The sequence below is a fragment of the Struthio camelus genome, chromosome 2 (genome assembly GCF_040807025.1).
Source record: "Struthio camelus isolate bStrCam1 chromosome 2, bStrCam1.hap1, whole genome shotgun sequence".
NCBI lineage: Eukaryota > Metazoa > Chordata > Aves > Struthioniformes > Struthionidae > Struthio > Struthio camelus.
The window spans coordinates 135,828,202-135,900,290 of record NC_090943.1 but is presented as its reverse complement, the minus strand read 5'-3'; the positions used below and the strand labels follow the sequence as shown (position 1 = coordinate 135,900,290).

The 72,089-nt window shown below is 38.4% G+C and overlaps 2 protein-coding genes across 3 annotated transcripts; one reads left to right on the top strand and one right to left on the bottom strand.

Moving 5' to 3' along the window:
• The first annotated feature begins 26,012 nt into the window (after nt 1–26,012).
• On the top strand, nt 26,013–44,341 carry UBXN2B (UBX domain protein 2B). 2 transcript variants are annotated; one of them, XM_068932649.1, is made up of 11 exons: nt 26,013–26,158; nt 28,407–28,507; nt 30,902–30,973; nt 32,143–32,221; nt 32,517–32,676; nt 33,218–33,295; nt 37,194–37,303; nt 37,827–37,964; nt 39,329–39,490; nt 41,711–41,869; nt 42,606–44,341. In XM_068932649.1, exons 3-11 carry the CDS (start codon nt 30,955–30,957, stop codon nt 42,628–42,630), a joined length of 930 nt encoding a protein of 309 aa, XP_068788750.1. In that variant the 5' UTR covers nt 26,013–26,158; nt 28,407–28,507; nt 30,902–30,954; the 3' UTR covers nt 42,631–44,341. The 2 variants fall into 2 exon arrangements, with proteins under 2 accessions (XP_068788750.1, XP_068788749.1); XM_068932648.1 differs by lacking the exon at nt 32,143–32,221 and having other exon boundaries at nt 26,023–26,158; nt 42,606–43,419.
• Nucleotides 44,342–62,560: 18,219 nt separating this feature from the next.
• Nucleotides 62,561–69,586, bottom strand: CYP7A1 (cytochrome P450 family 7 subfamily A member 1). The gene is made up of 6 exons (XM_009673526.2): nt 69,424–69,586; nt 67,942–68,182; nt 66,658–67,268; nt 64,818–64,948; nt 63,785–63,960; nt 62,561–63,503 (listed from the first exon to the last, which is right to left on the bottom strand). The coding sequence occupies exons 1-6, from the start codon at nt 69,501–69,503 to the stop codon at nt 63,204–63,206; spliced, it is 1,539 nt and encodes a 512-aa protein (XP_009671821.1). The 5' UTR covers nt 69,504–69,586; the 3' UTR covers nt 62,561–63,203.
• Between the last annotated feature and the right edge of the window lie 2,503 nt (nt 69,587–72,089).

Sequence of the window (72,089 nt, the reverse complement as noted above, 5' to 3'; positions counted from 1 at the left end):
GTCCGTCTTTGTGATGTACCAGAATACTTTATTGCCCAAGCAGTGACTTAAAGGCAAGCAGTGAGTTTTTTTGTCTGTGGGGGTTGAAACTTAAAAGTCCTAGGTATGTATATATGACTTGTTTTCACTTTTATCTTTCTTTCAATAGGTGAGTTCACTTAATACTTTCTAGGCGTGCACAGGCAAAGTCTGATACTATATGTAAAACAAACAGCCCTGTGTGAACCATGTAGTTTCGTATTCCATTTTAATTATGTTTTTACTTGTAATTCATAGCATGATTTTGCTGCTAGCAAGGAATAATAGAGGAGCTTTCCTGAGACTACTTTAACACATGTGCATTCCTGTAGAAAGGCTGTGAGTCTAATAGATAAAGCATATATTTTGTTGGAATAATCACACCAGCTCAGCTTTAGCTGTTCTCAAGGTTCTATCTGTTTTCCTATACCTGTTAGTCAGAAAAGTTAAGTAAGTTCTTAACTGCACTTATTCTTGCTTCTTATTTAAAGCAAATCTTCATCCAAGCTATTTTATAAGTAATGTCAGCCAACACAGTTTGGGAAAAACAAATGCAATCATCTGAAGTTTTACTTCTCCTTAAATGGGCTTTATTAGGAAAAAAGAACTATCACAGTGCGTATGTCCATCCGTTTAAAAATCAGTTCTATAAACTCTCCTTCAAAAAAATGCATGGCATTAATATTATATGATTATTCCTTGCTAACAAAGGCCCTTACATCTGGGCTTCCATAACACTTTAGCCTAAGAGCTAGGCATCAGAGCAAACAGTAAACAATTTAAATAGCTACACTGGAATGAAAAAGATGTTCCGAATTTCACTGTAAATGTTACGTGCAACCCTAGTCTCTCTTAAAAACACACATTCACACACCATAAAAAATATACTCATGCATAAACCTCTCTCCTAGCAAATTAAACAGCACTAGGGAGTGTTCCCAGGCACAGGAACTCAAATTATCTGTATTCTTAAATGTTAAAATGGTCCCTGGCATGTTTTTAGAGTTGGCTGATTTACCCTTTCCCTCACAGTTCCCAGGCACAGTTTGGGAGACAGTATTAGCCAGGGACCATTCCCAGTAGGCAGCTTGCAGGCAGCCACCCTCTTTTACCAGGTAAGAGAGTATGACATGGGATATTCAGTTCCAGTTGGCACCATTGTCACAGAATAGGTCCAACTTTAACTTAGTTGTATAATAAACTCCCAAGGAATCTCAGTGCAGGGTGAATGGAGCTGACTTAGCTTTACCCTTAGGCTGCTTTGAGGGTGAAAGCAACCTTTAGTTTACACTTTAGTATTTATACAAACAACCCCTATTTCACTGCAGTGTGTTTGACTTCAGGTAGAAAGACAATCCTTCTGTCTCCTTGGGACTTCAATAAAAGCATCTGCTTTGTTGGCATATTTCGTCTCTATGCAAACCTCTGGTAGAGAAGTTTTTCACTCTTTTGAGGAAATTACATTACATATAACAGTTCACTCGATACATTGTTGTTACCATGAGGTTTGCCAAAAAAGCCTGATTCTTACACAAGTAGGCCGTGTGGACCATAAGGTTCACTGCAATGTCGGTGATCCAGTGGCTTCTGGCAGGAATCTGCTACCCAGCAAACACCTCATTCTCATGAGGTTTGTAGTTCCCTGAAACTGGATATTCAGTCACATAGAAGATCGGCTCTCCTTCGTGCCCATTTGCAGCTTATGTAATTTGGGAAAGACGCATTTCTACGTTTCAACAGATAGATTTTACGGTTCGATTTCTAGCTCCTATTGTCAAGATGATGTTCCTGCATGCGGAAAGAAATAATCACAGGCTCTTTCAGGATGCCTAGCTGTACATGAAGTTCCCGTTTCATGTACAGACAGCTAGCTGTTCTGTACTGATAGATAAATGTTTCGTGCCTACAGTGATGCATAGGCTGGAACCATGTCCTGGACCTAAAGACTGCTTTCATCCTGCTCAGCACTTGCCTTGGAAATTTTCTTCCTTGTGAAAGTTGCTCTCAAGGAGGCCCCCTCATCACTTCCATTAGCTGCCTTCTTCCCCAAAACTGCCCTTACCCAACATGCCATCTTCTGCAACCTGCACAGCTTCATCTGTCCCGAATGCAGTTTCTTGATGCCTCATTCCGGCTTCCTGCATTAAAACTCTTATCTCAGTCTGGAATAGGAGAACTTCAGACAAAAGCCTTCAGTGTGCTCCCAGATCATATTAACTAATTGCCAGGATGAGTGTTCTTAAAAAGAGAGGGAGAAAAACATATTCTTCAGACTTTTTAAAAATCTCATTTTGAAGGCATATAATATCTTTCCTCAGAACAGCTTCTGTCCAGATTTTTAATTATGAAAGCCCCTGCCTTCTAAAGACTAGCACAAACTCCATAAAGATAAATTAGTTCCTAAGGAAGTCAAAGAGAGGATAAAAGAAAGACTGTCCCTGTGTGATCACAGTAAAGGTAAAAAAGAGCTTGTAATAGCATCATATCCTAATGGAGCCCTTTTGCTAGGCAGGAATAACTCTGCAGACAATATTACAGATCACGCTCAGCAAAAGACTAGTATGCCCTGCAACTGAACTTCCGCACATGATACCAAAATGCATTCCTATTGCCTTCACTGCTGCAGTATCCACTTTCAGTGGATTTAAACATATCCAAAGTGGTGAAAGTAGAGTTTATTCAAAATCCAAATATTTACACAATGGAAAAAATATTGCAGACATTGGCAACAGAGAATATGCAGAAATTATGTGATAGAGATGCTCTGTGACTTTGTGCTACTCAGAGGGCTGCATTAGTTCTGCCTGCTAAATACAATGCATCAGACATCGTCACTGGGAGTGCCTGCTTTAAGCTGAGGTTATGATGCAAGTTCCCTCTGTTTTCCATAAGGGCTAGACTAACAGTTATCTAAACCCGGTTTCTTGAAAGAGCTTTTTTTTTTTTTTTGAATAATATATATCCATGGACCTTCTCACATCAGAGGATGTCAAAGTGTATTTTTATGATGTACTACCTAACGTGCACTGATGGGTAGCTACTTCTAGGGTGAAAGATAGTGGGCAGCTCATGTGCTGTTGCATAGCTGCAATATTAGGAGGCAGAGAAATTGTGGCCAAGGACATAAAGGTGAACTTACTATATATATCAGTCAGGAGATTTTTAACGTCTGCTGCTCAGACAGAAACATAGCTTTTGAAGCCTGGTCTTGAATATTCAGCATGTAGTAAGCTGTGGGGAATTCAATTTATCTAATGCAAAAAGAAGCAGCGACAACTCAGTTTATCACAGTAATTTTAGCAACTGATGCTGGAAATGCTACCAGCTGTGATATTTACAGTTTCATCTGAAAAAATTGAAAATACCACTTACCCAATCTAAGCACTGTTTTCACTGCTGGTAATGCCTAATACGACCTTTAAGCTTTCTTCCAGGATGCTGGGAACAGTTTGAGATGGACAAAAGTGAGCTTTGTGCAAGGTCATACATTGGGTGTAACATTTCACCAGCGTTATGCTTTCTTAGGCACCAGAGCAGCCTCAACAGCACCTCAGCATGATGTCCCCTGTCCTCCACTTCTTTTCTCTCCACAGAGACCTCTGACAAAGACTTCTGTGGCAAAGGAGTAGATTTCCCATAATCTTTGCAAACTGACATTTACTGCCCCTGAAACTTGTCTGAGCTGCTGTCAGCTTCACCCTTTCAAGTGCGACGCAATAAGATCAACAGCCTAGTGTCTAGTATCAAACTTTTTTGAGAGGCACTGAGACTGATGACTTCATGTGAATTTATCAAACTTGGGAGCCTGCTCCAAGCTCATTTGGAAGACGGAGCACACAGGAAAAGAGGAAACTGATGGTGATAATATTCAGGAGTGAAGAGTCATCTGATCTTTTCCCTCAGGATTTCTGGGGCTCAGATTTTCATGGGAAAGCTCTCTTTTCAAACTGAACTCATCTATACCACAAAAGCAGAACTATTTCCTAAGAAGTGTCTCAGGAGCTAACTCAGGGGCCAGTGCACTTTACATGTTTGCTGTCCAATCCATTTACTCAACTAGTCATTAAAGAACTGACTTTCAACCACATGCAGCCCTGTTATAGGAGGAATGAGAATAAAATAATGTAAAGCTCTTAAAGATTCAATATGTTTTCAGTCACAGTAAACATTTCAGAAAAACTGAACCAGGGACTGGCATGTTTATCGAGCTATGGTGACTTTTGGTTCATATTGTGGTGTGTGTTTAATGGAGGTGTTAAAGCATTGGGTAGCATGGCACGTACTCTTCAGTCATACTGTTAAGTCCCACAATGTGCTTTTAATGCATCAGTCTGACCACCCTTGCATTCGTTCAGCGTGGAAGCAAAAACATAGCCTGCCTGACCACCAGTGCTGCAGACTACTTGTGGAACTACAATTCACTATGACTTTCCCTCTGCCCTGGGCAGGATCTGCTATCAGCTATATCTTCTTTAGATCCTTGCCCTATTCACCCTATAAAGAACAGATTATTTCAGAACAATAGTACCTATACAATTTTGAATATAATTTCAATACAGTAGGGGTGTATGCTCTGCATGCCTCAGCTTTTCTCAAAATGTTTTATGATCGTTATTAAAAAGACTAGCACTATTGAAAAATGTATTGTACATCTTGCAACAGTTCTCTAAGGTTCATAACTAAATCGAAACAAAGCTTAGCTCGGGGACAGGAAGGGAGAGCATTCTTTTTGCTTATTTCTCTCATGAAGAGCAATACAAAATGTTTAACTTTCTATCTGGCTGTTTTAACACTAAATCTCCTTTTAGTTTCAAAAATATCTATAGTATAGATTTATACGTTATGTATACAAAGAACATCTAATTTGTGTTCAGGAATAAGCAAGTCAGCTTTGCTCATATCTGCAGAATAAACCGTATACGATTTAAAATTCTTTCCTGCTACCAGAACAGTGTTTGGGTATCAATGTAAATGAGAATCAGGTCCTATGAGAATTAGGTATTCAAAAATCTAGCATGGATAAAGAGCTTCCAGATCAGAGTCGAAATGAATTAGCACCTGAAAGACATTGATGTCTTAATGGCTATTAGGATAGGGAAAGAGAATTAATCCTCTATTACCCACTCCCCCCAAATAAAAAATTAGAAGTTTAAGCACTGAAATGCATTCATGTGACCTAATTGTGTAAGAAATGAAATGTGTCTATAGGATAAACCCATGTTCATCATTTCAAATGTCATGCCGATTACTTAATACAAATATTTTCCCATAGCATCGAGCAGGAATTGTACACTAACATTAAAGTCATTGATATTTGTAAGTTTAAACAGAGGTTGAACTAGTAGAATTTATTAGAGTTCAATCAGTATGAACAGTTAAAGTCTATTCATTTTGCATCTATTCGTGTCAGTTGAAGTTGGATATTAGATATTTGATTCTGCATGCAAGCCAGTAAACATGAGAATTTACTGAAAAGAAACCAAGAAAAGAGAAACGGCACTTTTCCGGCATCTTTCTCATTGCTAAGGAAACCATCTACTTGTTTTGTAAGAGTGTACAGTGCCTAACGTATCTCTGGTGTCTATTCCGTTTACTCCAGTATTGCTCATTTCATTGTATGACGGTAGAAAGAATTTAAAGTCTCATCACTACTAATGGATATGTTGATAAATAATTCAGTTTCTCCACATTTTCACTTTGTAACCTGTATATGTGTTTTGTCTGACAATTGATAAGGTTCATAGGTTGATATCTTTCACGTATCTATTTACATTTTAGAAAATGAAAAAATAATATTCACTATCTGGGAACACATACAAATATTTTAAATAATGTATGCAGTGCAGTGAGAAATGTGTCCACTTTTATTTATTACTTTCAAGCAACAATAGCATACAAATCACTGTATAAACACCAAGTAAGACACTCAACAGGAATAAAGTAGCGGATTATGTAGACTGGGATAAAGTAATTGAATTTTTTTGTACTTTATGGGCAGGGCTATACTGCAAATCAAAAAAAGAGTATAGAAGTGAAATCCTGGGTGCCCACATTGATCAATTGTCAGCCTACTCTGGTTTGGACCGTTTCAGTGAGATCTCCCCAAGACAAACCTGCTCTAGAGGAGCCAAACACTAAGCACTGCGGACACAAGCGAAACAGCGTCACTTGAGGCTAGGCCCTCTTTACTGAGTTAAAAGTAACTAACTGAGTTATATATAACCTGGTAAGTCTACACCAGAAGATGGAGGCTCTTGCACAGACCCCTGGAGCAGCAGGAGCCTGAGGGCCTGAGTGGCTCAGTGCATGCATTGCAGCCCAAAACTATGTGGATTTTATCAGTTTGGCTCCAAATGCTGCGTTGGCTGGCAGAGCTGACCCCACACGACGAGATTCAATCTAGACCTAAGGTGATACGTTACATGGCACTGACTGGTACCCTGTGGATTTATGGCTCACGTATTGCCAGCTCTGAAATGAAATAGTACAGGCCCTACACTATTTCATTTTACAGACGTACACTAAGCTTTTGTGTTAGTGAGAATAAACTGGTATTATCCACAATGATTATTGTTAAAGAGCTGAAATTTGCCACAGTTGTTAGAGGCTGTTATATGAGGACCATCCTCTATTGGTTGAGTAGAACAGAAATCACGAGGAATCTTTTGGGAAAACTAGACTTTCTAACCCTGTCTGCTTGATGTTTTGATTCATTTCTACTGCTGAATTTTCTGTGCTGTACATTGAATGTTACATTGAAAAATCCCATGATATCACTTCCTTTAACAAAACCTTTTTCTCTCTCAGCCTGAAGATAAAGGAGGGGATAAGTCTGATACTTTCTCCCCCTCAGAGATGTTGCACTTGCACTCTTTGTTAGTTCTACCTTCACTAATTGCATTGATGTTTTTGGACATGACATGCAATGTGATTGCGACTAGTAAGCTGTGATTTAATCACACTGACTTCCACAAGTGTTTTCTGTCTCCTAATGTTGTTTGCCCGTGGAGCTAACGATAACGTCTTCTCCAGTTGTCTCAGCTAAGTCTGCTCTATTGCACACAGCTCTGTTCAGTATGTAACCACTTGACATATTCTTGGAGCAGAATAGAATAGACTGCTGTATAGGCTTTTAAGCCTTTGGTGAATCTAGATATAAATATTTAAGGGGAAAAGAGGGCAAAAAAGAGTTATCCATTCTCTTGATCACGTTCTTCAGTGTAATAAAAATTACCACACGTAGCCTTAACTTTATAAAATAAAATATTGCTAAAATTGCAATCCTACCCTGACTCTAGCCTCAGAGATAATGCAAAATAAATCTGGCTTGTAGAATAAATAACTATAACACTTACAAAAATAAAAATAACTCAAGTAAACATATCAGAATGATCTTCACAGCAGCAGGGCTCATTTGGTGTTTCATGCAATAAACCCATCTGGTCTACTACATCTCACAAAGAAAATACAGGGAAGACTTTTAGACCAAGAACTTACAGCCCAAATATTTATGCAAGCAGTAGCACTGTATGTACATAGGAAAAAGTGAGACTGCAGGCATTTCTTTTCTGTATGCATTTGCGTGGCTCGACACTTAGTGTTACATCAACACAAAACATTGCAGGAGGCCTCAAGTCGGAATCCAACCACTGCAGCTGACAAGATTAGACCATCTCAAAGGTTTCATTGTATTATTTTCAAAACTCTGATATTTATAGTGTAGGCAGGACATTTCTATCCTTTTCCAAAAATAACATACATCTACAGTGGCTGGGATTTTCAAAGGCAGCTGGGGGAATCAGGCCTGCTGCTGAGGGTTTGGAAGATATTAGATCCAAAATCCCTTGATGCTTAGAAAATGCCAGCCACTGTACATCATCCAGATATACCTTTTTCTTGAGTGCAGCACTAGTGATAGCCCAGATAGCAACATGGAGGGGATCATGCTAACCAGACTCCTAGATTTGGCACTGCTTTGGATTTTCCCTCTCGAACCGGCCTATTTGCTTCAGCTCAACTAGTTCCAACTGCCTGAGAGAAAAGCTCCAGCCTCTGTTGTTGAGGACAAGAAACAACAACAAGAAAAACACAAGAAAAACACTCCTGCACTTCTCTTCTGTGTACGGGCACCTACTCAAAGGAAGGGCCCCTCGTCTCTTAGCAATGTCCTGAGCTTGCCCCTCCTTTTTAAGAGACTCTCACTATGCAGAGGAAAACCCGGACTCCTTCCCCTTCCCAACACACTTTTTCCCATAGTGCCAGGTTACGCCTTACAGTTCTTCTGTGGAGCACCAGCTGGGAGGGACGACTTCAGCTGCTCCATTTTCACTGCCGCGGTACGTGGATGGGGAGTTTTACCTTGCGCTTTGCCTAGCCTACAGAGCGCTGACAAGTCTAACACCATAGTCAGTGCTGTTGCGAGGAACAGGAGGTTACAGGGCTGTATAACTGCCCATTTTGTTCAAGCTGAAAAGCGAATGAGAATATAACCATTTGGCTGCTACCAGCACCAGATGGAGATGAGAGAAAACAATAAAAGCAAAACAACACCAATGCACCAGTATAGTCAGGAGAGGTTGATAAAGTGACTCGTTCCTTCCCACGATTTCCGGAAGGTCTAGTTGCTTAGGACCCATAAAATTATCTCTTTCAATTTAAGAGGCCAAGAGAGGGTCAAGTCTGTTGTTATCTTGAGTGTTTTTCCCATATTTCTGGCAAATAAATCATTCTGCTTTTTGACATTTTCCTGCTCAATAAGCGGTTGCTGTGCCTTATACTGTGGTGTGAGGCTTGTCAGAATGCTGCAGTCTGAATTAAACAGTAATTTTAACACAAATGCCAGCTTTCTGCAAAAGCCCATCCTTCAAGGGAGACTTGTTTCCTTTATGTTCTCTGCCGCGCTGAGGGCATCTCTTTATGTACTGGAATACTTGTAGATTACAGAAAGGTAGATTTAAACATTTTTTTTTTTTTAAAACACTGTGAATATTTAAACACTTCCAGGGTTTCATATCTTTAACCCACTTAGCACTGGTCTTTTGAAGTCTGGTGGGAACCATACTTGAAACTTACTCAGAACAAAGTGAGGCAGATGCACGGCACTTTTTGAACCCTATTTTGTATTCTAAACCCCAGGTATGCAATCTGGACAGAGGCATAAAAGTCTAATAAAATTAGCCTTACACAAAAACACGCTTCGCTTCCACGATTCCTTCCCTCTTTACATAAACTTACCTAGGATTAATTCTTTTAATTAGAGTATAATCTCCTAAGCAAGGCATATATTGCACACTTATCTGTTTCTCAGATACTTCTCTTCTGCATAGATGTTTCTTATCAAGAGAATTTCCCCCCATCTGTTCAAAGGCAATTGCAAAATGAAATGCTAAAATCAGCAAAATGTATATTAAGCTTATTCATCACTAAGTCATAGAGCCACAAAAGTATCAGACATGTCTCTAAAAGGTATCTATCTCTTCCTGGTTTCACACGAGGTAGGCACCTTTATAGACCCAGGCCTTTTAATAAATGCAGTATCCTGGGGTCTACATTCTTTTTAATTAGAGTTGTTTTTCTCTTCTTTCCATACGTTACATTTATCCAGCCATAACTTTGTCTTACTCATCTTACTTGCTGAATCTAAAGTTAATGAAGTAATACACTTAACTTTATTGTTAATAAAGAGACTGGTATTTCAGATTCTCTAGATGCTCTGCCCAAATTTCTGTTCGGTAAATCAAGCTGTGAAACAGCCTTCTGGAACTTGGCAATTTCCTTCCATCTCCAAATTTATTACCCTTGCATATTTTGATCAACAGAGCAAATTAAGAATAGTCTATGCTAGTTTGAACAGAAGAAATATTAATGTGTCATGTATGAATTAATTCACTGCATTCCACAGTGCTAAATGCAAATCATTTCCTTAGCCAGCTTTTTGTCTAATTAAAACAAAAATCTATTAGAATTTCATCAAAATAAGATTTTATATCCCTTTTAAATTGATTTCTTATATATTGCGTTGCAACTGAGCCATCATTCCACTTTCATTTTAGGTCATTTTTCATCTGTGACCAATGGTTTAGAAAATTCTACTTTCTTTCAGCAGAAATATCCACCTCCAAATCGTATCACAGCATAACCTTCAAGATGCACACCAAAGGCATGAAAATTGTTAATGTACTCTGCTTCATAACTTATTTCAGAAATTTTCTTGGCATCAGATATGCTATTTGCAGAAACGAGCATAAGTTCAGCTGTTCTCAGATCCACTTCTTGAGTTTTGGAGCCTCTCTTAAGGACATATTGCAAGACTATCTCCCCACCTCTCCCCACATCCCATCCACCACGCTTAAAATTATTAGCTTCCTTTTTACCCTTCTCTGTACGTTTGTATGTCTCTGGGCCAATCCATTGACTTGCGTGGAATTCTGACATTAAGTAACACCAGCCGCCAGCTCTCCTGCTCCGGAGGTGACAGCCTCCTCTACCCACACGTCTAGGGACCCAAGCATTCACCACTTCACTCTTGCCCCAACGCCCCTACATTTTGTTCAGAAAACAAACTTTTCTTGCAAGTATTGATATTTCCAAAGACATAGAAAATTCTTATCTCTGACCAGTAATAGGCAGTGCTGCTCTTTTTCCATTGTGCCATGGAGCATCTCTACCACGGCTTCAGTCTGGAAGCCCCGAGCACCTATCTGGGAAGATGGGAGCAAGTGCTAGTGGCTGGCTGGAGGGAGCAACCTCTCTCATTCAGATGTATGTGCTGTTCTGGTGACAGGACCAAGCAATCACTTTTCTGTTCACACACTGTACAGGGAGAAGGATGTGTGGCGTACCAGTTGGCAGTAATAGGAGTAAAAGCCCTTTCAGCACGTCCTTCTCCCAAAAATCTGCAGCCGCAGTGGTTGTCAGCGTGATGGCGCCTCGTCGCAGTGTTTGCAATGTTGTGACCTTGGAGTTGACCTTGAAGAAGATGTATGAGATCATTCTTGTTTCATGCTCAGAATGACTGCATATGCTATTGCACATGGCACTGTGGCACTAAACCAGAGCATGAGCCTCACCTGCATACCGTATCACAGTTTGCATATGTGCTGTTATTGAACTAACACTAACACAAAGGTTTCAAGCGACTATAATAAATGTTAAACTTTTCTAATGTAAAAAGAGTTGATAACAGTGTAACAGGGGATGAGAGGCTAAACATAGGCCAACAGAGAGTCACTAAATCCTGCTGTATCAGTTGTAGAACTGCATCACACAATATAAGAGAAAGATTCAATATCCAATAGTGCCAGCTTTCAAGATGTGTTAGTGTTTGTTCTGTTGAAGTCAATGCTATGTATAGCAGGCAAATAAAAACATTCACTAACTTTGTCTCATCTTTACCTGAAAAGAAGTCACTTCCTTTCAAATAATCACATAGATTTCAGGATATCACTCAATTTGACTATGACTGACAAAATGAGACTTTATCCTGGAGGAAATGAATATTTTCTGTAAATTATTTTAAGGCAAATATCTCTTAGGTGGAACTGAAAAGTTCCAATACTCTGAAATCAAAATACCTTGCCAGACACTACAGAATACCAAAGCATATTGAAAGGGAAAGTCAGTCACAAAATGCACTGTCTTTACTTATATTTTTGGAACAATATGTTTTATGAAACATTGCATTTCTGGATACTAATTAAGAATATGGCCTTTTGTGTCATTTTAACATCTTGCACAAATCTCAGTAGACGAACTCTATAATCCAACAATCACAATCAATGCCTTGTTATACTGTTGAGCAGAAAAAGGGTTCTTTGACAGGATGATTTGGTGTTATACATGCTAATGTGAGCCATAGCATCTACAGAATAGGTCATGAATACCCCAAATACTGTTCAGCACTCTAGTCAGAGATGTGTTTTGCTTAGCCATAGTGCCAAGATGCAGTTTCATTAACCTTATTTCTCTTTCTTTTCTGTACGGAATAATTCTGTTGTAGCCTAGACTCACCAGGATACAACGTCATGGATACCAAGTAGAGTAAATAGTATTAACATAATATGCACAGCCTGTGCTTCCAATTTCCATGCTTTGCACAGGGAGATGTGTAGTGACTAGAGTCTGACAGTTTAATTTATTCAACCCTATTACACTGGTTTGTTAAAAAAACCTTCAATTTCAGATTCATTTTCCTTTTCTTAAACCATGAAGAAGGAAGTAATTTACTTCTATCCTGCCTTAATTTTTAACTGACCTATATTGCATCGTGTTAATAAAAGAACTCAGATTTTTTAAATGTCAACAGGGACCCAGTCCCTAGTCTATATTTAAAATTCTGACTGCTTCTTGTTATTGACCTCATCCCACGGTTGCTCAAAGTCAAAGAAAATTACTAACAAATTAGTTAAACGTATATGCAGAAGATGAAGAAAGTTAGAAATACAATATTAGAAATAAGTTTAAGGATACACGGAGGTAGTTTGTCATAACAGGAAGTCGTTTCATCTTCGATTTTAGCAAAGTAAAAAAGAAGAAAAACATAATCAATAGTATGTCAGAAGTTGATGGAAGTAAATTCATTGCAAAAATTGGCAAAAGTGAGTGTATGCATCTGAAACAGAACATTTTCCAAAGAGAATTAACCTAAAACTTTAGTTCAAGTGGCCATCACAGGTTTGCTACATAATCTTAAGCAAATTGCTTCTGGTCATATTTTCAGTGTATTTAGACACCAAATCCCATTAGGCATATTTAAATGTTTGTAGCCACTTAAATAACTTGGAAAATAATCAGTTTATCTGTGTCATAAAGTTCATTTCTAATGCAGGGGCAATGCTGACCTGGCTCAGAGATGTGACGGTAAGCATATTTGATATATCGGAGTTATTCTGATAACACATAAAATAAAACACATGGAAGAAAGTTTACTTGTGAAATGGAGCTTTCCCAACCTTCACAGAGCTCAGGTTTTGATTTTTTGCTTTGCACAGTTCTCTGACTGTCAATTTCTAACAAACTTCCCCTTCAGTAGTAACAGAAAGTACAATAATTAACTGTGTTGGAATAGCCAACCTGCACAGACCACACTACGGCCTGAAAGCTCTGAAAGTTTGTTTATCTGTGAACAAGTTTTGGAAGTTCTACCAGCATAATTATTCTGATGATTAAATCACTCCTGGTACATAATAGCTCCTTGAATACTCTTATTTTTAATCCCTTTTTAAGTATCATAACCTAAATCAAATTTCCCCACATTTTTACTTGAACATTTTGTAAGGTAACAGTATCCACATAAAAGATGGTTGATCTAAGTCAGTCTGTGTTTTATTTGTTACACACTAAGCACACACATGAATAGCTATCACAGCTCAGCTGATGAATAGTAACTTATCAAGCCACAGATCATGTATGTGAACCCTGAAATACATGCTTCACCTTAAACCAGCATACACTTTCCATGCAATCAAGCCCTACGCTCCAATGCGAATTCAGCATAGCGATCTCATCATTTAGCATCAAAAGTAGCTTCTGATGAATGAAATGATGCAGAAGTTCAGCAGTGCAATCCAACAGTCCAGTCACTTTCAGAGAGAAGTGGAAGAGTTTTGAAAATTCAGGGGATATTTAGGCAGGTAAATTGATCTTAATGTCATTAATAATAAGAGAAATACAGAAGGGTCCCTTAAAGGCCAAAATACGTTCATTTTGAATTACTTAATGCAGCAATATTCTGTTGGGTGATTCAGCATCTTTTTCCCCTTTCTTTTCTTTCACAATAAAAATGAATTCACTCGTTTCCTAATACAAATGCGGTTTTGTCTAATTGCTTCACAAACATGCTCTGCCAGTGCTGTCACTGCAGAAGGAATCTCTTTGTTGATCAAAGATCTCTATCTGGTTATTCTTTCGCTATTGGAAGTGATATCCTGCCAAACACAGCTCTCTGTGCATTTGCTCCAGTTCTGCTAGACCAGTGTCAACATATCTGCAAGTGCTGAGGCTTGCTAATACCCGGCCAATGTCAGCTACTTGGTGAAGTGACTAAGCTAGTAATGTTGAATGTAATTCCACAGTCACAAGTGTAGAGACATGTAAAAGCATCCCTCAACAAACCAAACGTTCTTAAGAGTCCACAGACTTGCAAAGTTTTGACAGCAAATAGGATGAAAAACTGATAGACCAAGGAGTTGGTGTCATATAATACCAAGCAACTTCAAACAAGGCCAAAAAATGCTCTAGAGCCACTGACTATTTGTCCAGTCACACAAAAGCCTAGGACTATGTAAAACATTTCACAGGAGAAATTTTCCAGGGAGTTTGGCACGATCGTAACACACTGCCTCTGTGCGTCTGGCTCAGGAAGGCTTTGCCTCTGGCTAGTGACTCATCATGTAGAGTTTCATAATATACCAGAAAGTGCTGAGTGTTCAGGACCCCTGTTATAAAGTAATTTTCACTTAAAAGCAAAACAGGTCAGAGAAAGAAATAAAAGTTTGCATAGACACCCCACAGGAAACTTCCAACAACCTATTTTTTGAAATTCAGCTGACCTATGAACAGTTTGTAGCTCCTAAACAGCTACTCGGTACAAAAGCATGATTCAATTCTTCAGCAATTCTTTTAATAATCTAAGTCTTGCTAATGCTGCTTGTCTGTGCTATAGCAGCCAGCGACTCTTCTCTGATAAAGTGCTATATGCAAGAACATCCACCTTTACATGTCACCAGCATAAATACAAGTCTCAGTCACTGTCCATCCTGGGACTATAGAGCCGCAGCAAGATAGCACCCTCACTCAGAAGTGAATTACTAGGTGAATTTGGAGCATGTCAAGAGTATTTTGGTAGTCAGCTGTGGGGAAGAAGAACAATGAAACAGGACTGCAGAAATGCCTTATCCTACCCTATTATAAAGGGGTGGGTAGAAATTTCTCCGTCAAGTGATTCTTTAACTGCAAAAAGATGCCAGATCATCAAAAGTGACATGTTAGTGAGGAAAAGGCTTTCATGTCAACACATATTTGCTCTTGAAAACATTTGAGGGGGAAAAAAAACCCACAGCATTTTGAACCTATCAAAATATCTATTAGTATCATTATCAATTGGGAGATTCCAACTTACCTCTTTTAAATTACTTCTTATTTCAAGATTCAAGCTACCTCAAACTAACCAATGAAAAAATCACTAAAAATAAATGATCTATTTCATTTAACTCATGAACATTTTTCAAGATGTTGATTTTTCATCCTGATTTCAGTAAGGGCCAACACTGATATAAGAAAAAATACATATGAAAGTAAGAAAAACATTTTGCTTCCAAAATTGAGTCGCAGTTGACTCCCGCTGTGCTAGTTTGCAGAGACCTACAAGCAGAAGTCCACTCTCTTTTACCATTCCAAATGACCTTTCTTAGCATTCCTACAGTGTGGTTTTCTGTAGAGCACTTCAAAGATTCGCAGGAGCAGTCTCTTTTTCCAGGATCTCTTCTTTGTAGATAATTTTCAGGTGATTTCTTTTTCCAGAGTTCAAGGATACTGTAACACGACAGGTGGTGTTCATCATCTCTCAGCTTGCAAGGTGTGACAGGTTCTGTGACTCAACCGTGGGCCACCCCTGCTAATGTGGATTAATGGGGAGGAGGTTTGTAGTTCCAGGTTTCTATCATTTGTCTGTAAGTGTCTAGAAGATACTGCCACGGCTGCTGAGCAGCAGCCAACAGCTGCCTCTTGTTATTCACCTCCTTTCATTCTTCTTTCCCTCCTCATTGCTTCCATTTTCTGTTGCAGTAACGGGGGAAGATTAAAGAACTGCCAAAGACAAGAGACACAGAAAATGCAGAAATGAAAGGAAAGAGGTTGCATGGACTGCAGATAACGCTCTAGAGCCTGTGCTGAGGTGAAGGTCAGAAGCTTAAGTGAAGGGGATGAAGTATTGCCCATGTTCCCCTGGACTTTAGGGAACCCCCTAAAATCAGCCTCTAAAAGAAAAAAAAAAACTGGTCAAATTGTGCTGCATGAAATAAGAAATAATAAACCCGATAACAGAAGCAGTGCCCATAAGGAATAAGCATCCCTAGGGATCCGGAACACTGTAGGGGCTGAAATGTACAATTATTTTTAGATATGTGTTTCTGAGCATTGCTTTACAACTAGAATCTTTCTTAAAAAAAAGACGTTTCAGTTATTTCCAACAAAAATAGAAATTTAATAAAACTCCATATCAACAATGCAAATAATGTAAGCAGGAGAACTGCACATAATTCTACTTATAAGCTACAGAAATGTACCGCTAGCAAATTAAAGAACAAATCAGTATCACCTGGGTTTAAATTCCATATGATGCATTGCCTGAATTTGGAATGATGTTACCCAACAAACAACTCACCTTAAGCTATGGTAGAGCCACATACTGACAGACAGGAGGAAAAAGAGACTCAAGGATCTGTGTATTGTTTTCCTAGTTAAACAAAAATGCTGCGGAAGGCTATGAGACACTTAACATCAAGGGCGTTTTGCAGGAAATATACTTTCCTTTAATAATTTACAGGGTAAATGATTCAGTTTCATAATTCAAAGTGGTAGGGAGGGTATTCTAGGCAGACAATATCTCTCTATAAATTATTTTTAAAGCGTCTGCCATGTAATGCAACTTCCAGTTCCAAGCGCGTGCTCTTTGTGATAATATAGAGGCACTCCTATAGGTGTGAACTATATAAAAGGTAAAGAAACCATCTCAACTTGCCCTTCAGTTTACCGGTACTATTTTATCAAAACTTCTGAGAATTCCCATGACTGCTGCAGAACACGCTGCTACCCTGTTTGCTTAAACCCAGGGAGGAACAAAATGCTATACATTGTCTTCTTGTTTTATTTTTATATAGAATTTAGTACTGTTGTAGCCTTGGCCCCCACAGCAATAAAACGACAATATTTAAAATTAGAAAGTGAGGCAGAAAAGGTATCTGCTTGGAGAAAAAGTTTTGAATTGTTGACTTTAAAATCGAGCCTCCAGTTACTGCTTACTGTTGCCTCAGCACCACCTACTGGTGGATCATATCCCCCTTTTTTGTAACGCTGTCAGTTAAGTTTTATTTTCCCTTTACTTTTTATCTGAGCTCTGAAAATACTTGGGGGACATTAGAAAGAATGATTGTTGCTTTCTCAGCTCTGTTGAGATCACGGAGAACAATTTGTGCTGAACGTTATTTGTTGCAGTGAGTGTAAAATAAGTTCCTTATCGAAACATTTTAAATCCTGACTTAGACAAAACTTGCCCGGAGGCAGATGGTTTGCTGGTAGAAAAGTAGAAAGGGGAGTTGGCTTCTGGCTTGTATAACTTTTCCACACGTGATCTACTTCATCATCTTTTTGCAACTGAAACAAAATGGGATTCACCGGCAGAGTGCACAATCCTGAAAAGATTACTATATGCACCTCATTTCATATGTGACTGTTAACAGTCTCAGCATGTCAAGGGAAAGATTCAACTCATCTGACCTAGTCGCGTCCAGGCTCGTGCCACCGATGAGCCGAGAGGGTCTGTGTAGATGTTGCAGTCACCAAGAAGGCTAGCTTGCCTGCAGCCTGCAGCCTGGCCCTGGCCCTGGCCCTGGCCCTCCCTCTGCCAGGCACGCCAGCCTCGTGGATCCACTTCCCCTCTTACTGCAGCTGAAACTGCTGTTCCCTGCTGCTGAGCTAAATCCCTTCAGTTCTGGTCACCTAAACCAACAGAATCTGTCTTGTTTTTGAGGGGTTAGTCTTCTGCTAATTAACACATTAAATCGGCTCACATGAGTACGCAAAGCCACAGGGCAGAAAAGAAGAAAGAAACGGGAACAGGGATCTTCACCTTTTGACAGCAACAACCTATTAGGCCAGCTCACTATTTCATGCTGGCAGTAGGGTATCTCAGCTCTCCCAAAGTCAGAACCACAAGTAACAAGAGGTATCATTCATGCCATGCTAAAAAAGGAGCGTAACGTTGGCTGAGTGAATGCCCCTTCTGAGGTGTCTCTGCTGACTGCAATAGATGCTCTATCAATCTGACAGCTAACATTAACTGCCTATCCAAGCCAAAGCTGCTTATGTGGGACTGATGTCAGCAGCTGTATCTGCCAAGGGCCTGTATACTTACATATTTTAGACACATTGAAAAATTGGTAGTTGCATGGTTGCATGGTTTTTTTCCTGTAGTAATTGCCGGGGGCGGGGGGGGGGGGTCATGAGAGGTGTACTACCTCTAACGTTAAAAACATTAGAAATACAGAAACTGAAGATCAGGAGGCATTTCAAAGGTCATGAAGTTCAGTTTATTTTTATTATTTGCTGATACAATATATCGATCTTTTGCTAAACTGACGTTAATTTCTACTTTATTTTTGCCAGATGTTTCACTGTACTTTCAATAGGAATAAGGTAGCAGGATTTGGCTACAGTCATGGATTTCCTTACCCCCTACTACTTACCCTGACCCTAATCATACTATTCTATTTCATTCAAGACGGATGTCCAGCCCTTGGTATCATGAAAAGTTAGATTAATCATATGCAAATAGTCTTATGGAAAATATCTTTGCTCCTGGAGAAAGGGCTGCAAAATTTAACAGAAGAACAAGAAATGGAGTGCTGAGGGGAGACAAAGTTTACTGAAATATCACTGGGCAGCCAAAGCTAGTGGTCATTGTTTATTTAACGGCAAAGATTGCCTCATAAGAGGTAAAGATTGCCAGAGGCTGTGACCACATTAACCTTTCTTAGCCCGGTTTATGAAGAAAATTTAACTTATGGGACGACACTGTCAGTACACCTTTTTATCCATCCGCTAGTCCTTTTTCTTACCCTTGATGAACCCACTAGCCAGTTTCAGCTGCGTTAGACTGAGAAGTAGAGTTCTCAAAGTGAGAGGAAGAGTCTTCAAAGATACTAATTTCCTACAAATGTAAGAAATAGGTGCAAACAGGTGCCCAAGTGAAGCAGAGAAAGCCTATTAATGCATCTGAAGAGGGAGATTCAGGGATAATGAAATCTAGTCATGCTACTGGGAGACAACCAGATAGTCAACCAGGACACATACAGCACTGGACAAGCCACAGTAGATGATATCCCCGGTCCAAGCAATGGGCTAAAATAGGGGGCAAAGAGATGGTAAGGGAGATAGGACATGGCAGTGCAAGGGGGCTGGACAACTAATGCAGGGGGCTGGAGGAACTGAAAGGGCTGTAGGGAGCATGGGAGAAGGAAAGCACCTGGTATTTTTTGGCAGGGATGGCACGGAGGAACTGGAAAGGGATATAATGCAAGGCGGGAGCAAAGGAAACAGGGAATGTGGAATGCACATTATTTTGGGGAACTTGTCTTCCTTAGTTCTGTGGGACACTTTGTCTAATATTTTTATCTTTACAGCCTCTCCATTTGCAGCTGTGGTAGGAGGTCCATTACAGGCTTGCTGCCTGTAAAGATGCTCTCGCATCCATGTAAGCATGCCCTTACTGCTTTTTCTTGTCCAGATGTTTTCCTCCTGCAGTCTCTCAAATCTATTCTATAGCTTGTGGTGCCTGCTCCACTGCAGACCAACCGTTAAACCTCTGGAACCTTAATCTTTCTCTGTACTTTGCCCCTGTACCCATTAGCTGTTCTGAGGGAGGCAAGGTGTCTACTAGAGCATAATAATGAAGCAAACATACCTTAGGACTGGCAATATTAATTTAACTACTCTGATTTTTAGAGCACCTGCAGGAAGAATAAAACGACTTATTTTTAAAAATCCTTCAAAACACACAAAACAATTTAGTTTTCTTTTTATTTAAATCACTTTAAACAAAAATGCACCTGTATCGCCCATGGGAGATTTGCCTGAAATTCGTTAATTCCCCCATTCTCTTTTCTGTGTATTCTTGAACCGTTTTGGTACTTTGCAGTTTTGTCAGTTGCAAAGTTAAGGCTGTCAGGACCCATCTTCCTTTCAAAGCTATTGAAGTGGTCACCTTCATTTTCTCCACTGTAAATGGAACCAGTTCAGTTCTGCTGGTATACGCTATAACTAGAATCGTACTTTTGGGAAGGGTTCTTTTTTCTCCATTCTCTTTCTTCTCCATCCTTCATTTTATTCTACTACTCTTTTTTTTTTTTAGAAAACTTTGCAAATATGCAGTTCTTGTCACATAAAAGCCAAATGCCTGCCATGTGTAGATCCCATAGCTGAACACTACACTACTAAATGCTTTCAATATCTTACATAAATATAACACGCAAAAAGAAGTAATCACTGATGACACACTTGGAGACAAATAAACAGCAGGGAGAAGACTCTTGTCTTTGGAATGTTGCTGTTTTACAATTATTGTAAAATTATATCTGTTACAAAGTCTAATACAAACTGCAGAGTTAAGCCAAAGACAATGAAATGGCAGAACATTAAACATCAACAGAAAATAAGTGTTTTTAAGTATTTCAACATACTGAGTTTCCATGGTGTAAAGCTTCAGAAATTACTAGTAACAACATGTTTTCGATGGACTGTGTTTGTTTGTTACAGTGGTGATGTATTTCTTCTTTAATACAGATGTCAGCCTCTCAACCCCTAAGAAATTTCCTTTGCTTTATCATGTACATTGTGATCATGGGCCACGACCCCCCATTGTGTTCACCCCAAACCTGTTCTTGCTCCTATGTTACTACCTATGAGAAATTTCACTCTAACACAGCTCTTTTCATAGCCACAAACCACATAGGCCCTCCTTCCTATCGCCCTTTCTAGCACAAGCTCCATGGGACTGCAGCTCCTGCAGAAGAAACACAACCAGAGAATTACCTGCTGACCACTAACCCATAAAACCCATCTCAGAGAGTTTCACGTAGCAGATGGAAGGGGATTTTGTCATCTTCAGTATTATTTTGCTCCCTAAGAGTATTATCAAGTCCTCTTAAAATCGACTTCAGGGACTGTTAGATTAAGCCTTGCCTGGCCTGGCCAGTTTTCCACTATGAAGCTACAACCCAGTAAAGCACAGACAGATGGGTTCCTGCTGCATCATCTGTAGGCAAATATGCCTGTATGGATAAGATGCTGTCTTTTACGCTCTCCTAGCAGGATCTCTGATATCTTTGTACCCTCTAGACCCAATCTTAAAATCCTAGACATACACTACTGTCGCTGAAATGATTTTTTAATTAGAAAACCTGCAAATACTAGATTAACGGAAGCATGCTAGTTTGGTTTTGGGGCTTTAACTGAAAATTTCTTCACAGATGGTCAGGATCACCAAAGGAAACTGTTCACCAGCTCTGATTTTCCAGGCCTTGATCCCTTTCTGCTTTGGAATCAGTAGGAAGGCTGGTTAGATGAATCTCCCTATTTTCTCTCCAGCCCCAATTCAGTTCATGGAAATCATAACAGTGAAAAGGACTATTGATTGATTAGCAACCAGGCAATTTTTGCTGATGCACATAATAAAAACTAGCACTATTAAAAGAAGTGTAAAGATCCTTTCAATGGTTATTTCACAGTGGTAATCAGAATAGTGTCAAGTTCTGTGGTTCAAAATATTTCTAATTAACTCCACACACACTGTCTTTCAAAAAATTGCTAGTATATTACTGCATACTATATAATTGTTTCTAGGCACCCTGATAGCACATAATGGCATAATTTCCTGTCTCTCTAGATATATTGCTTGTTTGCAATGCACGTTGTGGCAGACCTAAATACTGAAAAGGAAAGATTTCATTAATTAGATTAGTTCAGGCATGCAAGTTATTTACTGATTTCTGTGTACATACTTAGAGCACTATGCATTTTTGGCAGAAAACAAAACAAATTGATTCAAAAGAATGCTGTATCAGCACTGTCTCATTTGGTGTTAGAATAAGTAAGATACAAGATCTCTAAACAAGATATTCACTTTGACTTCAGAAGTACTTTTATGAGTTTATATATTGCATATCTTCATTCTTTAAACCCCAGACTGCATTTTGTCTTCTCCTCGCGCCCCCGAAATAGAAAAAAGTATATTTTTGGCCTGCAAATTTACCACAGACATGTTGTTCGATGCCAAGTCAATTACAAATTAGTCATCCAAAGTCTAAAGGTTGGAGAGTGAATGTCCAAACAGTTCTAGCAAGAATTTGGTGTCAAGAGGTAGAACGTTCTTAACAGTTAATGATCTTCCGAGATTTCAGTAAAAACCTCACTCTTGAAGTTCTCTTGAACTGTATTTGAAACATCGCTTCCAGCTGCCTCAATTACCAGGTCCCCATATCAGATACTTATCAGAGCTCTGGAAATAAGGTGCCTTCTCAGAGTAACGGCTAAGCACACACCATGGCAATATTTACCTCTGCCTTTCCCTCCCATTTTTAGCCCCTCCCAGCACTCACATGCTGTGAATCCAGTTCTGACTCAGGTCAGATAGTACCTCTTCCTTCTCACTGTCTCGGCAAGACACATTAGAACCAAAGCTAAACTGAAAGAAAACAGTTCTTTCTATGTTCATATTAGTCTCATAGTGGTGCCACCTCAGCAACACAAGAGCCAAGTTCCAGTTTTGGGAACTCCCATACAAACTACATCAAAGTATCAAAAGCTCTCCTGATCTTACCAGAAGGTCTGTCTTCCTTTGAACCCTCTTTATGCAGAAACGTTGCTGATAGACCTCTCTCAATACACTGTAGTCAGAGTATTGAAAACAGGAGGCTTCTTCTCAAAGAGTGGAAATAGATGTTTGACAAGTGAACACAACTAAAACAGTTATTCTCTACCTCCTCCAAGCAAAAGGAAGTTCACTTTACAGAAGATCCCACAGACTGGATGCAGCTAGCAGGTTGCCAGTTAAACTATGTTTATTTAAGGAATGTACTTGGCTTAAACTCTCTGATCTTCCCATCTTTTTATATAGATAGATAGATGAAATCAAGATTTTTTTGTCACTTTAAATACATATTTCTTATTCATTTTTGAAGATACATGCATTCCTCTTTTGTATATTATTGAAAATTCCCTACCCAAACCTACATGCTGCCTAATAGATAAAAAGGTCTCCAATATGCTTCTATGTGTTTGGAGGATCCCAATAATGCAATATACAACTATTCTGTTTCTTAAATTTCTGGTGTTGCTTTTGTTTAGATAGCAAACTTAATCTGGCATCACCAGTCCGTGAAGCTCAAAGTCCTGGCACTACAGTGTCACTCTTATTCGAATGTCAGTCCAACAAGCGAATACTTGTGTGGTGTCTCAGGTCTCTGTTTCAGCCTCTGAGCCTCTTACATTGACCATTTCTCAGCGTTCACAAACCTGAAAATATAAATTTTATTTCTAACCCTATCCTGATGATTCTTTTTAAAGCTTCTATTTTAAATGCCTAAGGAAATTTACCATTATCTTACCTTTGTTAGAGCTTTTTTCTTCTTTCCTTTTCTTCTTCTATCTTACATCTACAATTGTGGGATTTTTATTTGAATTTTAATGATGTGTTTTTCATTATTTTTGCTTGCATATTTATTATATATTTACATCTGGACAGCACCAACTGCACTGAGATTTTGAAAATAAAAAGTGTGTTGTCCTTCACCTGCGTTACCCCCAAACAGAAGAATGTAAATGACATTTATTTTAATCTCTAGAAGGAAAATATCTGGGCTAACTTCTGAAGAGTATTTCAGATACAAAGACAAATACAGGAGCAATTTTAATTAAGCAACGATAGCTGCTAGATCATAATTAAATGTTAAAAATCTATCGTTGTGCAAGAAAATATTGATCGCAATAATAATGTTATACAAATTAAAAGGACTACTTGGGTTAGACAGACTTAAATTTCCAGATGTCTCTGACAATATAAATTCTCATTGAGAGAAATTAAATGCTAATCTGTATTCAGGTGATCTCTTGAAACATTGTCGGCAGCCTTAAACAAAGAGGAGGTAATCACAGAGAAAGACAAACATGAATAATGCCAATGGTTTGGAAAGATTGGCCTGTCAAAATATGGGACATCTAATTATAAAAAATTGATTTCATAATAAAGTTATTTGACTTTTAAAGCAATTACAGTTTAGACATTCTCTCTGCTAATTCAATCTATATCACCACAGGACATTTTCACTTAGATGACAGCTGCATACTACGTATCAGTCCAAGGAAGGCTGAATGAAACATGTGACTACATTTTTATTCTTGACATAGTCATATAAAGGTTTTCAGGAGCCAATAAAAACAGACCAACCAAACAGAATAGGAACTCATTACAATAGACATGATCAGCATAGTTATGTGAGCTACTTGAAACGTACTGTACGTGCAATTCTCACCATTGTTTTTTTGTCAAACACCTTTTCTGAGGAAAAGAAATACCCATTTGTATCTACATGTTCTATAAGAACAATATTGCCACCATGGAATAGCAGATATTGACCCTTGCGATGGATCTGGGTAATGGATCACAGTTTTGTTCCTCTTGTTCATCAGCTGAAACAGATCACTGTCTGCGTGCTTGCTGGGGGTTTGGCTAACTATGAAGGCACAAACTAAGTGCACTGTCTAAGAGTCTTTCTTAAAAGGTCCTGTGCGCCCTCAGCTCCATTAACTACAGTTCCCAGCATTTCTGAAATGTAAGCTATCATAAATAGGGTCTAGAGAGATTCATTAGAGAAAGTGGTAGATGTTTCAGCTGAATGGCAATTGAAAGCAAATGAGGAATATTAGCTGACTATTTCAGTTGAGTGTGAGCCACATTCAGCTGTATGCTTAAGAAGTATTTCAGTTCGGCATTCAAGTCGCCATGTGCTGGCTGAAAGTTCCCCCTAAACGTTTCAATTGAGGGGTAATTGACCATTGTGTGGGAATGCTGGATGTGATCCCAGCTGTCAATTCACAATTCCGGGATGAAATTCTGAACAGCCAACTGTGCGCTCTAATCACTTGCATATTCACCAGTTCAAATTACAAAAGTTCTGAACTACCAATCAGCTCAGCTGGCCTAGCTAATGTAGTATCTAATTGGAAACTGATCTCTCTATTGATTCCTATTTCTAAAATCATCAATATTTGCTTTTTGTTATATATAAAAGCCTTTCTTTTGTATTAAAGAACATGTCTGCAGTCATCCTGGTTGTCCTGATGTCTTGCCCTATAACCCAAGCAGCAAATAATAATGTTTGATCAGAACTCATTTTAAAGGTTCCTTTCACTGCCTTCTTTCCTCTTTTTATTTTTTGATATTTATTCTTGGGACACCAAAAACATACACTTTTAAATGTTACTTGCACTTTGTTAGTTATATTTAAGGTCATTCCAAGTCTTACCTTCAGCACTCATTTTTTATTTCAGTGCAAATTAGGATGAAAGACGTTCAACCAAAATTTCAGTAGCTCATGGTACAGATAACTGAAATCTTTTTGACTTCTAAGTTTCTAGCTTTTTTTTTTTTTTTAATGACACACACCATTGCCAAGTCTGACAGCTGGGTACAAAATTATGAAATGGCCACATAATAGCTAGGATTTTGCTCCAAGTTTTAGAGCACTTCATCTCGTACGACAGACGTGTCACGCCCAACTTCCATTTTTTAGAAAAAGCTTTTAACCCTCAATCTTTAAGATAAAGAGCTAGAAAGAAAACAAAACCCCACACACGTTAAACCAACCTAGCACTTCGGCGCTCCCGGGCCACCATTTTGAGTGCTCGGGCCTTAGCGCCACTCTGCTCACTCGGCCAGACCGATGCCCCTGCCCCGCCCGACTCCGCTCAAGCGTTTAAATGAACGGCCCTGAACGCTTTTTAACTGTTGGTAAAAACAACAGTCCGTTTAACGGCACCCGCCCAGAGGGCTCCCGCCGCCATGACGCGCCGCCGCCGGCGGGGGCGCGCACGCGCTTCCTGCCTCCCAACCGCGAGCGGGCGCACACCCCGCGGCCGCCCCGGCCCCGCCCCGGCCCCTGCCGTTGCCATAGCAGCCGGCGGGGGAAGGGCCGCGCCGTGCCGGCCCCGCCCCGGCCGCCGCAGGGCGTGGCTGCCGCCGTCGAAGATGGCGGACGGCGGGGGGGCTGCCGCGCCGCCGGACGGTGAGGCGTCTCCGGTGACCGGCGGCGGCCGGCGGGGCCGGGAGCTGCGGAGTGGCGGCCGCCCGCCCAGCGCCCGGGATTTGCAGGTGAGCGGTGGGGGCAGGGGGTCGGTCAGCAGCCCGGGCGCCCTGAGTTCCCTCGTCCTGGGGGCCCTGGGTAGGGAGGCGGCGGGGCCCGGCCCGGCCCGGCCCGCCGGCTCCCCCTGCCCCTCGCGTTGCCGGTCGGCGCTGCCCGGGGATGCCGGGCTTGAGCCGCTCGGAGCGGGCCTCTGGGGCACCAGGGGATCGAGTGCCCTTTCACGGGGCCAAGAGGCTGCTCCCGGTTGCTTTTCTGGGAGGAAGCTTCCTTCTTTTATTCTTCTTTTTTTCCCTGCTTTGGAAACTGAGAAGAGAAAGGAGCTTCTGAACAAGGAGTAGACGCTTCAGAAAACAATGAGGGATGTGTGTGTGCAATGGTTAGCTTTCCAGGATGCTGCAAAGGCTCTTCCGACACTTCAGTTACTGGGTTTTGTTTGTAATACCAGTTATTTTGGCAATTATTCTTTCGCTTCCCTCCCTGATTATTTAGTAGGCATGTGTGCATGAAAACGTCAGTCTTCACAAATGTAAGATAAGACTGAGGACAAGATGTTTTCCTAAATTTCCACAGGCAAAGTTTTGAGAAAGTGTGGCCACAGGTATAATTCCATGTTGGTACTTAAACCCTCAACCACAAGTGTTTTTAGTGGTGTTCACTCTTCTGTGACTTTCGCATTGCCTGAAGGCTCAAGACATTTTGGCAATGAGTTGGTTACAGAAGGGTTGAAAGTTTGAGCAGCTAAATCTGTCTCCGTTTTATTTAATTATACGTAACTATATAAAAACATGAAATCTGCATCCATCTGTCTCATGTAGGTGTCACTTGGGGTTTTCAGAGGTTCCTGTTGAGATTAACGTTTACTATAATATGTGTCAATTGTAATGGCTGTGTTAATATTCTTGGTTTGTAAGCTTTTCAATCAGATGATGGAAGTAGGAGGGCTTTCTAGGTAGATGATTACTAATAACATTTTAAGAACCAAAGAAATGCTCTTGTTGGTCAGAGTGGTGATTCATCTGGCTCAGTATTTGATCTCTAATGGTGGCAATAAGTGATGTGGTATAAGGAAAGCACAGAAACCTGACTATTCCCCCTTATGCTCCCTCAGCATCCCACAGTCTTTGAATTAGGAATGGTACAGAGTACGTCTTTACCTGTTCCTTTTACCATCTGCTTTTGAACCTGTTGTATATGACCTTCTTCATGTGTTTTACCTACTGAAAGATGCTTGCTTGTATCCTCAGAGAAAGAGGATATCTTAAATGGTTTTCTTAATTTCATTACTCAGTTTAATTTTTCTTAATAGTTACAATTCCCCAGCTCTTTTTTTCCCCCCAGAGAATGTCTCACAGCAATATAGCATTACATGCTTTGCTTGTTAATAGTTTGTTTTGAAGGACAGACAATGTTTCATTTTTTTTCTTGTTCATTGCTTGTGCAGAAAACTGTAATGAAATTGTAGTCCTGCAGTACCTATTCTATTGTGTATGATGAAATGTTAATATTGTTTGCATAGTCCAACCCAAAAAAGAAAAAAAATCACATTATGGCACTGTGGCTTGAAGATAAAATTTCCTTAATTTTGAGAAATGAAGTGGAATATTATTCAGAACAGAAGTATATGCTAAAAATGGCATGTTAGATGTGCATCCCACAACATTCCTTAAAAATGAGTGTGCCAATAGTATGGCAGCGTTTACGGTACCTTTGGAGAAAGCTTTCATTAAAAGTGTCTGGAATAATATCTTGAATTCAAGTGATTAAGGCTGAATTTGAATCTTAGTCTAGTACAAACTTATAAGAGTTGAACTTTTCCCATTTCTATATAAAATGTTTATAAATTGTTTTGTACTTTCAAGTCTTATCAGAGAGATACACAGCAACTTTATTTCAGTTTGTTAATGTTAATGAGATGATGCATAATACATGTGTGTGGACATATATACACAGCTTTCTCTCCTGTAATTCTGAATCTAATACAGGCTGAATGTAAGTAATGAAGCAATGTGGACTAAATAAACGCAGAGTACAAGTTCAAAGTCACACTTAAATGATCATGTTGAACATCATGCATTTTGTTCATAAAGCAGAAAAGAAGCTGAATTTACAAAAGTAGTAACTCACAATCTCTCTCTCTCTCTCTCTCTCTCTCTCTCTCTCTTTTGTGATGTGTGCTTTTTGCATGAGTTTTGTCTTATTTCTGCTATATATAGTTCTACAGTTACATACTTCTAAAAAGATTCCTGTTTCCTACAGTTGGCCTTGGCAGAGTTATATGAAGATGAAGCTAAAAGGCACTCATCGTGTCCTGACAAGCCAACAACTGCAAAGATTAGTAACTCAAGAGTACCACAGAGGTAAGACATGTTTTATACTTCAGGACCGTGTCAATTAGGTGTTGTATAAGCTCAGAAAAGTTTGTTATCTTACTTACCTCCTTATACAAGGAGAAGATCAAATAACAGTTCATAGCCCAGAACTGTGAATCCCTCTAAAATAATTTGTCTTCTCAGAATGCTTTTTTTTTTAAGGTGCCTCCATGCTGTATTCCAAATCACTGTAAACCCACTTTAGAAAATATTAGATAAGATCAAGATACTGTAAGTCAAATGCAGTGTTGCTGCACACAAATAGAAAACAAAGACTTGCTGTATCAGAAAAATACTGCAGTTGTCCACTTCTTCAAAATTCAGCAAATCTGTAGGTTATGTCAAACCTGGTGAGTGAGCTGCTTTGAGTGTTGTACTTTAGGTCAGTACTATTTAAGTAACTATTCTGATAAGACAAATATTTATTTGAAAAATCATTGTTAGGATCACTATGTTATGGGTGGTGAGAGGAACAAACAGGACCTCAGTTAATTTGTCTGTGTTGTTGGGGGCGGAAAGGAAGGGCACGTTATCGTCTATAAAGCTAAGTTTCACTGGCATGCAGTGTTAGAGTTGCCTAGCATTTGAAGATTGAATATGATTTTAAAATTCTTAAAAGGAGATCTTGCCAGCTTTTAATGAATTTTTATTTAATTTCTTTTAATGAAGAAAAGTCTTTAAATCGTTACCGCAAGTGAGGCTGCGACAAGTCTTGTATTTCGCTTGTCTTTCAATGACTGCTGTCGATATGGGTCTCTGTTTTATGGATTTCCATCGCCAGAGCCATGCCTCAAGTACATCTGCAGATTGAGATGTTTAGAAAGAGGGATTTTAGCACAAGACTTGGGACTTGGAAAATAATAGGTTATTTTTCCCTTGGTAAAACCATCTAAGATGACTAATCACAGAACAATGTTTAAAAATAAATTAAGCAAACAATTCTGTTTGCCAGTACATATCATGAAGTTACAACTTCCTATTCCAATTCAAGGAAAACCTGCGATACAGTATCTTGCATACTTCAGTGTGACAGCTGTTGGCAAACACTTGCCCTTTGTTGGCAATCGTGTTGGGATCAATCTGAGAAAGAAGTGGCTGCTGTTTGTGTAATGTTCAGAATAATTTTTTTTTAAGTAGACTTTAGTTTGAGCAGTATATTAATTGCAAGGAAGCACAGTGCTGTTCTTGAAGTCTTCTGCTCATCTTGTCTCCCAAAACTGCGGGAAGGATGTGTCTGGGCCCTGCTGGAATAGATCCCATGTTATATAAGCTATCCTGTTATGTAAACTCCAGCGTCTTTAATAAAGTTATGACTGCTAGCACAAAAATACCAGTCCCACAAAACCTACGATGTAACAAGGGAAAGAAAACAGAAGAGGTTAAATCAATGCTTGCACCCATCACATAAGTCCTTAACAATGCCATTTTTTCTGAGAAAGTAATAAGGAGCCAATAGTTCCCCAGGATATGAAATTACATTGTTTCATCAGCACTGATACTTTGATTAACGAGGTATAGTGGCCAAACAAGTTGCCTAAACCTAAACTGGAGAACTGTGATTGTGTAGCAGATTGTATGTATGTTCTCATCCCGTAATAGCTGGCTACCTTGCATATATCTTGCACTGAGTTTTATCATAAAGTAATATAGGACAAGGCTGTACAGATGTACTGCAGATTTGCATGCTACCTAGTTTGCCCTCTGGTAGCTTACTGATCTTTCCCTATCCTAAGACAGAGTCTGATTTTGCATTTTAATCACTTTTGAAAATCTTTCTAGTGTTGACATTCGATATATTTTTAAAATAATGCAAAATATAAATGAGAACTACTACTTTTTAGTTTCTAGGATCCTTATAGACGGGGATTGCCAGGACATCAAAGAAAGGCAGGATTGACTAATACTTGTACCTTCACAAAATTAGCTTACAATGTTGTGGAAGGAATTTGAAGTATAATTGATACTGGTAGGCTAGATTCTGCAGCAGTTGTTCAGTTTGCATATTACCTTCCTCTGTGGCACCACCAGTGGCATAAAGCACAATTCTGCATTCCCCAGGATACTGCAAAATGGCTCTGCCATGCACATTCCTCTCCCCTCGTATTCTTTGGGTACATGGGTATGTATTTTGGCTGAAGAAGCATGGTATGAAAGCGATAAACTTGCATTCATTCCCTGAACAGATATTGGAGACTGTACTCAGGATGCATCTTCTAGAGGACTTCTCTTTCTTTAAAAAATGCTTCATCCTGTAGAAAATTGATTTTCTTAGTTTTTTGAAAACAATAAGTTTCAGCAGTTACGTATCAAGTACTTATTACCTGATACTGTGAAGTGTGTGTACCAGTCATGTTTAAACATTTTATTTTATTCTCTTGGCAGTCTTAAAATTGATTCTTTTAGAAGTTTGCGAAAACCAGAGAGAAGCATGAGCGATGACAAAGAAAACCAAAGGTACTGTAAAACCAAAAAAATCATTTAACAGTCATGAAAGTAATTGTTTTTTCTGACATTCATACATTCTTTCTCCCCATTTTTCAAAATGGCTGTGAGCTAAGTCTTTCCTGCAAGCGGGTAGTAACTAAAAAGGTGCTATATGACTTATTAGAGAAAGATGATGTTGGAGTGTATTAGCTTTACACTGCTGTAGTAAAACTATACATAGCAAAATCTGGCTCTGGTGATGTAGAACCAGTTTATACCAGTTTATATGAATATGTCTTAATATGTGAGTGTATGGATGTAAAGGTTGCAACTTACACTTGGAATCAGACTTTTTTACCTTGTTGCAAACCTCTTGAGTGTTTCTGTTTATCCATTGCTCAGATATCTGAGTATTTCCTCGATCTTGAAATCTCATCAGAGTTTGTATTCTTTTGCATCCTTACCATCATAATTCTTTAAAATTCTTATATTTAAAGATATTCCATATCAATGGCAATCAGGATGATAAACAGAGGCTTATGTACAGAGGAGAGATGGTACTTAGGGGTTGCCAGTTATGTGGCATTGTAATAGTAGCATGGTTATATGTGCTTCATAAGCACTGCTGTTACCGAGCAATACTGAAGGTATTGGCCTTGGTAACAGTTTCACATGAATTAATTGATTTGCCTTGCTCCAAGTGGTTAAGTCAAAAACTTAAGGAAGGCAGAAACCATTTATTTTATTAGTTATTAAAGCTGCATGTAATCAAAGAGGAACCAGACTTTCAGGTTTGCCAGTTCTTATATTTATACATAGATATTTTTCTTTTCTTTTTTTTTTTTTTTGGTAGTATCGTTGGTATTTAGGTATTCATAGCCCCTTCCACCTGGAGTATCTTGATCTTCATAATCAAACATATACTTTTGAAGATAATTATTTGTAGCTTAACCTTTGGTAGTGGGACTATGCTGCAGAATTATGGGGCTAGTGGGGCTATGCTGCATTTTAGCTTTCACAGCAGTTGCTGCAGATTTTAAAATGCCTCAAAAGGTTAATTAAATAAAATGTTATACTTCAGATATTGGCAGGAAAGAACTTTAAAAAGATCAAATTTTGGCACTGTTCAGGTTTTTCCACAACAGTTTTATGCTCATTCTGCCAAGGCAGTGTTAATTGTGAATCTGTATTCTAACCAGCCCAGGCACAGTCCCATGCACAGGACCCCCCTGAGGAGATCAGTCTTTCCAGGAGCTGGCGGAATCCACGTAGGATGAGGTGTGTAAAGCCATGGCTACATCAGGGCTGTGTTTGCTTGATCTTGGCTCCTAACCTCTGGGGTCTGTTCCAGAAGGCACTTTGGTAGTTTTGTTAGTGTAATGTCTCTGGAGCAGTGCTGCTTGGATCACTGGGAAGGTCAGAACTAAGTGGAACACTTCTGTGATTAGGATGGAGAGGTTTTGTGCCAGAATTTGGCTCTTTGTTCATTAAGATTTTTTTTTTTAAGGTGGGGGGAGAAAAATAATGTCCATTATATAAAGCATTGCCACTCATGAGCATTACCTTTTTTAAGATTTTATTCAGGTGACTCAGAGCATAGAGGATTACAGATTTCTGGGGCTTCTAATAATCCAAGTAAAATTGTTGCTGAACTCTTCAAAGAAGCAAAAGAACATGGGGCTGTCCCATTAGATGAAGCCTCAAGAGCATCTGGTGATTTCAGTAAAGCTAAGGTAGGAATAGAAAGGTATTTTCCTCTATATTTTCATCAGACTCCGAAACTCATCTAACCACGTGAGAGCAAGTATGCCTTTTTGTGATTTGAGAATAGCAGAAGATTTGATCAACACAGTTGTGAATTTTGTATGTGTTATAATTGCTTGCCCTAGAAAATTAAGGGGGGCAATTTCAGAGGAATCGTTGGAAATCATTCTGAACTGGGACTGTTTGTTTTATTTTAAATTAAGATTGATGTTAAAAAAAATCAACTGTCCTAATCAAAATCTTTTTTACATATTGAATTAATAATATTTGAAAACATGTACAGTTTAGAAGCTAAACCATGTCTCATAAAACCTGCTTAGCCTGATTATAATTACTAGCTCTAATTTTCCGTTTAGAAAGCATACAGTTTAGAATAGTGCATTTGCTTTTTTATCAAGGAAGAAAGCTTGTTAATGCTTTTATTTGCACCTAGGTAAATTTCTTAAACTGTTTCAGGTATTTATTCAGCCGCAGAATGTTTTCATAAGTTTTTCTATGTATTTTTTTCAGTCATTTTCTGGTGGGGGATATAGATTGGGTGACTCATCACGAAAGCGCTCTGAATACATATATGGAGAAAACCAAGATGTAAGTAAAATGCTGAATAGCAGGAAACAGTGTTTCCAACAGCAGTCTCCTTAACAATGCTTACAACTTGAAATACCGGTATTACTGTAACTAAGGCAATAAGAAAAACTAATATCTAAATGTATTAGGTATGTGTTAAGTAGAAGCTGTTAAAGTGAAAGTGTCCACAGAGACGAAACGTTCATTGAATACGCAACATTTGCATTAGAGAATTGCTGGCCGAAAGGGTTGGATGACTAGATCCAATTTTGTCACATGCAAATTTGTGTTGCTGGGAGCATTTTGATCTTGTGATCTGAGCTGTGAAGCAGAGGTTAGAATTAAAAGATTTTTGATGGGGAGAGGAGACATAACAGCTATTAAGGCCTGCAGGCATTCCCAGGATTGATTTGGATCAATTAAGTATTTCTCAGCAATTAGTAATTTGCAATTGTCTAATTCTTTCTTATCCTATATCAATAACCTGCATATATTTCCTAACACATGAAGATACCTATCAACTGGATATCTTTACTGTGCTTAGTATATATGATCACATTTGAAAAAACAATCTCCAAACAATGTATTGCAACTTACCATTTTAGAAAAGCAAATCACTTGAGTATTAAATAATGCCACAATTCTATTTTGCATCAATTACCTTTTTATTATTGTTAGGGTTGTACAGATAATTGAACTAGGGTTACCTGTAGCAAAAGCCAGAGAAACGGAGGGATACTCGCCCAGATTTTTTTTTTCCCCCCCCCGTATCTTTCTCATCTTAAACAGGTTAGGGCTTGAACCAAAGACTTTCTTCCCCTAAATGTATCCTAACTGCCACAGATGTTTTGGAACACTATTTCACGTTTATTTGAACACAGCAATTATTCTGAAACCACATGTCTCATATCCTATCTAGTGAGCAGCTAAATGTAGGTTTGAGCATAGTGGCAGTTCTGTGAATGTCACCTTTTGCTTACTTGAGGTAAGTACTCTTGAAAAAAAAATTCGTCAAAAATAACTGTCTTAGCGCCTCTGAAGCATTTTGTTAGTAGTTGATGGAAACTAGTTTTCATTAGACACAATCCAAATTAAAAACTGACTTCAGTATTGAAGCTAACATAAGGTGTACTTTTTCTGAGAATGGAACATAACATAAGGAATCCTGCTCCTACCTAATAATAACGCTTTATTTGCTGTGTCTTAGTTGTTTTTATATCAGCTGTGTACAGTTTATGCCCGAGTTTTTCTCAGCAAATTATTTTCAGTGTAGCATGGAGTGCAGGGTCTCCTTTTATTGTGCTTTGTAATTAGAGGAAAAGGCTCTAATTTGAGACAGGCTACCAACCCACAGCTGTGGAAGTGCTGATTTCACTACTTGAGAAACAACTGCAAAGACAAGGAACAATTTTGCTTTCTTTTGCATGCTTTCGTATTTGTGACTGACTGGAATTTACTAAGCCGTTCTGTTGCACAAGGTTAAATGAGTGGCTGACACTCCCACTCCTCAAGCTGAATTTGCTCAGAAAATCTTATGTATATTGCATCTATCTCTAGATAGAAGATATTTGTGACTTTATGTAGGAAATGGGTCTATTGCTATTTCTATAGAAGCAGTTTCAAGGGTAAAACTACACTGAATGAAACAACATTATTGATATTAGCTGATGTCCTGCAGAGTTTGGTTCTATTCACCACTTCTTCTTTGTGCTGTATATAGTTTACATTGGTTCAGTAATCCTCTCTGTGCAAGTTACTTTAAAAATCTATTTGTCCATTTTTTTCACTGTACTTAACACAATTTCTGAAATAGTCCACTCTGACTCAGGTTTGGCTGTAGGATAAATTAGCTCATTTTTGTTCCAAGTTCTTCCTCGTTTTCTTCCTTACTCTATTGCAAATGCATCCTAGCTGATAATATAAAGGTAGTGGAGACGTCAAAAATTTTTATTTGCCAGCTTTTCAATATGAGCGTGATTTTTAGCTTTGCTCTCCCAGTGCCTTAGATAAAATTTTAAATTCTGTCACTCGTTCATAATAAAGAAATAGAAGTTTTCCCTTATTTACTGTTATTCCTATAATTCTTCCAGCGGAAGTGATGAGTCAGGTCAAGGAGCAGGTCTAGGTTAAAAAGTAACCTTTTCTGTTTCTCCCTTACTTTCTGCCAGATTGACTTATTTTTTTTATTTTTATTTTTGGATCAGATCACTGTGTGATTCCAAGTGCTTGCCCTACTGTAAGGGAAAATTAGGAAATTAGGTGAGAAAGAGCAAGACCATTTCTTTCAGCAGAAGTATCAGTTCATACTGATTAAATTCATGGAAGATAGCATTAGCCTCATGCTTTGGGTGTGTTTTTTTTCCTTCTTCCTGTTCCTGACTGTAATCATCTTTGTTTTCTCACTTTTCACCTCACTTTCCCCTTTGATCTTTCAAATTTAACATTATTAAAATTATCTTTATAGCAACTATTATGTTGTTGTACTTATTCCTCATAACTTTCTCAAAGTTTCAATTTCAACGTCTCAATTTCAAGTTAAATGTCTCTACAGCCTCAAATTCACATCTTTACATAGTTTTGCTCTTTCTCCCTCTTTCTGAATATTCTTTCAGCGCTGCAGTGACTGTTGCTCACTGCTCCTTCTTTTTCTCTCTTTTTAATAAGCTTTTTCTTTTTTGTGGGAATAATCTCTTTTTTTTGTCATGAATTATTTTGAAATTTTTAGCAAGCATTCAGTTATTTTCCTCTAGGTGTTGTTCTACATTCTCTCTTAGTTATGGTAATATTTTAATCATCTTAGGTTAGGAATTGTTTCTTGCTATATCTTGCAAATTGGTTAGCCTCAAACTGGAGGGCATGGATGTATTCCAGAAATGGTGTAGCAGCAGCTTAGAAGCCTCTGGAGAATCATCCAGCATTTCTTTTCTCTCACTTAAAAGACAGGAAATGAGGGAGAAAAAAGAACCAAGTTCTTTACTCTGTCTAGAATAAATATTAAGCTATTCTACAAATGAGAACAAAAATGGGTAAGGCTAAAAGATGTGGTTCGGGCTGATGTGTGCTGTCCTGGCACACCAAGAGCTACCATATTCTGCAGTTCCTCTGAGCAACGGTCAGCTATACTGAGCCAGAAGTGCTTTACGGTAAGGTTACTATAACTGCGGACATGGCTAGTTTACTGAGGGAAAGTCAGTTTTACTAGTTAGGGAAACCTAGTTGTGCAACTTGGCTCCAAGGTATGAACTGCAGGGAAGAGAAGTGCTGGGAGCTGCAGGCTCTGAGGACAGCAGTGTCTCCAGTGAAAGGCTCTGGCTGGAGGCAACAGGCAAGACGAGAAGGGAGTGAAGGAAGCTGGTCTCCAGGATTCTCAGGATTTGAACTGAATGGAGCTAGTGTCAACTTTATTGGAGCTCAGCATGTAAGGATTTGAAGAAAAAATATTTTTTACTGCAACTGGTATATCACCAGTCATTTGTAAATTTATGGATTTATTTTGTGATTTATCAGCAACAGAGGGTTATTGTTTTTAAAAGTGGTTGTAACACTGTGAAGCAAAAAGTGCAATCACCATATATTTATTGTCTATCATGTCAAGGATAGTAAGAGGTTAAAAAGGGTAAAAATGGTCTTGGTTTGGGGTAGCAGGCTATAACTATGATTTACTTTTTTGAGGATTCTAACAATGATAGTCTAAAGCACACTGTGGAGTTCTGTTCTTTTTTGTCATCTGCGTTCTTGTTTGTGGTCTGCTACCAAATCTGTTAAGTGTGGGTTAAGTGTTTTATAATAATAATCTATATGAAGTTGAAATACCTTACTGATGTGTGTGTGTGTGGGGGGGGGTGTAAATATATATATATATATATATATATATATATATATATATATATATTCCCCCCCCCCCATCTTTGCTTGATAGGTTCAAATTTTGCTGAAACTGTGGAGGAATGGCTTCAGTTTAGATGATGGAGAGTTGAGATCCTATTCAGATCCAACAAATGCTCAGTTTCTTGAATCCGTTAAAAGGGGGTAAGTTAAACGGTGATTTTTTTGAGGTATGTCTTTCAACTGAAGTGAAAAAAAATGCTTTCTCCCCAAGGTAAAAATTATAACAACAACAAAAAAAACTACCAGTTTTTTTCCCCTATAAATTGTTCTTGAGTTTTACTTTTTTTTCCTTCTTCCCTGCCTGAACTGCAAGAATGCATTCACTTGTCATCAGATTCATGAGGTATTTTTAAATTTGGAACATTGTGGTTCATTCTGGTTGTTTTAACTCTGAGTATTACTTTTAAAGGATGGCTGCTAGTTTTACATATTTGGTCAGTACATAAGGATTCAGCTGTCAGCTCAGTGGTTTCATTTGCCTTTTAGTTTTTCATTTCGTCTGTTGTTTTAGGATGAAATTAATTCATAAAGGAACTGGATGTATATGGCTTTTAATGTGAACTTAGTAATAGTATCAACTTTTACTGTATCCTGCAAGGTTTTTATGTAACTTTGTTTTGTAATTCAGAATATAATTGGGAAACTTCTTATTTCTGTAATTAAGAGAAATTCCTGTGGAACTTCAGCGACTGGTTCATGGTGGCCAGGTTAATTTGGATATGGAAGACCACCAAGAACAAGAATATGTGAAGCCTAGACTGCGATTCAAAGCTTTCAGTGGAGAAGGGCAAAAACTTGGAAGGTAAAAAGTACCTGGTTTTCTTTTCTGTTACATCTCTATGCTGCTTCAAAAGCTGGGTTTAATCAATTAAGAAACTTCTGGAGAAGCTAATCAGAGAGATGACAAAATCAATATAAAATTCTTCTGCACTGCAAATATTTCAGCCTGATTTGAAAGAATCACCAGTAATCAGGGAAGTTCATATATAATATTAACAAAAGTTGAGTTAATTAGTTAATTTATTGTGTAACTGAAGTGAATTTGTTTCATCTCCTGGACCTGCTCATAGACTAGATGTCTCCTTATCCTTAGGAAGGCAGGCAAGGGACATGAGATTTCTCTCCTGGTTCTTGCCTATCACTTCTTAACTTCATGAAATTATAGGCTTCATAGCACCTTTCTCCAGCTGGCTTGATATTAGCTGTTGAATTGTAAGCACTTAACTTCTAGGTTTCTGTTCATGATTGTGTCTGCTCGTGTTTGTTTGACCAAAAAGTATTACTGGTATGCTCTTGCAAGTAATTTAATTCAACCTACTTGATCTTTTTAAAAATGAGACAAGAAGAATAACCTGTGATCAGTAATCTAAAAAGGTAGTAGGCTCTGGTAGGGATGACATGATGAGCAGTTTTATATAATAACTCTTCAACTGGGCACTTAGTCGGGTTATTAACAAATAGGTAGGGAAGATGGGAGCTTCTTTATATAAGAAAAAGTGCACACCTGCTGTGTGGCTTTTTTGTTCTGGTGGCTTGTGAGTCTTAACTATACGAGGAATGAAAGAAGAAGCCAAAAGGTTATTTCCAGTCAAGCCTCTCTAATTTTTACATTAAATGTTTAAAAAAAAAAAAAAAAAAAATTCCAACCTTGCTTGTAGTGTCAATTACCCAGTTATGCTCTAAAAAGGTGAGGGATGCCCAGACTCACAAAACAGTGTTCATGAAAGCAGTTGCTAAAGCAGTTTGGGTCAATTTAGTGCAGTATAATAGCACATCCATGTTTTTAAAATGTCTATAAGGTACAGCATATAAAGTTTAGTACCAGAGACTGTCATTTCATGCTCTAGAAGCGTAAACAAAGACGTTGTGTTTGTACCTAACTACCTGCCATTAAAATCATGCAAATATAATGGTCTGCCCAGCTGTAAGAAAATATATTTGCATATAAAAATTTGAAGTCATAAACAAGAAACTACAAAAACATTCTTTCTGTCTCTGTATTTAAAAAGGTGTGCACAGATAACTTGGACAGCATTTTTATTGCTCATTGGTATTAACTATAGCTGTTAGTCATTCCAATGGAAAAGATGGCTAGAACATTTTTTTCAGTTCTGTTAATAGGTCTATTAGTGACTCTTTTTTTTTTTCCTCCCCTCGATTCTCTAGCCTTACACCTGAAATAGTCAGCACACCTTCTTCCCCAGAAGAGGAGGAGAAATCCATTCTTAATGCACCTGTTCTGATTGATGATTCCAAACCAGCAACTAAAATTCAAATTAGATTAGCAGATGGAAGCCGATTAATACAAAGATTTAACCATACACACAGGTAAATTGATGCTACATCAATGCAGGTAATCATAGCTTATTTTGATAAGTTTGTGTTTTGTCATAAATATCAGCAATCCATCGAAAGGGGGAAAAAATCTAACTCCGAAGTGCTATAGCTCTGGATCATTGTCACAAGAGATGCACTGATGCAGAATTCTGCTTTCAAAGTCAATGTAATTGGAAACACAAGGTATTTGATAACTGCAAAGTTACACTTCCCTGACCAATTTTGTGTCCTGTGATTTGTAAAGAGACAGGACCAACCATAATGAGTGTCTGTTTAGGTGTGAGCTCCCCTTGCTGTTTTCAGGGCAGCCCAAATCTGGGCACCCTTGCTGTATTGTCATCCCTAACTATATATAATCCTGGGTCCTTCTTGGGAGGATCCTGTGGCTGAGTTGGGTGATGCTGTGAAGACACTTTGTTGCAAGGCATCATGGAGTATAGTTTGAACTTGAAGTATAGTCCATACTACAGGCAAAGAAGTGCTTTGGTCTGTACTCAGAGTTCCAGCTTTCTCATTATATTTGAGAGCCTATGACAAACATGGCATGGGTTGTAAGTGTGGGTTGTAGCCCATGCTGAGATAGGCATAGTGTACTCATTTGCAATTCTGTCATTCTGGTGTACAGGCTAGAGATAATACGGAGAACCAACCTTTGTTTTGTTTTGGATGGTCTCCCCCTAGGAATGGGTGTGAACTTGATGGATTTTTAGATCTGCTAGCGGTCCATTGATTGGAGCTTGCCATCAGTTTTATCAGCATTGTTGGGACATTGCCACAAATGGTGTTGGCCAACCCATTTTGTTTGCCTAAGAGGTTGTGTTCATGCAAGGTTCTGCTTTGCACTTGCTGCTCTGTGTGACTGAGAGAACTTTGGGCAGAGGCTTGCACAATAGTTCCACCCACGCTTCATAGCAGGCAAGGTTCAAGCCAGCCCCAGTCCTAAATCTTCGCTATCGTTTTAGAAGACAGCTGACACTGAGTTTGATTCCTGCATCGAAGGTGAGCTTACCATGGACCGAGTCCCATGTTAGCTCTGTTACATGGCTTTGAGAGTTGAATTGGTTTTTCATTGGCTCAGAATAAGGGTAGTGCCAAAGTGCAGCAGTCCTTAGCTGAAAGCATATGCGGATCGGAATGAGGCGGTTTTAGCTGAGATGGCAATAGTAAGGAAGACATTGCAGTAAATGTCCTTATTTTAGCAGGCCTGATAATACAGACTTTTCCATCACATCACCTGTTGGAGAAGTGACTTCCCAGCAGTTATACTGTTTAGCTAAGTATCTATAGCCGTGGTGCGTTTTTCCTCCATTAAAGAGTAGAGGTGATAAACTTCCCAGTAACATCCATAGCCAAGGGTGTGTTGACAGAAGTTTACTTAATCAATGTTACCTTTCTCTTGGATGTGTGTTGTTTTTATTATTCTTGCATATGTATGATCAAAATCAGCTACTAAAGTGCATTGCCTATATTGTAAGCCTTGAAGACTGATAGAAAGTTGGTCTGCGCTTACTTGATTAAAATAAGTCTGCCTACTTGCTGGTTACAATAAAACAGAGTTATTCTCGGGTTACTATTTCTGGTGAGAAACCTCAAGTTTCGTGTGTGGTTTTTTTTTTGTCTATACAATCCTATATGGTTTTCATCTTTGTCTTATAAATTACTTTTATTTTATACTGTTGCTGTGGTTGACTTATGAGCAACTATGTTAACTATTCCACTACTAAGTGAAAGTAGGGGGGAACCTTGTGTTGTTGAAGGACATTATTATTCCCCTCTACTTTCTCATCACTGTCAACATATATTGTGAGATTCTTTCTTCTATTAATATTTTGGCCTCTTTAGTGTATACTCATTAGTAGGGAATTTTTTTGACAGCTAGTATTTAAATTATTTGACTTTCTGTATGTTTAGTATCAATTTCCAAGGGAAAATAAAAAGCTTACCAAATACATATCTGTGCTGCTTTTACTTCTATTATTTGAGAAAACAAGCCACAAATTCAGTTTTATTTTTTAGTTTTTGTACGCAAGAAGCAAAAAACTCTAAGCTACTACCGTTAGTCATATGGATCAAAATGGAAGAGTAAAACCAATAGGACATTTAAAATGGTTTAGTTTCTTAGAAGATTCTGTGTTCTCTGGTCTTAATGTTTAGAGATTTTATGCCAAAATTAAATCATACACAGTTTTCATGTCCGTATCCTTTCCACAGGATTAAGGATATTCGAGATTTCATTATCCAGTCCCGTCCAGCATTTGCAACAGCTGATTTCGTTCTTGTGACTACCTTTCCGAATAAAGAGCTAACAGATGAAAACCTGACACTACAAGAAGCAGATATACTTAACACTGTGATTCTTCAACAATTAAAGTAATCTTACAGCTCAATAGCTGTAAGACACAATATAGGGAGTGTGCTGTGTTGTCATACAGGGGTGCTTTGAAAAGATGAAAAAAGGAAAGATCAGTGTCTCTCTTCCCCCTCCCCTCTTCCACAGATCGGATTTTGGGGTTTAATGTCTTCCAGCTATAGCATACCTAATTTTATTTTATTTTAATTTCTCAACTCATTCAATTTTTTTCAATGTTCAAATTAGATTTCCCTATGTTAGCAAATTTCAAATTGTATCTTTTACTAAATGTGAATGAAAGATCACTTTCTTATTCTTCAATTATTTTGGGCGGGGGAGAGGGGAACGTTTTTCTGAAGGGAACAGTATCTTTCACTCAACTTACAAGACTTGCACTGTAGAAATGTTTTATGCTGCATTGACAAAACAGCCATTTGAAAACTTAGCCAGTAGGTTATATTTACCTTCCAAATTGTATTAATGTTAAGGTATTCCATTTTGTAGGTTGAAAGATAATTAATGCCCTAAATATAACTTTTGTATATTCTATTTTAGTGTTTCGTTGGTGCAGTATAATTATTTATATTCTAGATTTGATGTAGACTTCCCTATATCGCCGATATGAATGAATCGGTATCAAGATATGCAAAGCGCAGCTGTTGCAGACTATATCATAGGTTGTTCTCATTTGTATTCTAGTTGTTCTACTTGTGGTGAAATTAAGGATGATTTTTTTTTTTTTCTTTTCCGCGTTAGAGAAGTGGGAGAGAGAGACCATTGACATCTGGAGAAATGCTCTGATTCAGATTTCATGAGAGTTGGCCTATGGTCTCCTTGTTTGAAATTGAATGTGCAGTCGAGCCTTGTACAGCTACATGATTCTTCACGTGACTAATTACTGCAGTTACCTAAAACAAAAAACATTTATGTGCACAAACACAGAACTTGTTTATGCATTCACTTACATGCGCAAATGTAGATATGTTAATTGGTCAGGTATTTTTGACCTGAATGCCAGGTCTTTATATTTGGAATTCTGGCCAAAGGCATTTTGTAGTATTCAGTGGGGATTTGGTTGTGCAACTTTCATTATACTCATTTGGAAGCTGTGTGATTAAACCCCATGTTTAATCTTTGAAATTATATATTTTTTCAAATAACTTGGCCCTACCCTGTGGTATGCAGGTAGGAATCTTGCGTCATGGAAAGCTGGCTACTATGCTTTAATAGTATGCAGATTTCTAATATTTGTAGCTTTATATCAGATGAGTGGACCACACTCTGAGGGAGAGTTAATGGGCTGTATTCCTTGTTCCAGTACATATGTTGAAAATACTGTTTTCACTGATCTTTTTTTTGAAAATATCAGCATTTATTTATCTATACTTAGCTTATCATTGGTCAATATACTTGATTAATGTTATATTTTTACCTCAAAGTACATATTTATGAGTAAATTTTAAATGTATAATTGTATTTGAAGTCGTATGTTTTGTAATCTGAATATCTGCATGATTTAAATCACTACTTTCATGTGCTAAAGCAATTAAACTTTTAAGCTTAAAAGACCATAGGTGACACTTCATTCTTCCTAATTTATGTTGTGATGAAGCAGTAGTTGTGTTGCATGCCAAGTACTTAAGCCTAAAGGGAAAGGAATGGGCATTTCATATGCATATATTTATATGTTGCCGCTTCTCTATACAAATGCAGAAGCCAGAGTCAGATTACTTGTACGATTAGCATATATTAGCAACTATATCATGCTGCTCTCATTCCTGGTGAAAATCGATCCAATATTAAATGAACCAAGGAAGAGCATGCAAGTACTTAGAGGTGCTATTACTAGCTTTTCTTCTTGCCCTAAGCTAAGGCTCCAGTGATCTTTAAATTGCATTATTCTGCAGGGAGAGTAGACTGGGATGCTCGCTCCCCTTGCTCGTGCGATTTAAGCCTGACAAACTTCAGAACAGACATACAGTGTTCTACAGGCAGGTGAGAGAGCGAGCAGCAAGAATCTGAATAATGAACACTGAATTTGTGACATGCTGAAAGCAGTAAACTTTTGTAGTTCCTATCGGGTGGGCACAGTTGGAATGTGTTCCTGAAGAAATTAAAACTAAGACTGATACCATTCAGTTGATTACCAAGAGTAGACAGCAACCGTGATGAAAACTTGGTAAACTGTAGCTATCAGATCAACTGCACCTCTGGAGAGTCAAATGTTAAGTTACAAATCTGGAACCACCAACTACAGAAAACACTAGCAGCCTGGAAAGTAGCGACCTGAAAGGGAGTTGGACAACGAAATAGGAAGACAGTGCAGCGGAACTATTTACACCCCTTACAGAGATTTACAGAGTTTGACTTTATGGTTGGGAGATGATTTTAACGTCTGTATCTATCACTTGTGAGTTATATGTGCTGGTCCTGGTTCTTAATGTTAGAAATTGTACAAAAACAAAAAATCATTAAAAATTATTTAAAGGTTGAAGAAAATACGTTGAAAGAGCTCGGTACAGGTAGTTTATCAGGAAGAAAATCATGGCAGAGGTGACTTGACTTGAGCAGTTATCTTCACAAGGTGGGGGGGGAAGTATTGCAGGACTCTTAAAAGAGAAAAGCATAACAAGAATTGAAAGCTTGTTCAAATACTTTCAAAGCAAAAATAAGACTTTTTCCGTAACTATTGGAAAGAACGAACAATGAAAATGAACTTCACTGCTTTCATTTAATTTTCATTGTTACACTTGTTTTCTGTAAGATGTCTTAAACACAGTTTGTTGCAGTTTCGCTACTTGGGCAACAAGGTGGAATGAAAGGGCTTGATATTTAGACAGCAATTTTCCTTGCCTTTGCCTAGCCGTACTTGCAGTTAACAGATTCTTATGTTTGGTGCAGAAGCAGTTACGAAATGATATCCCTAAGTTCATCAAAATTGCTGAATTTCTTCATGAGGAATAAAATTTCATTTTCATGCCTAAAGACTGGAAATGTTAAATGCATCTTCAGTGTTTTCATTACACCCATTCCAAGTCTGTTGAACTTAGATGTTTAACAGAACTCAGGTTTAAAGAATAGAAGTCACCTTCCTCTACTTCTCACAAACAGCTCTGCTCCTTAATTAATTGTTTTGATTTGTCTCTAATTAGAGAGCTCTGTTGCAGCTCATCTGCATGTTACAGGGAATGAAAAAATAATTTTAAGTTATTCATGTAAAATTTAAAAGTGGGGATGATTCTTGTCTGTCTGTTAGTAGCTATCTGTTCTTGAGATAAATATTTTTGATTAATAAACTGCATATTTGGGCCCTTTTTTTGGAGGAAAGAGAAGACTTATTCCAAAGTGGATTAAGGTAAACTGAACAAGACTGTCTTAATTGTGGAATTAAACTTTCCTTTAGGGAATTATTCGGGAAGAGCTACTACTTTAAGCTGGATTGAGGTGAATTTGTAAATGTAATTTGTCTGTGTAGGTGAGCTCTTAAACTATTTAAATATTAATGACTTAGTACTCCCAAAGGAAAACATCCAGGAACCATTGTGCTATATCATGCATTTTGTTGAAGTTTTAAATAAAATGGATTACTTTTGCAGGACTATAAAAATTGTATTTAGCTTGTAGGTTTTTTAGTGTCTTACTAGCTGCTGCTATTAACAATTGTTTTGATTATCTTTTTTTCTTTGAGAAAAAAATGGAATTGCTATTGTTTGCTAAATCTAGCCTAGAAGTTACCAAATAACTTCACTTTGAGGACAAATTAAATTTTATCACCATTTCAAGTTAATAGCCGACTAGTGGTTTTTGGACCAATGGAAGTACTAGAACATTAGGGTCTGCATTACACAAACTCTTCGCAATTGTTCCATTTCAGTAAACATTATTTATTTATCTTACAAATTTTCCTAATTAAGTTAAATTAAATCATTATTAATCGGGTTTTCACAATGTATATGTCCTTAGTCTTTTGTGCTGATTTAGCTAATCCATTCTAAACTGGATTTTACAAATAAAAATATCTGTTGCCTGAATGTAGAAACACAAGTGCTAGTTCTTTGGGAAAGCTTTTCAGCTAGTAGAAAATATCTTAGTCAAGGTATTTATTTTTCCCTTCTCATCTCTTAACAAGGTGATCCTTGTTAAAAGAAGATCAGATTTTCAATTGAGAAGACTTTCGCTCTGAATGCAGAATTGTTCTGGTATTTTCTTTTGTTCATAAGTGAGTACCTTGATACTTAGACATGTTTAGAATACCAGTTTAGAATATTTCACTTTCATTTATCACTTTAATATTGGTTCTCTTGTTCTGAACACATCCTGTGTATGCTTTCTGCTTTTTTAACTATAAAAATTATATTCCAGCATATTTTTATTCATGCAATTCTACTTCACATAAACAGTCCCCAAATCCTGTAGTCTAAAAGGAATCATTGAAATCAGAAGTCTGAGGTATCCCTCAACGAAGCATAATCTTGTGAAACTTTGCTCATAAGACACTCGCACACAAATGCAGAAACAGCTAATGCATTTTTGCATAGGTAGTCCAACTACTGAGATCTGAAGTAGTTGTGAATTCTGGATGTTAATGTGGTCATTGCGATGTTTTCCCTATGTTGATAGGTTAATGACTAGGATATGGCATCTATCATGATGTACATTTAGATTGGCACATTTGTTAGGGATGTGTTTTGAGATGTAGTGAGCAGAACAATACATAAATAACACATAAAGGTACTGTCACAACTTAAGGTGCAAAAGCATGTGTCCATGATCACTAAGGCTGGAATTAGAATAAAAATGGTCAATAGCTGGAAAGGACTCTTTCACCACCCTTGCTTACCCAGCCTGCCCTTTGTTCAACACGGATAGGAATTAGGGTTCTTGCACAGCAAGCAGAGGATGCTGAGTATAGATGTAAGACCAGTGTATGCAGATGGCTATATTAAAACATTTAGTGAAAAAATATTTCGCTCCTATTATTGTAGTCCAGTAATTCTTTTGGTTTTCTAAGGACTCAGTGCCTGAATACTGTTTTTCATGGAAAATACAGATCTTAGACCTAGTATAGAACTGCTTTGTAACCTTGGTCGTTACTCAAAATATGGTAAGCCAGGACTTGGTCTGTGTGAAAGGAGTGATAATGCTTCACTCAGGGAGCTCAGACAATGAGACCTTAAAAAGTCCTGCTCAGAGGGAAAACATTGAACCAGAGACCTATCTGAAATTTGATATTTGACCCAACATTGCGAAAGCTCAGATGGAACACTGAGTTGTATATGCATATTTAAGGTTCATCTTTATTTTTCATACACACACAAAAAAAAGAAAGCAGCTGTTCTTTATATCGATGGTTCACGAGGCATTCTAACTTGATTTTAATTGGTTTGTTTTGAAGATGCTTTTCCCTCTGTTCTTAGTAAAAATGGCAAAATAGAGTTTTTGCAACTTGCTTGCAAGGAGAGAGCTAACTCTTCCTGAGCTTGCTGTACTGCTCCCTGTTTTTAAGGTGGAGACTAACAAGCCACCTTGACAGAAACAAAATTATAACTCAGACCTGGAAACACTTGGAATTTCAGCTAGACTTACCTGATAGGTCTGGCACCAGTCTTGCCCCTATTATGAATAAGCCTGAGGCAGATTGCCTGAACGTTTCTTCTGACTGATGTTGCCCATTGTACGCTAACTACACCTGCCACATGAGCAATGTAGAATCTTAAATGAAAGGATGCTCTTTGAGATTTGTTTTTTTTTTTTAATGTTGCTGTTAGTGCAGTCATTCTTACTTGTTGACTAAAGGGTTTAATTCCAAAGGGTTATTTCTGAAAACTCAGAAACTGGAAGCTAAGTTGTGCTGTCTGGGTCTCCATGATCAGTACTTCCCCCTCTCTAAAGCAATTGCTTAAATGAAGGGAGCTAAGTGAACAGACGGATGCATCAGTTTGACAACTGAACCTGAAGGCAATTTGGTCCTAGGAGGCAAAACAACTATTTTCAGCATGTGTAGGCAGGAGGATGCTTGTTTTGTGGGGATCTGTATGGGGACACATCCTAGCTGAAATAGTTGCTGGTCTGTTAAAGGTGGTTAGCTGAATCAAAGCTGATGCTCTAGACCACTGAGCTTCTGATCTTGCTTTTCTTCATTTCTGACTACCTACTAGTTGTTATCTAGCTGTTGCTGGTCATTCCTGTTGTGCTCCTGCAGTGTGTGAGCTCTTGCAGAAAACTGTAGTGGTTTGTGAGATTCTGTTACAAAAGGCAGACCTGAAGTCTTTCCTTTTCCTTCAAAATCTTTCTTCTTCCAACTTCTTCAGCGCAATGAAATTGTCTTTTCCAGGGATCTCCATGCTGATGTATTGATGCATACAATCTGTAGCTTCAGTGTAGAGAAAATACATGGGGAAGAAATGCTTGTTTTCTCTTTCGTTCTCTTTTGAAGTGGTAGTTTAGCTGAACCCATAAAAAGTCAGAACATGCCAACCTGGCAAGGTCTGTTTGCCTTAGTTGTCTGTATAGGCTTTATTACTCAATCTACTGCGCAAGCAGAGAAGGTAGAGGTGACCTGGAGTCAGGGATTTCCAAATAGCCTTCACTTGTGGCCAAGGCCACTGACAAACACGCATTTAGTTTTATGAATTTTCTTAGAATAGTAGCATACGCAAGCTCAGATAGTGCTGCTGAATAGTATTTGTACAAGTACAGTAATTAAGCATGTGCTAAATTTTGCCACAGGAGCCCAATTTTCCTTTTCAGTCTGCCTCTACATGGAGCAGTTTACAAACATTATTTAAGTTGATAATAGCAAAGCAGCAGGGCAGAATTTTCCTTTCTTCTTCTGTCATTCTGGCGAACTGATTGTAATCTGTATAAGGTTACATACTAGCAGAGGTTATATGCTGTTGTCTTACCCCAGCTATTGCAGCACTCTCTGAGCTTGCAGTCTACCATTCCCATGCTGAGTGACTGCCACTCTTTTTTTTTTTTTTCATAAATGTCATGCTTCTTCCTTGTACTCTTGCCTACTTGAGCATCTGTCACTGAAACTGAGTCTTCTGACAACATATTTTCATTCCGTGCTTTCAGGGTTAAAGATCTGTTCTGTTGTGCTCCGTTCATTTTATTTGACCTTCTGCAGCTAATGCTTCTACTTGAAGTGTTAGACTGATAAGGAAGAGTGAGTAATGCTCTGCTTGGGTGACTGCTTAGGCTGATCATGTGGTAGTTTCGCTTCTGCCTAAAAATTACGTTCTTCAGGACAGAACACAGTAGATTGCATCTGAAGGATCCATCTTGTTTTCCATAGCCAAGCTAAATTTTCCCAAATCAAACAGCTTGAATATCTTGTGTGCTGCTTCTCTATTGCTACTACTCTGAATATATTTCTGTTTGGCTTTTTCTCAGCCCTTCTTTGGGCACAACAAAGTCCTTTAATCCATAGGGAGAGGTAAAAAATCTAGGATTTGCTTTAGAAGCATGAGCCTTTTCCCCTTACTCGGATTGAAATAAAATATTGTAAACGCAGGGGGTGTCTCCAGTGAAGTTGGCTGCAAATATCATAGTGGACAAAAGGGAATGGTAAGGACAAAGGCCCTTTGTTAGCAAGAGAGTGGAGGGCGGCTGATGCTCACTTAATAGTTGATTATTATGGATTTATGTTTTCCCATTGCTTTTCTGTCTTTTGAATGTTAGAACGATTAACAAAGTTGCAGAAGGCCTCCCTCTTTCCTCACCATTTTTGGCCAAGAGGACAATTATCACCTTTAACCTAAAGTCAGAGTGCTTTGCTAGTATTTCTCACTCTGAGTCTCACAGTTTCATGCCAGTGATGGGATTGTAGTTGTTGGAGCTGATCTGTCAACCAATGACAGGCCAAAAGCTGCAGATATCACAGTCTAGCTGTGAGAGAGCTTCGTCAGGGTTGTTGTTTCTGGCTTTTGCATTTCCTAAAGCAGAGCAGTTATTCTGGATTGCTGCAGAAGTCAGTAGGGGTTCATTCTCATTCTGTGAGCCAACAGAATTTTCTAAGTGAGGAAGTAAAGAAGAGCCAAAAAAGCTACAGCACCGAAAGGTGACTTTGCTTATGAGCTCTTCCTGAGCACTGTATCAGTCCCTTGAAGTTTCCTCTTCCCTAGTTGCAATACCCCAGAGAATGGGTTAAAATAGGGGTGATGAATCATAGAATAATTTTGGTTGAAAGGTACATCTTGAGTTCATTAGTACCCTAGAGTTCTTTCACCCTACTCTCCAGACTTAGCAAGGAGAAAATAAATCAGCTTGGATTTAAACCCATGGCAGTACAGATATCTGTGGAGCTGCAGGTGAGAAATATTCAGTAGGAAGTAATGAATGGCTTGGCTGAGGAAAAACAGGCAGATGTCCCCAAATCTCCCTCTTTTCATGTTAAGTGTGCATCACTTGGTGGGACCATTGACACCAGTGACAACTCTTACGAGAGGGACTGATGCATGTAATTTTACAAATAGTTTCAGTGTTGGCAACACTGAAAATGTTACACCTAATGATGGACCTGGGACCTGGGGACCTGATGTCGTAAAAGGAAGAGACTCCAAGACTGTAACGTAATCTGTGCCCTCAAAGTTTTGGAATGCAACTCAGTTATTTGTCTCTTTTCAATTTGAGATTAGCAAGAGGGTAAAACATAGTTCTTGCCCAGAAGAATTTTCCAGGTGTCTTCATGTTTCTTTAAATTCTTCCTTTGAATGATATGATTGACATTTCCTTCTTCGTTCGGGAGGAGAAAGTAAGCTCCCGAGGTGGAGGTGGGTTTCATTGCTATCAGAGGCTTGCACCAATGAATATAGCAAGATAGGTTCTTTTTTCCTCTTGTGGTTACAGATTTTTTTCTACTCTACTCTTGCATATAGAAGGAACAAGCAAATTAGTAAAATTCTAATGTTCGTAAGAAATAGCTACGTCATCAAATGTAAATATGTAGAAGCTTATCAGAATAAACAATAGCTAGTTTCACAAAATGGCAATCAATGACTTCATTTTGTGATTAGGAATTTGATTTGATTTTTGTTACACTTTAAAGTAAACAAGATACAGCTCTGCACCTGAACCTTTACTATAAGGAATTTATGCAACATGTATCTCACCAGCTGATTTGAACAGAAAAACTGCTGTATTCATGGGACTCTGCATACCAAAGTTTAATGTCAATAGATTGGAACATCTCTATGCAATTTGATGGATCCATATTTGTGTGTTCAGCAATAGATTTAAGTTAATTCTTGCGATCTGTCCTGCTACATGCCTCTCTTGGGATTTTAATTAATAGACATACACAAAGCCACTTTCTGCTTTCATAGTCGAAGTTATAGAGGAGACTTTCAAGAGCAGTTCAGGGTGGTTTCTTCTTCTTATGGAAGTTTTAGATAAAATTCCTACTGATGTTGAGATTGGAAGCAGACCAATTCCCTAGTGTTTTGGGCAGCTTTTACTACTAAAGAGCTCCAAAGAAATCGCTTTGAAATGTTTTCAAGGAAAAAAGCTATCTCTACGTAGATTTCAATATATGAGTGCATGGTCAGAGAAAGTTAACACTTCTGTGGCTAAAATAGAAAATGCAGAATTTCTAGTTACCAGCAAAGCTATGAAAAGAATTCATTTCAGAAAGAGTAGGATGGCAGCCATTCTGCAAATCTGACCTGAAGTAAAGTAGTCCAGAATCTTCAGCAAATCACAACATTGTGACAAGTGGTATAGATCAAATGAAGCCTAATGTTTAACCTTTTAATGCTTTATTTTGAAGTAATTTTGAAAATGAAGCATCTTTTTAAATGAAGAAAAAAAAAAAGAAATGTTTCATTTTAAACAGAGCGAAAGGAAAGAATTGATCTGTTACTGTTTTGTTTTTATTTCCGGTTCAAGAAATTTTGGAAAAAATAAAGCAGATATAATGATTTTGATAGACCAAAATTTGTGCTTTCTTTTTCCCACAAAACATTGCTAGCCAAAATGTTTTTCCAGATCTATGTGATCTTGACTCCCTTGGCTTGTGCCAAAATCTATGATGTGATGCCTAAACCAAGAACAATATCTCTCCAGAATGCCCTTTCAGAGCATAATGCAGAGCAAAAGTCTCTAGGACAGATATATTCTTTTGCATGATCAATAGTTTGTTTTTCTGTAGAAAGATAAAGTTTTTTTTAAGAGCTGATGGCCAAAACTGAATTCAAAGCCTGCATTTCTTTGAAAGTCCTTGAAGCATTTCTTTGAAAGTCCTTGAAACACTGAGAATGGGATTCGTCAGAGGCTGATACCTAAATGTGGGTGCCTTTATGTGTGAGCAAAGTATCCAAGCTTTTCTTCTAGTCAGTGGAGATTCAGATCTTGATTAAGTTGTCATAACAAGATCTAAGAAGTCTTTAGATGTCCAAGACACTACGAAGTTGACAGATTTAACACTTGACCTGTAGGTTCACTTCATAAAGGTATGTGTTTCCTAGAGATTGCATGGGGCACCACAGGGCATTTCAAGTGGCTTTAGATACCTGTTTGCAGGCAAACCCCACAAACTTCTGTCATTTAAGTCTAGAGTTGTATTCATTTCACCCTGAAGTAGACACATAAACTTGGGCAGCAGCTGACATTCAGCCCTCTGATTGTATTGATTAGATCTCCACTCACTGTAGACCTAGTTCACGTACGCTTCCACAGGTAGGTTTCTTAATCTGTGAGCTAACTCCTACTCTGGCTCTCTGTCACTCTGAAAATAGGACTTTAATTTTTTTTATTTTTCTAGAATAAATAATTGTGCAATCTTCAGCTGCACAATTTAAAATTCTATTTTTCTTTTATGATATCATACGTTGTTATTTCTATTCCACTCCATACATATGTAGCACCCAATTTTTTTCCTTCTTGTATGCTGACCATACATGCATTGCAGAATTTCTAACTACGCTGAAGTTAGGAATCTGAAAAGACTGTTAACTCAGGAAAAACACCTGCTTTAAAATATTATAACTTTCCCCCTGAATAAGCATAACAAGCAGTGAAAGTTCTGTTTCCTTATTTCTTGTTGTCTGGCAGACTTTGGCAAGACATAAATTATAATAATGGTCATACAGTGCTGCTAACTGTTGCACATGTTTTACTTGGAAGGCTTAAGATGTATTATTTTTTGGACATTTTTACTGGTAGTCCTGTGCACAAAGGTTCAAAGTTAATTGGCAGTGCAGGTTGGTGTACTGATCTTTAGCAATAGCTGTAGTAGTGGAACACCTTAATAAATGTTTTTCAAGGCCAGCTTCCAAGGCAAAATGTTCAGGGCTGAACATTATCACCTAATAACTTTGATCAGAGTGCTAGCAAATATTTGCATAAGTACATGCATGTGAATTCAGCTTTATTTTATTTACTATTTGGAGTAGGGTCCGTCTGAGGTCTGTTCTGGAAATGTAGATTCATGTTTTCCCCTAACTGGCACCCTTACTGAGCTCTCCTCGTCTTCTTTCTGACTCCATCCTCTTGCAGCTCCTGAGTGCCCTGTTGTCCATTCTTCTCCTGCCTCTCACTCCTTTCCTGACCTTCTGTTGTCCCTGGCCTTTTCTTTTTTTTCTTCCTCTGACAGAAGTTTAGTTCAGTCATGATCATGTCACGTCTTTCATCTCTCACTTGCCTCTAAGCTTGCTGAACACATGGTTTATTATTACAATCTGGAGTGCTTCTTAAGTGTTGTTTTTCTAGCTTCTCATCATTTGAATTTATACCCTTTTCACTCAAGGGACCACCTTCTTCCCAATATCTTTAATCAGGTCAAGCCTCAAAACCAATACCTCCTCCTCACCCCTGGTCACCATCAGCAATCTCTGTCAGTCAGTTTTGCTCCTCTTATTAAAATGTTATCTCTTGGCTTCTGCACAACTGCTCTAAGTTATTCCTTTCCCATCCATCCTCATAACAAAACACTTCTTACTCTCTGTCACTGCAGTCCTACCTACATCTGTTCAAAATTTTGCTGTAAAGGTCATTTATCTAGACTGTGATCCCTCCTCCCTCGCATTCTTCTCCTGCCTCCTTTATAGCAGCAAAGATAAACAGCTTCTTTTCACCTTCAAGGAAAATCATAGCTTACTCCATTCGTATATGTCATCTGGTATTCACTCTCCTGTTGTCATGTTTTAGATCTGACCTCATGGAGATGCTTTCAGTGCCTGTGGTAAACTTCACATTAGCCAAGCTGCTCGTATATTTAGATCACTAGTTGGCATGCTGATGACACTGCTTCACTGTTTCCTTGCACTCCTCTAGATAGACACTATTCACTTTTGTCTCTTGTCTTTTTCTTAGATTGTGAACTCTTGTGGAGAAGCATAGAGCTTTTGTTCTGTGCTATTCTTATAAGGTCCTGATCCACCACTGGTGTGGCAATAATACTGGTAATAAAGAACAGTAAAAATGTTCTTAGCAGAGAGGCCAAGGAATAAGCACGTAACTCGTGCCATCGTTTAACTTTAGAATTCACATCTCAGGTCAGATTCAGCTGGCTGTTCAGCCCCCACCTCTCCTCGGGCTGCACCAGGAGTCTCAGCAGTTAGCTTGGCATAGTTAACAGAGCTAATATAACTGAATATTGCTTGCAGAGTTAATGGTTTCCCCTAAAATTTTTAACACTAGTTTTGAACCCTTGTAAAGATGCTATTCCTTGCTCCAAGTTCTTGCATTTGAGAAAAAAAAAAGTCATAAAATAAGTCATTTTGTGGAGCATGTATTTTCAGAGAACCTCCCCTGATTGTGCACCTTTCCTGAAGTTTCACTTGTGTAGAAAGAGTAGTGAAGCTGAACTGTCAAGTAAAGTAGACAAGAGGTCTTTCTCCCTCCACTTAAAGAGCAGTACAATTATCATTGAAGAAGAGAGCAGAGCCGAGATCACAGTAGGTCAACAAGGCCCGGATCATCTCTCCCCTGCTGATGTGCCTCTTTGGGCAACTTTCATCATCCTGTGCTTCAAAAGAGTCATGTAAAGTCAGCGGAGGTGAGCGGTAAAGCTGCTGAATGTTAATATCTGGAAGAACTAAATGTTAGTATCTGTCCACAGTTCTCTGCCAGGCTCTGATTTGCCTTTCAGAGGTGCTCCACACAGTATAGGCCAGACATTCATATGGACCATGTGCTGAGAAGAGACAGAGAGGAGCTGACATTAATCTGTCTATAAACCAAGTTTAAGGTGAGATTGACTCTGTGTTCCTGCGAGTAGGTACTTCACACAACCTGTTACTCCAGCATTTAATGCTAGGCCAGAGGCCTCTCAAAGGCCTCCAAAACCTCACAGAAAATTGGTGCTTTTCCTGAAAAGGGCTACTGCTGCACCTTTGGGAATAAGTCCTGAGGAAGTTTCATTAAATGTTTGCCCTACTCCTATATGCTTCTGTAGGCATATGTGGGATATTATTAGAAATAGAAAGCTAAGGTTAGATGGACCTTTAGTCTGATGCAGTGCCAGACTATGGTCTTATGTTTGTGTGGATATTTATATGTCTCAAGTCCGCAGTTATTGGAGACTGAGCCCCTTCCAATCAACTGTTACACAAATGCTACTGAAAAATATGTAGATGGGTCCTCACACTGAAGTGTCTTCAAAACAGGAGTGACTGCATCAACCAGGGCAATTTAATCTGTCAAAATCTCCATGGGATCCTTCTATCTGATAAGTTGAATTTCTTAAAAAGACAAATAGAGAATGCAGGATCTTATTTATCAGTGCATCATGTAAAATGAACTTTTCATTTAAAAAAATCTGTAGCTCTTCAGTGAATTGGGCTGAAGTGACCTCTCTTTTTATAACACGTGAAGATTGTTTGTTTTTAAGTGTGGTCCTACAGAGTTGTCTATCTTGGCAGAAAACAAATTAAAGTCAACAACAGTTAGCAAGGTGTGTATTTACACTGACAAATAGTCCATTTAATAATATGTAACCTTTTTATTGTTTAATCCTAAAGTGACACTGAGGCAATGTCTGCTTTTACCAGCAAACGTCCCTTATACAGCTGGCTAAAGAGGGGCAGATGGCAGGCATAATTATGCGCAAGCCCCATCTGCATCCTATGTTTACCTAATTGTAGTTATTGTGGTGTAAATGAGAGTAGATCTTGGCCCTACCTTCAGCCTGCTGACTATGTGACTTTAGCACTCTGTTCATGAACAGTGGATACCTATTTGTGCTGTTACAGCGATCTATTTACATCAAGACTGTGGGCACTATCTTTCTAAGCACCTTATTGACCTAAGCTATAGTTGTCACTAAAATTTATTTCATACTTTCAGAAAAAATATCCCATGACTTTTCTTCTTTTCCTTTTTTTTTCCCTTCAGAAACTGTTAACATGAAAAGTCTATAATATAAACAGTTTATCCTGATATTCTCTACATTAGGATCCAAAATGGATTTAAAAACATTAGGTAGGACTTGAAAATCTTTGTTCCATACTGCAGTCACCAAAAACATTGTTCAGATGTTGAAGAATGGCTGCCCGAACTTGGAGGCAGCTCTAAGTGCCTACGCTTCTGCTTACGTTTGAGCCCAGGACTGCTTTAGTTTTGACAGGAAAAGAGTTGTAGTTTTGATCCTCAGCCCATTAGGATTCATAAATCCCCTCCCTCCACCACTGGAGAGCACCTCAAAGCAAGCCTGGCAGATAGTGTCCCCACATAATGCAATAGCAGGTTGTTCCTTTTAAAATTTGGCTATGCTGGTTTTAGCTTCATCAATCAAACACTTTCAACTCTCAAACAGTTCCCAGACTTCTACAGCTGAACCTCGAGAAAACTGTGAGTGCATTGCAGCTCACGAGGCCAGTTCCTTTATCTCCCCAACCACCCAGAGCCAAAGCTACCAAATTCCCATGCACGCCTATCCTCCCAACCCCCTTCTGCTACCTCTGAGCATGCCTATTGCTACTTCACGCTCGCTTTGCTGGGAGTTAGCTGGTTAAGTCTGCTGGAGCCAGATGACTCCATCCAGGGTAATATTACATGTGCCCTAGCATCCAGCAGAAGGTTATCTGATTTAGTATCTCTGTGGATGAGTCACAGCTGGTGAATAGCAGCTATGGCCAGCACAGTTTCAGGAGCATAAAAGCTGTGCCTTGTCTTCTAATGTGTCTTTCTTCATTAGTAAGGTCATTGTGTCACTTCCAAGAACTCTTAAGACTGGAAATGTAAAGATTTCTTTTAGCCTGAAAACTATAAAATGTTTTCACTACCCAGACCCCATCTACTTCAGTCAAAATACCTCTTTCTGCTCAGATTTAGGCCACCTGCCCTCACTCAGCTGCCTGTGTATTACTCCCAAGATTGCTGTGCAGAGATACTAGCCCTACGCAGAGCTCACTTGGATCCAAAAAAACATATGCACTTAAACTCCTCAGCATGCCTCATCCATAACATGCTTGCACCTCTCTCATGAGTTACCCCGACTCTTACTCCTCTAGAGAATAGCTACAAAATTAGCTGTGTCTTCCCTTTAGGTGCGGAAGAGCGGGACTCAGTTCCTTCCTCTACCTCAGGGCCTTCAGTCCCATGTTGAAGTTGAATCTCAGCTAATTTCAGCTTTACTCAGCCAAGAGAGTACTTTACCCATCAGGTTACAGAGAGGGAGTCATTCAAACCGTCCTATTGAATCTGTTCAGTTTTTCGGAGAAAAAGTGCTACAAATTCACTAAGAAGTGAATGCCTGGCCTAACCTAGCAGTTACTCTCTCACCTGGGAGATAGGGTCTTAGCCCCATTTCTGATCATATCTTTCTATGTGTTTTACCCAGTAGTTCTGTAGTGTGAAATACTCACACAGTCCATGGAGTAGGCTGCCTCCTTCCTAACAGACTGGGTCTGCCTAATACTTTTTAATTGTTCTCACAGTCTTCAGTCATGCTTTTCTGTCTCCAGTCTTAAGAAAAGTATTGCTATTTGGAGAGTCAGCAAACAGAATTGTCCCGTAATAACCTCGCGGTGTCCATGACCCTGGCTAGTCAGAAGAGCATTGATTGCTGAAGTATTTGATTACATTAGCTGAGGCATAGGAGCCACAGACTTTGTACCCCCCTCACTTATATCTGTGTGATCCTGGTAACAGAGGTTTAACTGAGGGTATAAAATTTGCAGCCATGGCAGCAAACCAAAACACTTCCATGCAACCCTACTACCAAAAAAAAAAAAAAACCCTACCCAAAACTGTTTGAACTGTTCATCTGTATTCCTTTTGTCAAAAAGTGGAAAGAGAGTGCTCTTTTTCCCTCTCATTTCTCTCATGACATTGCTTAAACAACTGGGAATACAATACAGGATGTTCAGGCACAAACTTTTCTAAAGAAAGAATGTAAAGCGCTTTTATACTGAGGCTGGATCTGGCATTAACCTTTACATTTTCTTAACATATGTAAACTTTATTTTAGAAGGGTCTTCTGCCAAAACAGTTTCAGTTAGACAGGTCTATTAAACTCACCTATAAAACTTACTATTACGATCTCTCAGCCAATCTGGATAGGACAGGAAATCCAAAATTTTTGAGTAACTGCAGGAGAAAAGAGGAGCATTAATAACGTGGAGTACAAGAGAGACTAAAACACTAGAGGTGTAGATGCCTCTTCTCTACTATTTTGGACTAATGGTTTGATTTTGAGTGCAATAGAAGGCTGCTGAGAAATTTGCTCCTCCCTAGTCTCCTGCAACTCAGCTGCAGATCAATTTTAATATCTACATGTTTTTTTTTTTTTAATTTTTATCAAGGGGGAATTAGATTAATTTGAACTTCCATCGACCTTCAAGCCTGTATTTGCTGTACACTTACACCAGACTGTAGGATGAGTTATCCACCACTGTATCATTGAGATTTTTTGTATAAATTCACTATAATGAATAATAATAATAATATGAAGACATGAAATGCAGTAGAATAGTCCTATAATCACATCAAAGAAATTTGCACTGCCCACCATGAATCAGATCCCAACAGGGTTGCCTTACACTAGTGGATTGAAAGGAAGCCAGTGTGATAACAATGCAATTTATAGTCCTGAGCAGGTTTGTCATTCCTGTAGTTTATGTGAAACTGCAGTTCTCGGGGAATCCACATGGTCTAGTCAGGCCTAAGCTTACCCAACCTGGCTGTAAAGGAAGGCAGCAGCAGGTCCGGGAGGCAGGAGCTGAAGGCTGTAAGCCTCCAGGTGCTTCTTTACTTCAAATTTCTAACTTCAGTATAGTACAGAGGTTGCAATGTATACATGGTGAGTGTACAAGAAGGTGAGGAAAAATTGGCCCTGCTGCCAGGAAGCAGAAAGGAGCTGCAGTGCTGCGTTAGGAGTACCAGAGTGACTGGGAAGCAGAAAACCAAGCAGAGGATAGGGATAAACCTCAGAAACCCCAGTAAATCCCTGCCTGAATTTTGAAAAGACAATTTAGATATAAACAAGCAAATGTGAAATAAATCAAATTAACTCAGCTCAAGATGTTTTGTACTGGTTCTTTTCAGTTATGTAACGCTAGGTCAACTCTAAAAGCAGCATAGCTCCAGAAAGCCCTCTGAAGACATACTGACATACTCCTTATGTTTACAGGAGTTCAAAGCTAGCCAAAAAGAGCTGGTTGCCTCTGTTGTTTTATATTTCTTTCCCAGTGGGTTCACAGATTATGCATTCAGGCTCCTATTCAGAAATCCTACCCCAGCAAAAGAGAGGTGGCGGGAAGGTGAGTGGTGAGTCCTGCAGGGGGGGTTCGGCAGGACCACAGGAGCACTTGAGCCAACCCTGGGGTACCATGTTTATGATCTGATGCCAGTTCTGCTTAATGCTGATCTGCTGATGATTTATGCTTTATGGTGATGATTCCTCAGTTAAGGCATCAGACTTAGGTGGGATGGATATGGACCCTTGTGCCTGCCTCTGCAATGTGGTTAGTTAGTCTGGGAACAGTCTAGCTACTTCTGTTCTTTTTTATATTTGTAGTGCACACTGATGCACGTGATGAGCAACTTTCCTTTAAAAATGATCTACCCCAAGATGCAAAGTATGCAAGTAAAAATAGAAATTTCAAAGACATTTTAATAAATCCATGTCCAACGGGAATAACATATTCTCCTGTTGGGGCAGACTCTTGTGACTCAACTGCTTCTGGAAATCTTTGAATTAGCCCTATGGGAGAGCAGTGCAAGATGTACAAAAGCTGGCCACTTTAAAATATGCATATCTGTATTACTGTTGCTACAAGAAGGTTGTGTTGCATGAACTGATGCCAAGGTCTGTCTTTTGAAAACAGTCTTCATAATGAATAATGGCATTCATAACGGAATGAGCCTCCAACTGGCTCGGGTACCTTAGAGCAGTAGATAATATTGTAAATCAGAGTTGTTATTAAATCCTTTGTAGAAAGACTTGAGTTCAGGATAGATTGTTAGCCTGCAGTTGGAGCCTTCCCTATGCTCTTAGTAAGTCTTAATAAGCCTTTATCTTTGCTCTTAATAGGACCTAAATCAAGGGCATAATATGACTGAAAGGATGAATTGAGAAAAAAATGTATAGCATTGGAATTTTCTTTAAAAAAAAAAAGACTAGGTCTCTACTTTTGATTTTTTTATATAAAAGCATAAGCAAGTAACAAAGGCAAAATGCAAAACATTTGGATAGTACAATTGCTTTAAATACAATTGCTTTAAATCTCATACTGCATAATGAATATGGATGGAAGAGATTTATAAAATCAAATCCTGGTACATATAAATTTAATCTGTGCATGCTGTCTGTAAAAATGTTTTTGGTCAAGCTTAAAGTTGTAATCTTCTGATTTAGATTAAAGAGGATAGTTTTATGAATATTTATAAATAGTACATGGAAAAATTGGCTGGTTGGTTAGAAGGAGTCCAGCTAGAATCAGAGGTCTGAGTGGCTTTGTGATGTTACCAACACCTAAGCAGCTCATGAGTGTTGCCAGCCCAGCTGTGGCCTTGGTCCTAGACCTTACCCAGATGACCTAGAATTTTTTTTTTTCATTCTTTTTTTAATGTTACAGTATGTTGCTTAACTGCAACAGCATAGGCAAGCCAACTTGGAGGACTTTGTCTCACCGCCCACTTTATTTGACATTAATTGATTTCCAATTCCTTCTAGGATGAAATTTGCACTTTAGAATAGTATTGGCTTTTGGCTCAGAACGACTATGTAGTTTTGGGAGGCCTAAAGAGCTCGCCTCAAGCTGGATATTTATGCAGCATTTTTATTTGTTGAAGAAGTTTCTTGGGCACGTTCTGAGATAGACCATAACGACTCAGCCACAGGATGTCTTGGGAGATCTCCTGACCATTCCTCAGTCATATCTGCTCCAGCAGGAGTATGCTTTTTTCCCATTGGACTTGAATTTACTAAAATTGCATAGAAGTTCTTTGTGTATGTGTGTGTGTGTGCATGTACTTTGCATGTTGGGGATAAATCATTCTTAAAGGATTGTTCATCATATGAAACAATATGCACTACAAATAAAAAAGTATGGGTAGCTATTTTAATTGCAAATACAGTTTTAAGGATGTCAGTTTAGTCAATTTGCATTAGAAATTTGTAGAGGCTTATGCAAGCTGCAATGAAGCGCTTCTTGTTCTAGATTGTCAATAGTAATGCTAGCACTGACTTCAAAACCAAACATGAATTTGTAAAGGGCGGCTCTGTCTATGAGAACTTTAAAATTTTTATGTACTTGCTGTTCATCTTCTTGGTCCAAAATTGACTGAGGGCTACAGACAAAACCTAACATATCTGTTGCATTTATCTAGTACATTCTGATCATTAAAGACTGATCTAATCCTCACTTTAAAAAAATACTAAAAGTAAACCTCAAATGGAGACTGAAGTGTCTTCCTATGTATCTGTTACAGTGAAAAATGTGGCTTAGCTGCCTCACTGAAATTTTATTTAAAATGCTGAAGTCCCTATGGCTAGACAGACCAGAGAGACCACATCTATTTCTTTCCCAAAACCCTCTGTAGAGCTATCCCCATAGTTAGTATACAGAGGGAATAGAAAAGGAACATAGTAAGAGGAAGATCTAGTAGCTGAGGGAAGAGTGTGTTTGTGAGTCTTGGGAAAGAAAACGGCATATACAACCATCTGACCTCATGCATACACTGTCAGTATAGTGAGGGAGGCTGTGTAAATGAGATAGGGCCAGTCAAGCAAAGCCATGAGAACATAATTCCAGTGGATTTGGATTATCACATAATAGAGGAAGAAGGAGAAAGTACCAAGTAGTCAATGCAAACATGGAGACATTGGCTTTTGTATCTCCTGTGCTGTCTGTGAGAGCATCAGCATTTGGGGATAATATCAGAAGACACCCTACAGTGTTTACAACTTGATTTTATTCTATTATTTGGTGAATTCTGTGGTGTTATTTACCTTCCCCACAGTTCACTTCTCTAGATATTCCTTGGGTGGCTGAAAGTAAGATCAGCTTTAGGAACTATTTAATTCTTCAGTTTTTCATAGACCAAATGAACTGAAAGAAGACATTAAGCCATGGAATTATGGAGTTTACAGAAGGCTGCAAAATCCAGCTAGACTCACTAGTTAATATATGGATGGCTATTAGTTTATCTCTGTACTGGCATTTCAACTGTCTAGTTTAAAGCTGGCTCAGCTGGCTTTGGATTAGTGGGTAAATCACTGAGAATGTTAAGACATTGAAATGACCAACAGTTTAGAGGCACACTTTGTTCAGGTAATATCATTTATTTTAATACATTTACAACTTTTTGAAAAGAAATATATTACAATGAATATAATACAAGGTTTTCCCATTTCACTAGAACGTGAAAGCTTTTGTAGATTTTCTTCAAGTCTTTTTTGAGTTTTTCATGAAAACATAAAGGCACTTCCCCAGGTAGCTCCCCTCTTCCCACATCCAATTTTTCTTTTTACAATAAATACGCTATTTTACCTAGGAAGGGGAAAACACTAAAATGTTTCAGTTACAAAAAAGGCAAATTTTACCTAGTTGAATTTTGAAAATTATTTTGAACTAGGGGACAAAATTTTTACTATATTGCTCTGGGAAAGTATTTTCTGGCAGAAGAAAAGAACAACTGTAAACGCACAAATTCAAGATCTCAACTTGCATCTGGTAAAAGGGGAAACATGTACCAGCGTTGTGCATTATCCCCACTGCATTGCAGTACCCTAATGGTATAATTTATGCATTCTCTGTTAGACCGATAAATTATCATAGATTTTCACCCAGTTGTGTGACATTTTTATCTATCTATCTATCTATATATATAATATATATATAAAGTTTATGTTTTATAGCATCTGTATGTGGTATATAGCTTATGTATCATATATGATATATATTATCATAGAAATTTCAATCTGTACCTGAAATCAACATCATTGGTTGGTTGTAAAATACCCAGTCCTGCACGGGATTGGTCTAAAGATGGACATTGCACATTACTGTCTACAAGCTCTATCTCAAAATATGAAAGTATTAAAGTCAAAAATTGTTTAATTTCATGGACAGCAAATAGCCTGCCAGGGCACTTTGCTATTCCTAACCCAAATGGCATATAATAATACTTTAACTTGCGACCGTTGCGGTAGAAGTCAGTCTTTTCTTCTCCGTTCTCATCCAGATAACGATCATACTTGAACGTCTGTAATAAAGTCCACAAAAAGTTACTTGATATTTGAATGCCTCTGAGGACTAGATAACACCATTAAGACATAAAATTCAGGCAGGAAAAGAAAAGTCCCTTGCAGTAAGTATTGCACAGGCTAGTTCTCTTGTCTATCATTGAGTCTCCAGGTAAAGAAATAGATTGTCTGGGGTAGAACAGAGAACCAGCTGTGGCAGCAGTACTGGTAAATACTTCAGTAAGGAGCATGTTTGTTCCTGCTAGAGCCTGGAATTGAACGCATTGTGATAAACACTTACCAAGGGATCAGCATAGATTTCTGGATCGAAGTGCAACAGTTGAGGATAAAGAGCTACAATATCATCTCTGCGAATGTTGTAGAACTCCTTCTCTAAATGCAATGTGAAATCCTCATTAGCGACTCGGAAAGTCATAGAGGCACTTGATAACCTCATTGCTTCCTTGATGATGCTATCTATGGGGAGATGAAAAGGAATGATTAACCTGGAAATAGTATGTGTATGTCCTTGGGGGATGTCATATTTTTTGAATCCTGCATTTATTAAAAGATCTAATTTAACAGTAACTTTACAGATGTCTAAGAAATTATCTTTCTCATTTGTTGTTAGCTTTATCCTTCCTGCAGATAACACTGGGGACATCATCCACTTTTATCTAGAATGACATTTATAGTTGATGCAACAAAATATTTGAAAGTGAGAGATGTTTTTACTGTGAAGAACAGGACTTTGTAAAACTTAGAGGTGATGCATAGAAAACAGTACTAACAAAAAACAACTTGTTTTTGTTTGCTTTCAATATACATTTTCTTTATATTCTTTTCTTTTATCTTTATTTTCTTTTAAATTTTCTTTTCTATATGTTTTCTTTTTAAACTAGGATATTTCTGAAAAAATGTATGCATCATTTGCAGAATATCAAGAAGAAATACTGGTAGTGGTATTAGAATATCTTGCTTCATATAGTAAGAGCTGGGATATAAAATTTGGCAACACCCTTTTCTTTGATCTTAAGTCATTATTAAAAAATTTTGCCCTGAATTAGCTGTGGTTCTCCAATGCTATGTAGCTATGTAGCAGTTTTCATATATACCCTTACCTAGGAAAAAGTGCTATTCATTTGAATTCTGATATTCTCAGTACCACCTGGGACGTTCGGAAGACTGTGTGACCATTGCTAAGGAATGTTTAAGATTTTTATTTTGGTGTTTGTTGGCTAATAGTAATTTATTTACAAGTGTTTATGATAAAAAATAGAAGATTCTGAAAACTGCAGGGCAATTTCTCATACTGCTCCATAAAATAATCATACCTAGTATGGGCATATTATCCAACTGTTTTCGGTTCAAGGAAATATTTTTGCTGTCTAAGCCGATCTTTTCTCCCGCACTTTCCAAAATAGTTTGCACTTCTTCAGTAGCAGCTCTCATTGCTTCTGGACTCCTACAATCAAAATAGCAGAAATAATATAACATGATCTCACACTTAAGAATGGTATAGAAAGGGGCTTTTGCCATTCGTTTACTTCCTGATTAAAATGCACTTTGTTAGCTGACAAGTACAACCTTCTAAAATGAAAATATTGCCACCAAAAGCCAGTTTTGTAACTACAGTTTTTCTTTTAGTAGCAAAGATACATTAGCTTCAAAAATGGAAAAGAACTCCACATATTTGATTCTGTCTCCAACGATGAGTGGGACAGAACTAATGTGTATAACACAGTTAAATAAATAGTGATGTCACTAAAAGCAATGCCAAGAAAAAGAAATGAAACAATCGGCTGTAGATTAGGCAATAGCCCCAGTGCAGGTAAAAAGTTTCGAACAGGATCATATATCAGTTTTACAACATTACTTATCCTCAGTTATGTCCTATTATGGAGCAATGCTCTGTCTATCTGAAAAGAATCTTTCTAATACTAAAATCAACATAGTATCCTTCACATTTTTCACTTTCCTACAGACATGGAATACGCAAGTTATGGTGAAATATGTCTAATTAGCAATATGGGATGCAATATTGCCATTGCTATAAACAGACAATCAGAGTGCCAAAAGACTCCAAGACCAGAAGAATTTAAGCCAGTGCAGCTCTTAGTATGAAAAGTACCAAAAAGTCCTTCAATTATTAACGTTAGCAGGTAACTATGAGGGAGGCAATCCACTGACTAAGTAAAAGATGTCATAGATTTAGATACACACATAGAGTTAGTCATGTGGAGGTAGATTACACTGCACGGAGGCTCACTCTAAAATGGACATTTAATAGTATTATCTAAATTGTGCGCTCCTCTCCTGAATAACAAGCCCAGTAATTACAGGCTACACTGCAGATATCTAACGTTAAGGGTTTCCCCAAATTGTAGAAAAACACTATATAGGACAGTCTATTCTGGAAATTTGGGAAATTAGGTACAACAGTTCTGACCCACATAAGGCTTTGAATGTGCCCTTCTGTTAAGGAATGTTGACATATATCTTAAGTGAAACCCAAAATCTCAGGCCTAAAACATCATATATTAGTACAAGGTTTTGGGCCCGGCTATTCATTTTGCCACAACAGATTTATTCAAGTGTAACCACACTACTGTAGAGCTCGGGCAGGGAGCTGCCATTAGATCCTTGGTGTATGTCTGCATAATTCCTTTAACCTCAGTAGGTCAAGCAATGTATAAACTATTTTCAGTTAAGTATCTGTGAAAAGAACAGTTAGGCTAAAGCTCATTTTGGCTAGTCTAGGGAAATAGTCTAAAAATTTCCCATTATATTGGTAGCCTTCAATACAATTAATGTTCTAACTGCAACCAATACTTTTAATGTCACATTGTGTAGATTTACCCCAAAGTTACCACTGACAAAGTGTTAGACACACTCTTTTTTATGCGATGCCTCAAGGTATTGGGTTGGAGTAGGGTTTTTTTTGAAAAATTTCCTTTGGAATTCTTCAGTGGTACCATTGCTGGTCTGAGATGAGGGAGGGGGTTTCTGTGGAAGTCCAGAACAACATGCCACTACAGTAGTTATCAGCCAGCTTTTTGATATTGACATTGAAGAGGTATGAAGAGTAGAATTTGCCTGTAATAGCGACCCAGTTTCTGAAAGATAACACACATTATTTTTCTCATTTGTAAAAAAAGAAGCATTGGAACTTACTTAATGAGATAGAACAAGCTCCAAAAAGTGGCAGGAATGGTGTTGGCTTGTGAGGCCCACAGCACTGCCACATGGGTTTTCGCTTTTTCCTTGTCATCAAAAGTTGACAGAGTGTCGTTCAGGAACATGCGGAGGGTGACAAGCTCGGAGAGGTTGTTCCTCTTCAGCAGGTTCTTGTGGAGCAGAGCCTCTACCAGCTTCTCACGTGCACTGTGGGCACTCTTGAACAGATGGATCGGCAGGCCTGCCACAAGTGCTGGAAAGATCTTATCAAATTCCTTGAAGTTTTCAAGAGCATTTAGGATATGAGCTCTCTCAGTTTCCTGCTTTGATAGATTTTTATCGTGATTTGAATTAAATTCTGTACCAAAAAGTGTTAAAAAGCCAGACTCGAACATTACCCGGCAACAGAATGCGTAAAGACCTTCTGTCACCCAGATATTAGGCTGAAGTTTAGATGTTCTTGACTGCAGCATGACATATTGTAGATTTTCCATCATTGCTTCAATGAGGGGATCTAGAGCATTACCTTGAAGGGTTCTAATGAAAGTCTGATGAAAATTTTCAGTGGTGTTTCCCTCCACTGGATCAATACTACCGTGCCCAAAAACCTGTCACAAAATAAATTGGATACACAATAAATAAGGCCTATCATAACCTCGATGATAAAGTTTAACAGAAACTAAAGCCAAAGTATAACTTCATAGCTTACTAGAGGGAAACATAATAAGGATTATTAATACTAGAACTGATACTTTCTCAGTGAAACATAGCAGCTGTAAAGTAGGCAAACAAAAATAGATTCTAATAGGTCTTATAAATAAACAGACATGGTTACCTATCTCACTGAAATCAACAGGAGCCTTTTTGCTTGCTTCATTAAGAGTCTGACTGAGCTTTTACTGCGTTACATAATTTTTTAAGATATTAGCATATATCTTCCGCAGCGATGAATACCTCCTGAAGAAGGTTTCAGCTTCAGCAAGCTACATATCATTTTGCAGAGGCTGCTAACTGTATATTCACTAGAGCAATCTGGGACACTACGTGGCTAAATACTGTCATTCTTGGATAATCCAAATGACTGCAAATTCCCTTTCCTTAACGAAAAGGGGAAAAAAAAGACCGCAATATTTTAAACTGATAAAGTGCAGAAATATGAAACAAACTATATTTCGAAGATGTAGTTATGCTATGAATTTATGTAGGTATTAACTAGGTCCTGTCTGACCTGACAGCAGATATTTTGCATGTTAAATATTACAACCATTTTTAAAATGGTACCTTGGCAGAAGTAGCAAAATGGAACTTTTTCCAGTCCAAGTGTTTTCCTTGGCGTATCAATGAATGGTATGAAAAAGGGTCAGTGAGGAAATGAATGTATTGTCCAGCTACTCTGCAAGTAAAAATGTGGCCATGCTTCTTCTGCTTTTCTCTGAGGAATTCGAGGGGGTTAGCACCGAACTGCAAGGCACAGCCCAGGTATGGAAGGAACCCATTTTCAAGTGGTGGCTCACCTCGTCGCCTACAAAATGCAAACAAATGCTGAATTTAGAAGTATGCATCAAGATCTCTCCTCTAAGACAACCGGCTAAGTGAAGTGGTGATGCTAAACTTTTTGTAATGTTTGTTTTCTACTATACGTTGACAAAGAATTTCCCCTGCTCTGAACAGTAACTCTCTTATGAGGTCTAAGGTATACTAGAAAGAATAACTTTATGCATTTCAATAAACATGATAAAACATAGTTTGTCTACATCACCTTTTCTTTCCCCCTGCCTCAGAAATTTATTTTTCACCTGGTTAAATACAACGTTGTTCCGACTCGTCTAACTTACATACACAGATACATAATTGACCCATAGATAAAAAAAAAACATCCCACCAACATTGTTTGAAACGTCCTTGGGCAATGGTATCCATAATTCAATTTGAGTACCAGGGGAATAGGCTTCTCAGTGTAGAAAGGTTGTTATTATTGGCATGTCCCCATTTGGAGTAGATTTTGCAGTGCTGAAAACAGTGGGAATTTTGCCATCATCTTCAGTGAGCATAATAGCTAGTCTTTCAAGCAAAGCATCGTTAAGCACATGCTTATAGTTAAGCCTATCCTTAAATGATGTATTTTAATCTGAAAGTCAAATAACTGCTTGACTGCGTAAGGTGAAATATGGATGCTAAAATAACTTCCAAACAATACTTCAGCTCTTCTAGTGTGATCCTGTTGGATATTATAAAAGTTAACTATTTTCTACCTTTTTTATTAAACTTTTAAAGAAAAAAAAAACAACTGACTGTCAAAAAATATAAAATTACAATAGGTACACAAATTACTTGTTCTTTCTGTACATGTGGCACAAGCCAGTAGGATAAATGCTTAAGTTCCTGCTTTTTAAAAATTATGTATTTAACATAGTAAACAATACAAATATTGTCTCTATTAAAAGCATGTAACTAGATACAGGTAAAACTATAGCCCAGTACTTTAGGAAATCAGAATATGCATATTAATATTTTAATTACCTCATTCATGCATAGATTTGTACCTACACCTACGTCTAAGCATTACCCCATTATTTTTAAAAAGCCTGTACACAAAAAAGGTAACATAAATCTCTCAAAAGACCAAGCTACAGTGTTGCCTGCATTATCCTGCACCTATCAACTTGATATACTTCAGATGACACTGCTTTTAGTCTCACACACAATATCTTTGACAGAAATAAAGGCTAGGTACGCTGAGATGCATTTTAAAAGACATCTTACCTCTTCCTCCTTCCTATAAGAAACCAAAACACACAACAGAGTACTGTCACTGTTCCCCAGATCCAAGATGCTACAAACATTTTAGGTCAACGTCCAAAAACTTCCAAGTGGAAAACCTGGTAACTGCCAGTATGGCAGAAGAGGTGGCTGAGAATGATACAGAAGATAGGTCACTTTTTATATACAGTAGGTGCACCAGTGTATGTAACGGGATTCAGTCAACTAACAAGCTATTAATTAACCATTTCTGGACAGTCTCTTTTGTCTTTGTTCTGGCGTCTTTCTGTAGAGACCTTCATTGGATTGATCTAGACAGTTGCAGATATGGCCTTGAGCTGATATCACATATCAGTAGCAGTTCCAAAATAATCAAACAGCTGTAATAGTTGATAATTTGAAGGTCTCTCAGGTGTGTTTTGATCTGTCCTGTAGATTTACCAACTACAGTTTATAGGTCAAGTTTAGCAATAAATGAAATGGCTACTGACAGGTGTCCAGTAGATTCAGGCTGGACTAAATGGTGGGTAAAGTTATTGTTTTCCTTCAGCCGCCAGCCTACTCATCTCCCTTTTATTTCTTGTAGATCGACTAGGCTCTAATGTGCATCGGTAAGGTTTGGCTGGGGAAAAAGACACTGCTATAGAAATGGACTTACTCCCTCTAACAAAGTTTCTCTAGTAGAAAGGATAAAATGGGCTTTCTATGATGCAGAGCAAGAGAGAAGAAAGTAGAATTAGATCACCTCACTGTTTCTCAGTGTCTTTGGATCGTCTTCTGTCTCCAATTCACCTTTATCTTCCCATTTAATTCTTCTGCCTTTTGCCTTTGCCCCAAACTGTACAGCACCAGTTCAGCCAACTTTACGGCCTTGGAATATGGCCTCTAGTCCTGCTTCAGGAAATCTCTGAAGAACATATTGAATTTTCAGAAGACCTAGAACAATAAGCTTCTTCACTTTATTCTTATTATACACTTTATTTATTTGCCAAATTTATTCTGTCCTACTTAAATATATCCCTATGTCCCCATTTTCTCTGATCATCCACATTCAGTTCCACCATACCTTGTTCGTAGATTATTAAGACCTTCCTAATTCTCCATTTAACCAGTCATTTTTGCTCAGAGATCTCCTTTAACCAGATATCACAAACCCTTACATTGTCCCACTGCTCCAATTACAGAAATCATCTAGAGACTTCCTCTTCTTATCTCATAACCTGCCCTGAATTTTAGTTCTATGCACCTCACTGCTCTGATTCCACTCCTCTGTGTTTTAAAACTCAGAATCCTTTCGTTACCTTAACTCCCAAGCTTCAAGTCTTTCTCTCGCCTACCTGCACCATTATGAGCCCGAAAGACTACAAGCTAAGATACGTTCTCCATGTCAGAGGAATACATATCCTAATCTGAACCTTCCCAGCAGACCCAAGTGGCAGGACCTTTCATAGCAGTGTTGACTCCTTCTCCTTCTCAGTAGAATAATTTTGGCCCTAAATGAGATATGAGTGACTTTCTTAGTGGGGGAGGTGGAGGGACTCAAAGGTTTGGGACAGAGATGTCTGGGGGAAGTTCCTAGAAAACAGACTTGCTTGGAGAACAAAGCTTATGCCGAACTGCACATTGCATTGCTATTAGTTCAGATCCTGAGGGGCCAAGAAGGGAGAGATCGGAATGAACAGTCTATTAGCTCTGGGCTGGAGACACCCAGACATAAAATAACTGCTGGAGGTATTCCAGCTGCCCAAAGGTCAGTGTCACAGGTGCTCCTGGATATACTCTTATTTCGTAGAGAAAAAGTCAGGCTGCTCCCTGCTGTTTTTCCTCAAGGCTGTGCTGTGGGTAGGGGAGCACTCTTGGTGCTCAGAAAGGAGAAAGGGTAATCTGGGATGAATTCAGTGCTCATTAAATAGAAATCACCTCTTGTCTTTCAATTAAACACTGTAAGAAAAGTTAAGGAAATAATTATGAGTGCTATTTTATTGTGCTGCTTTTTGTTTGAAATGAACATGCTCCATGACTAGCTTACCATAATGCGGATGTTGGATCATCACTGAAAACAGGACATGGCTATATTATTTATGTTACGATACTGCCCTAATCAGTTAAGATTACGCCTCTTTTCATTTCAGTTGCTCACCAATGAGGGGTCAAACTTTGGCTTCCCCCTAGTACCTGGCATGCAGCCACCCAGCAGGAGGTTCAGACAGTATATAGTGATGTCTCATGAGTTACTCAAGGTCTAATGTTTCTAAGAGAGAAACTACTAGTTTGTAGTCATTTTTCAAGTTCACTTTTGTACCAGTTTTTGCTGATGTCCCTACAGTGGGGTAATAAAACAGTAAAGGCTTGGACCTTTTGCCAAAGTCTACCACTTCAAGTACAACACTGAAGGCATCAAGCTGCAAATCTGATAGATGGGAATGTTTCTCTGGCTTCAAACCAAGGTAGGTAGTGAGACCCAGGATAACTATACAAATGCCATTAGATTTGAGGCAATTTTTATTTTTATTTCTGAGAAAAATATACTTTTTACTCCACTGAATTTTGCCCTTATTTAATCTAAAAACCACTTCCTTTTGCATGTCAGGTCAAAATCCAGTCTTCCACCCCACTCCCTTTCAGAAAGAGGTGTTTCTTTCATTTTCCTAGAAAAATATACTTTTCAT

Bases quoted from the DNA above. Each gene is read 5' to 3' on its own strand.
- UBXN2B (XM_068932648.1), top strand. From the start codon at position 26,036: ATGGCGGACGGCGGGGGGGCTGCCGCGCCGCCGGACGGTGAGGCGTCT. The intron at 32,677-33,217 runs GTAGGAATAGAA...TATTTTTTTCAG, and splicing joins GTGATTTCAGTAAAGCTAAG to TCATTTTCTGGTGGGGGATA. The intron at 33,296-37,193 runs GTAAGTAAAATG...TTTGCTTGATAG, and splicing joins TATATGGAGAAAACCAAGAT to GTTCAAATTTTGCTGAAACT.
- CYP7A1 (XM_009673526.2), bottom strand. From the start codon at position 69,503: ATGTTTGTAGCATCTTGGATCTGGGGAACAGTGACAGTACTCTGTTGT. The intron at 68,183-69,423 runs GTAAGATGTCTT...TGCATTTTGTAG, and splicing joins CTTATAGGAAGGAGGAAGAG to GCGACGAGGTGAGCCACCAC. The intron at 67,269-67,941 runs GTACCATTTTAA...ATTTTGTGACAG, and splicing joins ATTTTGCTACTTCTGCCAAG to GTTTTTGGGCACGGTAGTAT.